This window comes from Cibotium barometz, chromosome 25 (genome assembly GCF_041138505.1).
Source record: "Cibotium barometz isolate CiBa-2024 chromosome 25, ASM4113850v1, whole genome shotgun sequence".
Classification (NCBI taxonomy): Eukaryota; Viridiplantae; Streptophyta; class Polypodiopsida; order Cyatheales; family Cibotiaceae; genus Cibotium; species Cibotium barometz.
This window is the reverse complement of record NC_141070.1, coordinates 29,375,638-29,447,726: the sequence shown is the minus strand read 5'-3', so window position 1 is coordinate 29,447,726 and position 72,089 is coordinate 29,375,638. Positions and strand designations below refer to the sequence as shown.

The window sequence follows — 72,089 nt, the reverse complement described above, 5'->3', positions numbered from 1 at the left end:
CAGTGTGGGGATCTCCTCTCATGAAGAAGGCACCTATTTCACATGTGTGGAGGAGTTTTAAACTCAAAAATAATGAGCTATTTTTATCTCTCCTCTCTCCTGTTTCAACTAGATCCAAAAAGCAAGCTAAACTGACCCAAAAATGGTCAAAAATTGACCAAACTGATCTCAAAAATTCTAGAATTAGTTTGCTTGGTTAGAGGCTCACTTTTTCCTATAAATAGAAGCCTCCCCCTTTGTAAAAGCTTGATGGTGTTAATGCACTGTTATTCTACTCCTACCATGAGCCATTTACATTGAATTTCTTGATAATTCAATTGTTTTTGGCCTAATCCTCTCCAAAGAGAATTGGTGGCCATTCTTGCTTCAAACAAGAGTAGAGCCCTCAATCCCTCAAGCCAAAGGAAAGCTTACAACTCCATGTAAGCTAAATTTTCTTACTTTTTTAATTTTAAATCTATGGTTTTCTTGATTTTCATGTTTTTCTGTTGATTGAATTAAATTCTAATGCTATGCCTTGATGAAAAGGCCACCCCCTTCTCTTCTTTACATTCCAGCCTTTCTTAATCCTAGAAAGATTAACAAAAAGATTAATTAAACTTTTCTTATTGTTTATTCTCTTGAATTCTGAAAATTGTGTAGATTAGAGTTCTATACATCTAGAGTGGGTTAATTTAAGTTGAAAATAGAATGATAAAAATGAGAAATGATCAGCCATACAAATGAGGTTATGGCAAAATTTTCCAGAATTTTGTGGAGAAGAAAGTTTGTTTTTATGTTATTCCAAAAGAGTAATTCCCACCGTTTGTGCATTCTAAAAGAAATATTCTAATTACTCCATGTACATATTCACCTATGAATATGCATGTACATATTCACCTATGAATATGCATGGATAGAAAGATGCATAAAGGAATTATTTTTATTTCAAAAGTGTTATTCTCATTAAAATTAATTTTTATGCATAGAAAAATGCATAAAGGAATTATTTTTATTTCAAAAGTGTTACTCATTAAAATTGATTTTTATGCATAAAAAGATGCATAAAGAAATTATTTTTATTTCAAAAGTGTTATTCTCATTAAAGTTGATTTTTATGCATAAATCGATGCATAAAGCATTTTTTTATATCAAAATTAGAATTCTCTTAAAATCTATGTTTAAATTTTATGAATATGATGTGAATCAGATAGATGGGAATGAATGAATGGATGTGATGTGAATAGAGGTGATGAGAATGTGAGGTGAATAGATGTGATGAGATGTGATGTGAATCAGATAGAAGTGAATGGATGGATGGATGGATGTGATGTGAATAGAGGTGATGAGATGTGAGGAGAATAGACGTGATGAGATGTGATGTGAATCAGATAGAAGTGAATGAATGGATGAATGGATGTGATGTGATGTGAATAGAGGTGATGAGATGTGAGGAGAATAGATGTGATGAGATGTGATTGAATGGATGGATAAATGTGATGTGAATAGATGTGATGAGATGTGATTGAATGGATGGATAAATGTGATGTGAATAGAGGTGATGAGATGAGATGTGAGGTGAATAGATGTGATGTGAATGAGATAAATGTGAATGAATGTATGAGATGTGATGTCATGTGAATCAGGATATAAATAAATGATATGGGATGTGAGTAAATGTATGTGATGATAATGGATATGGATGTGTATGTGTATGTGAAGAATGGATATGGATGTGTATGTGAAGAATGGATGTGAATGTGTATGTGAAGAATGGATATGAATGAGAATGTGAAAGAATGGATATGGATGTGTATGTGAAGAATGGATGTGAATGTGTATGTGAAGAATGGATGTGAATGAGGATGTGAAAGAATGGATAAGGATGTGTATGTGAAGAATGGATGTGAATGTGCATGTAAAGAATGGATGTGAATATGTGAAAGAATGGATGTGGATGTATGTGAAAGAATGGATATAGATGTGTATGTGAAAGAATGTGATGTGATGTAAAGAGATGTGATGTGACATGAATATATGTGGATGCGAAGTGATAGATATGAATGTATGGATAGATGTGAGTAGTCATACATGTGAACGATTGGATGGATCTAGATGAATGAGATGAGATGTGTATAAATGAGATATGATGTGGATAGAAGTGATGTGATATAATGGTGATGAGAATGAATGTGATGGATATGAATGAATGTGAATGTGATGGATGTGATGGGATGTGAATCGAGATAGATGTGAATGAATGAGATGTGAGGTAAAATGAATGAGATGTGATGTGAGTGAATGTGATGTGGTCTGAATGGATGAGATGTGAATGAATGTGATGTGGATATGGGTAGATGTGAGTGGATGAGATCTGAGGAGGATAAATTGAGGAAAGATGTGATGAGATGAAAATGATGTGATTGGATGAGAATAGGAATACTTATGAAATGGTTGTGGAATTAAATAATGTGGATTGATGTGGAACAATGTGGAAAGATGAGAGTTCGTTATTATAGAAATTGTATTTATGACCTGTTTTTAAATGACTTTTATGTCAAGAATGCTGGTGGAGAAGCATTTTGACTGTCTTGTGAATGAGGTCATGGAGACCTAATCTGATAAAGTTGCAACAGCTGATGGAGAGTCAACGGAGAACGTCTCGCGTAGCAAAGTTGGCTGAGGTCTTGACCAGCCTCAGTTCGATTAAAAATGGTGAGCTTTCGGTACGGTGGATGAGGGACCAAGGAAGCGGCCTATAAGTGAAGCGTTAGGTCACCTGCGAGACGAAGGATCCTAGAAGGTACTAATGACCATACACTGCTCGGGCTCTGGGTCACCGACGATACCCACATGTGCGTCGAGGAAGATATTGGAACAAGGAGTAAGAGTTGTTTTCTGAATTCGGGCATGGATCTGGTTGATTGACCTTGCTGGTCCTCAACAAATGAGTCCATGGCTCTTTTATATGGATCTGGTTGATTGACCTTGCTGGTCCTCAACAAATGAGTCCATGGCTCTTTTATATGGATCTGGTTGATTGACCTTGCTGGTCCTCAACAAATGAGTCCATGGCTCTTTTATATGGATCCGTTGCTTGCTGATCTTTAACAGAGATTCCATTTTGATATGTGAATATATTGCCGGTTACTATGAACTAAGAGCTATTGAGAAAAGGCTCCTGAGTGGACAGATGGTGAGCGTTCTGGTTACCAATGATGCCATAGGTACACCGATGAAGGAAAAATTGGAAATTAGGATGCAACCGGATATTTTGGAGGATTATGATCAGTGACACTATGGTTTCATTAAATGATTGTTTTAAAGACAGCTAATTCTGTGAAAAAGGCAATTTCATATTGGTGTGACTAGTTTTAAGTTTGCATGAATATTCGGAGCCTAGGAACTCTTTTCCCTGGTACCCAAGACAAAACCTAACCAAATTCTTAAATGGATCCCATCACTATAGTGGTTGGGCGGTTGGCTAACCCATGGGATTGGATGGGGTTAGACTAGACTGATGGATCCCTAAAATGAGACTCAATTCTGTCATGGTGCGATAGATGAAGTAAATCTCGGATAAAAATTGTTCTATGGAAAAGAATCAACGGCTGTGCCTCTCAATGAGGAAAAAAGCGTGGTCTTTATGATCCAGGTGCAATGTGTGGAATAGCAGTGCTAAACCCCCCTATGAACAATCTATTTTTCTCTCTTTTTTGGGAATGGTACGGTCATATGCTTTTAAGATGGTATGGGCGTACGCTTTGTTGAGTACATGAGCATACACTTCAGAAGGGAATGGGCATGGCAAAGTTGACATGGGTGTATGCTCTAGAAGACAAGGACATGGCTACAAGAAGGAACAGATGTGCACTTGTGAATGAAAGATAAAGGAACGGGTGTACACTCCAGAAGGTATGGGCATGGCAAAGTTACCACGGGCATATGCTTGCTATGGTAGGGAGGAAGAAGGAATGGGCGTGGCAAAACAGAGAGTACACCATGGCAACGTTGCCAACGAGTGTGGCTTCAGAGGAGAAATGGACATGCACTTCAAATGGTATAGGCGTATGCTTTAAATGGTATGGTTGTATGCTTCCAGTTTATAGAGATTTTTAATGATGCAAGTGCTGACAGAACAACCACCTAGAAAGATTCTCTGACAGTGCAGTCGTACCCCTTGTTTAATGCACTCTTTATGCTCAATCAATGCAAATTATTCCCTTTTAAATTCCCTCTTCCAAATTGAATGCTAGAGACATCAAAATATTGCACTGGAGAAAGAAACGAGCAAGGCAAAGTTACCATGGCCATCCACTGAGAAAGGTACAGGTGTATGCTTCTTAGAAACCCTTCTAGAGTGAAAACTCCAACTACTCTCCTCCTCAGATTTTTGCTGATTCAGGTGCTTCCCAAATGTTCTTTTAAGTTTTTATTTTTATAAGAGACTAGATCTAGTCCCTAGCTACCTAATAATACCTAGAATGCCTAAGGAGACCTAATTAATTGAGATTAATTAGATGATTAAGCTATTTGTGCAAACTTAACAAATGTTGAACAAAAATAAAATATTGCATGAATCTCAAGAGAAAAATCAAGCACCTACTTGTGTCACCTACATCCGATGAAGACTTCGACGCTTCAATGCTCCATTGATCTCCATAGCTTCATAAACAAAATCAACCAACAAGCAACAACATGCAACAACCGGTGGAATTGCACTCCAACCGGGCAATGTGAAGGCTCTAGCAAATGAAATGTATGGAGGATAGTGGCACCAAAGATGTTAACCTAAATATACTACCTTGCACAAGAGAGGAAGAGAAGAAGAGAAAGGAACCGTGGAAGGGCCAATTCGGAGAATAGCATTTAACCAACCCTAATGAGGGTTAACTCCCCTATGTGAGGCCACTAGGGACTCACTCCACCACCACTTGTGTCACCCAAGTGGACATTCACAAGCTACGTAGCTCACCCTAACCCTCCTTGAAACACATCCAAAAAGAGATAACTTGGTGAACCGCAAGTGTCATGAGGATCTTTCCAATGGCCGAGCTTGTAACCCTTCTTGAGGTCTCCAAGCTCTACCAATTCCACCGTGCCTGCCGCCGCAAGCGTTATCACACCGCTGCGTTGCACTATGGGTCCTCGTCCCTCCTCTCACCTCACTTCACTCACACACACACTCACTAGCATGCATTAGGGAGATAGATTAGCAAGCGGATTAGGAAGATCAAGACACAATTACACAATGGTAGAGTATGTTATATTATGAGAGATATTCACTTATATACCACCCTCACTTAAAGTGTGGTCGGCCAGGCACTTTAGGCTCATAAGAGGACTAATGCTATTACAATGACTACTCTCGTAATATATTCATGAAGTACATCACTTAGGACTTCATCCTAACTTACTACTACCACATGCTCTTGAAACGGGAATCGCCATAAATACTCAATCACACCATTACAAGTGCCCGTCCAAGTTGTAGTTTTGGACACTATTGCTTCATATCTTGAATGTATGACCCTTTGGTGTATCTACATGACTTCTTGATGTAAGATAATGGCAGTATCTCTTGTTAACCCTAGAATTGGGATAACATCCCTCTCTTTGTGGCGATTGCATCCTCATGTGATCGCGTTAAAGACCTTTGTGTGGGGAGACGTTCAATGGTCTTTGTTCCTCCGGAAGGAATAAGAAAATCTAGTTAATGAATGAAGAGGTTAGTGGTGTATTGGGAATTCCTAACGGGGTGGGTGGTGGGGTTTTTTGTAAATAACTATATTTTATATTTGTGTGAGCCCCTCTTTTTTTTTGCTCAATTTGTTTTTGGCAATAATCAATAAGGCTACATGTGATTTTTGTTAATGGGGACACTAAGAGATATTAATAATGGGAGAGAAGAGAGGAAACGATCTGGAGGAACATAGACCTAATCATCAGAATGAGATGGTGATTCTCAAACTTCAGTTCCTCATTTGATTCATTGAAGTGACATTCATCATTTGAAGTAATTGGCCTTTGATGATGTCCCTTTGTGTGGATTCTGTCAAATGTTGTTGAGTAGGACCTGTTCCTATGTCATTTTTTTCTCATGTGCTTTTTATGTTTTTTTTATTTGTATTTAACTGCTCTTATGAAGCAAATATACGTGGAGTACAAGAATTGAGTCATATATACTCTTATTGAATTGCTCTATGTGGAAGTAGCCAATTGTTGGTGAGGATTAAAAGAATTATGTGGACTTGCGAGGCTAATATAGATATCTTCACTAAGGATTGAAGATCATTGATTTGTGAAGATGGTAGCGTCGTTTGAAGATGGTAGCGTCGTTTGGAGAGATTGGTAATTTGAAGGGAAATTCTAAGTGATGGGTTATACCATTGACCAAGCTTTCACCCACCATGGCCTCCCATCCAGGGATGTACCTGGAAGTTGTCAATGGTGAGGCTTTGTGGTGCAAATGTTCTCCATTGCATGAGTATGGATATGTACTCATGGAGCAACTTCTACATTAATTTAGCCAAAAGAATAGTAAGCAATAAGCTTAACAAATATATAATGGCTATTGAAGATCGTTGGGAAAGTGTTAATGCATGAGATGGATTAATCCGTGATGAGGCTTAAATCATGAAAGCGTAGGTTCTTAAGCTGTGAGACTGTAATTCATAAGAAACCTGAACTCGTGAGATTGCAAGGTTTTTTTTTGTGCCATGAAGGGATATTCCGTGAGATGGCCTAATACCATGAGATTGCAGGTTTTTTGGCCGTGAAGGATTATTCCGTGAGATGGCCTAAACCCGTGAAATGGTGTTTCCGTGAAAGTGCAGGCCATGAACTGGAATTCCGTGAAAGTGCAGGCCCTGAAATGAAATTTCGTGAAGTGTAGTTCCGTGAGATGGAATTCCATGAAGTTGCAGGTTTCAACCTCAATGTTTTTTTTATTTTAATTGATTTTATGGGACAACTAGGTCATGACTTGTGAGCAACAGGCTCTTGTGCACTTATTTCTCACATCTCCGGAGGGGTGACAAGAGCATTGTTATTTTGTTCTTGATGCGCTCACATAAGTCTCCCTTTGCAGACGTGGGTATTGATTCTTGAATTTGTTGCTCAAATGTTGTCGAGGCAGTAGAGAAGGTCGCTGATTGTTTTCTTCAACACACAAGCTCTTCTGTTGGTACTGAATGCACAAGAGTGGTTGAGTGATTTGCTTGTTGTTGCTTGGGCCTCCATTCTTGTCGAACTTTAGGTGAAGTTGTTGGGGTTGAAGTCGGTGGTGAGGTTTTCTTCACATTGTTTGATTTTGGCAACCATATGATGGAATTACCATCATAGTATCCTTGTTGTTGAAGCACATGCACAAGCACCCATCTTTGATGAACATTATAAACTGGTGGCCCATGTGCTTGGTGCTGAGGCTTCCTTCTTTGTGCAAGCTTAGGGGACTTTGTAATGTGCTTGGGTACCCAAGCTTTGTAATGCACTTGGGTACCCAAGCTTTGATATTTCTTTGGTAGTACCCTTGTGCCTGAAGTAGTATTTTTGGTGCCCACACTTGTTGATTTGGTGGAGTTCTTTGAGGAACTCGCATAGGCTCTTGTGGACGGTGTTGTGGAGTACTTTTATTCTTCCTTGGCCTCTCCGAGTGTTACGTTGAGAAAGAGGCTTTGACTATCAAGGCACCCAAATTTGATTGGCACATTCATAGTAGCCTTGAGCTACAAGTAGCTGCTTCTCCACCCACATCTTGATACTATTAAGAGACCATGATTGTGGTTGTCTTGGTGGAGTTTTCTTTTGGGTTGATGTGGAAGGTTTGGAGCCCTCCTTGACTTTGGTTGGCACTGAGGCTATAGGTTTGAGACTCATGGGCATTGTTGATGATGATGAGGCTAGAGTCTCTTGTGGAAAGATTGTTGATGATGAGGCCTTTGAGCATGTGGTTATCTCCTTTGGTGAGGTTTATCATGTAGATGCATAGACTTCGGGGCCTTTCCTTTGAGTTTCTTGTTAGAGATAGATGGTTGGGCTATGGGAACTTCTTCAGGAATAGCAATTGATTGTGAAGTTTTGGCATCAAACTTTGTAGATGAGGATGGGGTTAAAGGAGTAGATGCTCTAATGGAGTTAGTTGTTGATGCACATGGTAGGTCATTATGTAGAGGGGCTTTTGTGGAAGAGGCTTGTATCATTTTACATTCAGCATCATAGATATCCATTGAAGCCGTATCCTCTTCCTTGTAGTATGATATTGTCAACTTTTTGTCATTGACCATCATGATGACTCTATCGCTAGCAAAGCATAGTGGTGCTTAAGTAACAATATTCCATTTATGCCCCAAGATCAAATATGCTTCCAACACATACTCAACCACAAAAAACTTGCAAGTAAGGGGGTTAGTTTCAGTATACATTGTATGTTCAAAGTACCCCAAACATGGCATGTTCAAGTCTTGTGTAAAGTTTATTGTTTATGGATGGGATGTGAGTGTTGGTTGACCTAACAAATCCCATAGCTCGAGGGTCATGAGATTGTGTTCTCGTGTTGGATAAAGCTATGCTTGAGCTATGGTGATTTTATGGGCAATTTCCAATCCAACCAAAATCCTAGGGATCTTTTCAGTAAGATATGTTGGAAGTTCCAACTTTTCCAAGGTCTCTTCCTCCCGTAAATAGCAATTGTACATTGCCTGCAGGAGGATTCAGGGTGACTATTTTCATGGATTCATCTATTGAATACAACGAGTCACCTATCCAAGTTCCATCAAGGACAACTCAACGAAATCTAGGGTAGCATGGAATGTGAATTTCATATCGCTATATATCGATTGTTTGAGTAGTGTAGTTAAAGTAACCTAGAACTTCAATGTTTTGTCCATTGGCTCCTCTTGCAAGACTATTATCTATTGGGATGAGTTTAGGTTGTCCCAATGACACCCAAGTGTCTACTATCATCACATGATGTTATGACTAGCACGAGGGCTAATCAATGCCCGTTTGTGCTTAGCATCATTGCTTGTAGGGAAATCCAACCATACCATGATAGAATCTTCCAAAGGAACCATGGATGTTTCAGTTTTTGTTTCAACTTCAAATCTTGTTTCTATTTCATATTCCTATTCACTTTCATCCTAGCGCTTTTTCAGAGTACCCAATGTGTACACTAGAACACTTGGCCCTCTGACAATTCTTAATGAGGTATGTTTGGAAACTTTTTAATCCTCACAGCAGTCATGTTCTATGGAGTTCTTTATGTCTTGGTATAACTTAGGTTGAGCCCTCAATGGTGCAAGTGCGGATGTTATGCTGGCTTCACCATAAGAGAAGAGCATTTCGCCAAATGAGGTTTTGAGAGACTATTTTAATCTTATAAGGGAATTATCGAATTCCTCACATGTTTCTCAAGCATATAGTTTGTACAATATGTTTCAAATGACTCTTCTGTGTACAGAGTATGTCTTCCTCTTGAAAGGGGAAGGAGTACTCCTCTGGGCTTTGTATTTTGGTTGCTATTTTAGAATTGGCATTATGAGGCTCAATCACAACTAGGGACCCTGTAAGACATTCAACCAAGCTAAGCATGCTCTCTTGAGCTTGCTTTTTGCATTCTGTATATCTCATGTGATTATTATTATCCATTTGGGGTGGTTGGGTAGGTTCTAGTTTCTTGATTGGTCTATGTGGTGCACTGAGTGACGAGTAAGAACTTGTTTCATCCTCACGTAGTGACGTACTAGAACTTGTTTCATTTCTTGACTTTCTTTGGATTGTTAGGTTTTCATCATGTTTACCCACGCGACAAGATCGAATTTTCTTTCAGGTTTTTGTATCCTATATCACACATCCTGTATCACACATATAGGTGTTGTGGTTTGTGTGGTGGCTTTTGATGTGCATGCTTCTGCATCCTGTATAGCTTTTAGCTCTTTTGTATTTATGTCCCCTTTTGGGTTTATGTCCTCTACAGGCTCCTTTTCCTTGCCCATTAATTCAATCTTGGTTTTGATAGTTTGTTATTCCTTGTTTTTCTTGGTTTTAGAAGGTTTTGTTTTAAAACATGTTCTTCTACCCATGTTGAGATATTGTCTTTCACGTTTCCTTTGACTATTTCTTGTGCCTTGGCTTATAAATGTGTAAGCACATTCAAGGGTACCATGTACAATTGCTCGTTTTGTACACTTAAGATCTTAAGAGTTATATTTTGTGAGACGAGTTGCATTGAAGCAACTCGTCTTGGGCAATCTTGGAACATCTGATCAATGTCACATCGTTCACACATGGCTCACAAAGTGTTAATGACTATGGGTATGAAAATATTCCAAACTATGTAGTCTGCCACCTTGCAAGGTCCACGACAATAGAAACACTGAAGTGTTCGATTAACTGCTTCCTAAGTAGTTTTTACCCTTTGGACTACTTATGTTTGGTGCACGAGAGATGGAGGTTTTGGGTTAATTGTGGATGAAGTGGGACACTTTTAGTATCGTGTCAAAGGTCTTACAATATATGCAGTATAGAAGAACATGTGCCTTGTATGCACAATGGGGATTGGGAAGGTCGTAGTGATTGCACTCAACACAAGGCATTTCATTCCTCACTTGTAGAGGCATTAAGGATGTCTTGTTTTGAAGAATTAAGGATGTCTGGTTTTGAAGAATTAAGGATGTTTGGTTTTGAAGAATTAAGGATGTCTAGTTTTGAAGGTTTTCATCCTCTCTTAGAGATGTCGATTGGAAGGTTTTAAGCAAGGCTGCATAGAGTTTGGGGAATGTCAATTTCAAGATTGATTTTTCTTTTGCCATTGCTTCATTTGGTTTAGATGAGGAACACCTCGTGATCATCTTCCATCATGTTGTCATCTAAACGTATTACTTCTTTACAACATTGATCGAATGTTTTCGGATTGGATACAATGATCAAGTTGTGTAAGCTGTTATTCTTCAAGCCCATCATGAAACATGTCTTCAATTGAACATCGTTCAATTTTTCCCATGACTCACAACGTGAGTCCAAGAGTTGTATCCGAAGGATAAAATCTTTAATGGATTCATTTGGTTGATGCTCAATTGAAAAGAGTTTTGCTGTTGCACTCCACCGATCACCTTGTCTGGAGGAAAAGCCATGTATAAAGGCTGATTTCAAGGTTTTGAAATTGGTCTCGCAGGCATCAATGTGATGAACCATCGACTAGATTTTCCCTCTAAGAATAGGTTCAACGCATGTACCTTGGTGGGACAGTTGGGATTTTCAAAGCCTTCACATCTCTGTTCAAACATTTGAATGAATTGAACACGGTCTGTTATTCCATCGTATTTGCCCATAATTTTGGAAATTTGTATGACCATATTTCTGTATGAGTCACTAAGGCCGTATGTGAGTGCTCTTGTTGGAAGAGACTCATTGAGTCCTTGGGCTACCCCCCTTCCTAGACTAGTCAGTATGTCCAAGGTGTGGGCATCCAGGAAAGGGTTGGTACCTATAGGATTTTTGGAGATGTTACGTAAGGGACCAAAGCCCCCGGTGGGATATCGACGTGATAGGGGGTGTAAAATCTGATGGCACGCTTGTTATAGGCATGGCCAATGGTATTGGGAGGTGAATTTGGGACATAGATCTCAATGACTCGAAGATGTCAGCCATTGGGTTTAGTCCTTGTGTGATTCCTAGCAATCCCTGGCCATGTCGGAGTGCCTAAATTCTCCTTAATGATCAATCACAGTTTTTTTTTTAACTTTTTATATTATCCCACAGCCCGTTATACAGCCTCAAGAGGCTTAGTGTACTCTTCGTTGGGTCGTCAAACGGGTATCTATTCGCCCTAATTAGCCTAGGCGCTACACGTGATGAACGACCTCATAGAGATAATTTTCCAAAAAAAGTGTATGCAAGTAGTCCCAGATGGAAGAGGAGGTCCTAAAACCTATTCTCCATCATTGCCCAAGACGAAAAAAATTTTTGAGAATTTTTTCCCTGTTTTGCAGCACATTTTTAAGGGTGTTCCAAAAGGAATTTTTAAAAACTCTGTATGAGGGAGTTGTAGTATTTTTGGAGTACTACAACTTTGTTTCCCTAAGTCATCCGTGATTTTGTCGTTTAGACCTTCAAAAAGTAGCCCGAATATGGCTCCTTGTCGTTTTCGCATTGTTTTTTGTGTTTTTTCGTGGTTTTTGGGGTTTTTTTGCCTCGATTTTTGGGTTGGATTTTGAGGCTGCTAGTCGAAGGCCAAAATGGTCAATTTTGACTTTGGATGGCCAAATCCAAAGTCAAAGAGCTCGATGTCAGCTTTTCGCGAGATGATCCCTAGAGCGCCTTCGATATACGGTTTAGGAGATACGGGCCTCCAAACAGGAGTGTTTTCCAGAGTTTTTTTTTTGTCGATGTACCCCTTTTCACGCCGACGAACTTCACGGGTTTTATAAATTTTTATTTTTATTTTTATTTTTATTTTTTGCATGAACTCTAGTTTTGTGAAGTTGCAGAAAATGGTTCACGCTGTGAACTGGACTTCATAGAATATTAAATTTGATTTTTTTTTTTTTGGCACGGTTCCCGAGGACATGAACCTTTTGGGCTTGAACTCTAATTCCCAAGGACATGAACCTTTTGGCACGGTTCCCGAGGACATGAACCTTTTGGCACAATTCCCAAGGACATGAACCTTTTGGGCTTGAACTCTAATTCCGTGAAGTTGCAGAAAATGATTCACGCCATGAAGATCGAACGTGATGGGATGAGCAACAATGGGTGCTTTTTTTCCAAGTGATGTAACATGCCATGTCATCACCAATTTGGGGATTTCTTGAATATGCAAAATTGCCCATCATGCTATATATCATTGGAAAGGTCTCAAAGAGTAGATTCCAAATGTGAAATCTCCGCTAACTTTTGCTTTGATTTACGAAAATTTGACCATGAGCCCATTTTTCTAGAGAGAGGAGGTGTGGAAATCCTTAAGGGAAAAAATGAGAGTCCATATTTTGCCTAATGCATGAGCTCACTTTTTACAATGGTCGGTCACCCATTTACAATTGACAGCCCTGAATTGGCTTTCTACCTCATTCCTATGACCAGCATTACACAAGCCGTAAGCTCGGGCATCCCATATATCTTTGATCAATAAGTTCTTTGCATGGTTACAAAAGGATAAGTTACAAGAAGCATGACCATGCTTGAAAATGATGTTAATCAGAGTGGTTAACAATGACACACATGTTCTTCATGGGGGAATTTATGTGGATCATAGTTATGATGATCATTGTTTTGATAATGATATCTATTATGATGCGATGTCTGAGTTAAAGTATTATGATGCTCTAGATGATATTCTAGTGGAGGATCATACTCTTAATCTTGTTTGGCATGGTTTTATGGTGATGATCTTTCACCGTATGCTTCATTGACTTATTCTTTTGGTGATATGTCTTTCTTGTCATGTGTCCCTGCTAGAGGATCGACATTGTTATATGTACTAGTTGCTAGAGGTTCTTCATTAACATATCTTTATGGTGATAGGCTATTTTTGGCCTATGATGCAGATGTTAGAGCTTCATGTAGATTTTTATGTGGCAGTTTTACATGGTCCACTCCATGCTCTTGGAGTGTGGACATCATTATTGATGCATGGTTCTTCATATTCATATTGTATGATATAGCATGGCATTGCATATATCTCATGGGATTTCATTTTTGGTATAACACTATTATATATGTGGATTCGATCTTTGGATTGGGAATCCAACCCACTGGGTGTGCCAAGTTTTGACGGACCCTTATCACTTTAGGGCTTATTCACATAGGATGATATGAGGAGGCACTTATGGAGAGTCATTTGCCTTATCGTTGTATGATCGGTTATGCAGCATGATGATTCTTAATCACTCTCTCTCTTGTGTTTGTATTTCTATTGATGGCATTCAGCCACATGAATATCCTATTTAATATAACCTTTGAAAACCTTGGCTCAAATGGAAAATTGTAATATCTTCCTCCACCACCTTAAATCTAGCAACAACTAAGACCTAGTCCAATTACAACCTCTTTATCAAACCACTTTCACACTGCTTATATCTTTGCTAAGGGAGCCCCCCTCCACCTATAAAAAAGGGGCCATCTATCACCATCAAGGGGGACACATCTTTCTTATTTTATCCTTAGCCCTCAAGCTTATGTTAACCTCCTTCTTCCCAACACCCATGCCATCATAAATTCCTTATTCTTCTCCTCATGCTCACTCCCTCACCCCAGCTCTCTACAAATCTCTACTTATCAACCTATGTGCTAGTGTCGGGGGGTGTTTTCTCCACCATGTGGTTCTTGCCAATGCCATTATAGGTGTGTGTAACTCATCCCACTCATCCCCATATGTGATTAGTGTATAGCCCAAAAATTTCCCTCTCCATGTACTTTGTCTCCAACCACTAATAAGAAAGCTTAGGTCTACCTCCACATGGTTTTGAGCATTGGTTTCCATTGACGAGTGGATTTTGGTGTGTGTTTATGAAGTGGAAGCCTTTGTTTTGTTCTTCCATTGTGCTTCTTTTAAGATCAAGAATTCTCTAGTGTTTGTATTTATGAGTGTGGTTCTATTGGGAGGTGATAGAGGCCACCTTTCAAGAAAATCCCCCTCAATGTGTTAGTACATTGATGTTTTGCATGTCTTTTAAAATAGTCACGTGATGTGAGCCTAATAAACATTATGACACAAGTTTGATGAAATTAAATTTCACTTTTTGTTCTATTATGTTACAATACTTGGGCTTTCTATAACATAAGTAATAGGTGCACACCATGGCTTATGTCTTTCGTGTAACAAAAGCAAAGAATAAATGAAGATTTTGTTTAGTGAATACTAGGCATTCCTTTAAAAAGAACTCAATCTTGCTCAATTTTTTTCACTTAATCTAGGACCTCGCTTTATGTTCTAACTATCTCTACACCCTTACGGTGACCTTAAAATTATGATCCATAGCTTTAAACCAACAATGATATGGCTCATTCATAACCTCTCCAAAATTCTACCATTCTATCAAAAGTGGAACAAACAACAACCATACTAGGAAACTTAACTTGTTTCCAACTCAGGATTCATATAGCCTCCAAGCTCCACCAGTGGTTGCTAACTCTAAGCTCCAAGCTTCACCAGTGGTGGTTGCTAAATCTAAGCTCCAAGCTCCTATACTTTCATCCTTATTGTCACACCACCACGAATATACTCCACCTCTCTCACCCACACACAATGAGCAAGAGGCACATGCATCAAGAATCACACACTTTACTCTCAACTCTCTCTCTCTCTCCAAGATAAGAGCAAGTAACCATGCACAACTCAATTAGCACAAAGGGGGATTTTCCTTTTTTCACTATGAGAAATTCACTTATATAAAGTTGGCCCTTATTCACACTTGGGCGCCCAAACTTAACTCTAATCTACTAAGCTTGGTCATTTGCTAACTCTCTCATAATATATACAACTTTTTGAGTGCCATTTATATAACACTTATTGGGCTACTCTTATGTGTAGCGAGGAGCACCTTTGTTAAGCCCAAAATTGGGTTAACATCCAAAAATGTTATGGTTCATTCACAACCTCTATAGAACTCTGCCATTCTAGCAAAAGGAACAAATAACAACCATCATAGGGGACTTGCCTTACATTTAGCTTGGGATTAATAGCCTTTAAGCTCCACTAGTGGGTTGCTAGCTCTAAGCTCCTATGCTTTCCTCCTTGTTGACACCACCAAGAATATACTCCACCTCTCTATAAGGACTCTTAGCTCTCTCACTCTCACTCACTCTCACATCTCACATAATGACCAAGAGGCACATGCACCAAGAATCACACACTTTACTCTCAACTCTCTCTCTCTCTCTCTCTCTCTCTCTCTCTCTCTCTCTCTCTCTCTCTCTCTCTCTCTCTCTCTCTCTCTCTCTCAACAAGAAAGTAGGCATGCATAATTCAATTAGCACAAAGAGGGATTGTATTTTTTCATTGTTGTGAGAAATTCACTTATATACAACTAGCCCTTATTCACACTTGGTTACCCAAAATTAACCCTAATCTACTAAGCTTGGACATTTACCAGCTTTTCTCATAATATATATAACTTTTTGAGTGTCGTTTACATAACACTTATTGGGCTACTCTCGTGTACATAGGGAGCACCTTCGTTAAGCCCAAAATAGGGTTAACATCCCCCCTACCTAATGTATGTTCCATCCTCATAAGGCCTAAAAGCCATGTCTTCTAGCTTAAATCTGTAATGACTCCTCTTGGACATAGTTTTTTTGAAGTATGGTGAAAGATGTATTTATCATGTCTTCAAAAGTGATATGTATGTAACCCGATAGGCAACGATGAAGATGATAATAGTAATATAAAATGCTTTGCTCTTTAGGTCCCCTATTTATGTCAAAGCATAGTACTTCTCTATTAAAATTTTATATTGCCTCCTGTTTTGGTCTAACAAGACCACAATGAGCGTTAAGAAATAGCATGCAATAACTATAGGCTGGTCTGGGATCCTTCTCCATGCTCTGATCCATAATAATACGCTACAACAAAATGAGGGTGTAGTAAAAAAAATAACAGCGCTTTTATAACTGGAAGGATAGAGAGATGTTGGGCCCATTTCATTGCTAAAAAAGTTACTATTTTCGTTGCAATGGGATTGCTGCTCAGTAGCAAAATATCATTGCTTAGCAATGATATTTTGCTATTTGATAACAAAATTTCACTATTGAGCAACATTGCTGTGGAGCAACAAAAGAACTGCATGGAAAAAAAGCTGGGGTAGCGTTTAGGACTCCCCAGTCTGCCCCAGCTCTTTTTTTTATTAAAATAGAGTCACATTTTTATGATACAATCATAAACTAAGAAGAATGCAAATGAGCCCAATATGTATTATATTTGCGAATTGTTGGGCTTTTGGCCATATATACAAAAAAATAAATCAAAGAAGAGGGGGCTTCTTGGATTCCGAGTACTCATCATCGTCTTCATCCTCCCCTTCACTTCCTTCTTCCACTTCATGCTCGTACTCTGGATCTTCCTCTTTCTCTTCCCCTTTATCCTACATACATGCAAACAAGATGAAGGTAAGTGTGATACAATAAAAGAAAATTAGATATAGATAAGAGAAAGGCTATTTCACTACTTATCTTGTCTACTTGAGTCCCCACGGACTTGTCCAAGCACATGCCTTGCATATGCATCCATGTCCACAATTGCGGACGGGGGGTCTATATCCATAATTGTACTTCTGCTTTGTTGTGTCATGCCCAGCAACCTCCCTCTACAAAAAACAATTAAGAATATATACAATTAGTTAAAGGAAACAATATAGTACAAAACAAAATGAAAGAGGAGAATGAAATAGTTAGTAAAATAGGTACTTACGAAACGAGCAATGAAGGAGGACTTTCCTCCTGAGCCAAAGTGTGAAGCCCCTTACTTCCATAGTCGAGAAGCACTTACCACTGCTTATTATTGAAAAGCACGTGGGTGCTTTCTCATAAACCTTTGTGCATGCCTCCACTCCTCCTGTGAGATGAAACACTGGGCTTTTCCAAATTATTCTTCGCCACTCTCATTATGTTTACTCTCCTATTAGAGAGAAAAAGCTTTATTCTTCTCTTCGTCCACTCCTGCGAGAAACAAAGGTCTGCATGAGGAATGGCAAACTCTACCTTGAGTACATCAATGAATTATTGCTTTGAGAGATCTTCTTGTCCTTTCCACTTTTTAAAGGAGTTCGTGAACTCTAGGTTAGCAACAAGTACATGCATGCGGTTCATGACTTTCTTCCCTCGTGCATCCACGAGGGAACCATCAACATCCATGTTGTATGGTAGGATGCGAGGATCAAATGGTGGAATCGATCTCCTCAGGGTTGGCTCAAAATGAGTGGATGAAGAGCCCCCCTTGCTGGGGAGAGGACTCGGGAGACCTAGTGCTGTGTTTGCCAAAGAAAAAGTAGCCTGCTCCCCCCTGCTAACACGTTTACTACCCCCCAAACTCCCTACTACGTCATCGTCGTGGTGGTGAAGATGGACATAAGGGAGTGGGGGTGGGTCTAGTCGCGGCATAGGTGGTGTAAGCTCATCACAGCATAACTTGATGGGCTTGCACCACTCAAACCCATGCCACTCAAACTTGTGTCTATCAAAGAAGTGGACTGCTCCCATGGAGATGACTCGCCATATGGGGTAGATTGTCTAAGCCAAAAAAGAGGATTAGTGTAAGAGCTACAAAACAAAAGAGGCAACAAAATAAGAATGCTCTAACACAAGAATGCTCAAAGCTTAAACAAAAGAGGCAACATGTGATATTAAAACTTTATTGAGAACTTCTAGAATACTTCTTAAACAAGCAGGGTGGGCAATGCCCCTTTTGGATTGTAGCTTCTGAGGACTTTCCACACGCTCCCCACTATTAAAGCCAAAGTCAACTTCTCTTTTACAAGAGAAGGATATTGAAAAGATCGAGGTCTCCCCCTCCACTATAGCCACCTACTCGGTGGATAACCACTCCTACTTAACCAACATTTTAGATGGCCTATAAAAATACCCCATATCTTTATGTATAAGCGCTATGCATAGAACCTTGTGCATAAAGCTCTACGCATAGAGCTTTATGCATAAGCGCTATGCATAGAACCTTGTGCATAAAGCTCTACCGCATAGAGGCTTATGCAAGCTTATGTATAAGCTCTATGCATAAGGCTTATGCAAGCTTATGTATAAGCTTTATTCATAAGCCTTATGCATAAAGCTAACATCAGGCTTATGCATAATCTTGCATAAGGCTTATGCACTATGCTAAACCCTAAACCCGGCACCCAAGGGTGCTATAAACATGATCTTGCATTTATAATTACATGAATAAGAAAGATTGCCTCGACAATGTCAAGACGAAAGAGGGGACAAAAATGCAAGACCTACAAGACATAACATGAAAAAAAGTGATTAGTAACACATTTATGAGAAAAGCTCTATGCATGTTCTATATGCATGCATGCATAGAGCCTATGGATCCTCTAGTATGTGAGAGGATCCCACTCCTACTTAACCAACATTTTCGATGGCCTACAATAATACCCCATATCTCTATGCATAAGCTCTATACATAAGCTCTATGCATAGAACCTTATGCATAAAGCTCTACGCATAGAGCCTTGTGTATAAACCTCTATGCATAGAAGCTTATGTATAAGCTCTATGCATAAGCATTATGCATAAGGCTTATGTATAAGCTTACATAAGGCTTATGCAATGTTATATGCACATTATGTGTGCATATACTAGGAGGCTTGGGCTTGTGAGCATAGGAGCATGGGTTAGGACTAACCTTAAGGGTTAAGGTTAGGGTCAAGCATCCAAGGCTCACACATGGGAGATGGAGAGTCAAGAGTCACTTGAGAGCCCTCCTATATAATAGGGGCATGGGGCACACTCAAGGGGGGATTAGGCTATGGTCTCTTGATGTTATCTTGAGGCTAGGTTATGTTATGTTCTCTTGTGTAGAGGATCATAGCTAGTCACCTACCATTTCACACTATAGCCAAAAAATTGGTATTTATAAAATATCAATGGTATTTTAGCAAATCTATTTGCTGAAGATTTTTTAGAAAAATATAGGTTTGGAATGCCATAAGATAGGTTTGCTGGAATTCAAAATTATCGTATTTTGAGGACCTATTAAATTAGAGAAAATTATGAAAACATCATGATAATTATTTTTTTTGAGAATTTAATATTTTCGAGGGTTATTTAATGTTGAATTACATTTTCTCGTGCTAACATTAGATAGATGCGGGTTATTCGCATATTATTAATACGATTATACCTCATATTAGTAGATATTTCTGTTTAGATTACTTTGAACGATATTTTCATGATTTTGTACCTTTGTTTAGCCATTCTTTTTGGACATGTTCCTTAATTTCTTCAATGATGGATAAAATCTGTGTTCAAAGTGTGTCTCACCTTTGACACTTTTCCCATGATAATTTGTTTTACACTTTCTTAAGTGTGGTCTATGCTTAATTTCCTAAGCCTAAGATAAATTCTATCATGGGTTAGTTGATCGGTTTGTTTTGGTGGATTTTATTGGATGTTTTTCAAGTTTTATATGGACTCATCAGGTTTTGCCTAGATCACTTGTGTCTAGGGGTTTTTTATTGAGTGTTACACACGTGTTTCACTTGCTTACTTTGGAGTTTTGCTTGAACGACACCATGTTTATATACTCCAGATTGATGAGTTGGCCACCAATTTAAATGCTTCTTTTGGAATGATTAATGACCATTAGATGGCATTTTATGGATTTATCCATGGTTTTATAAATAAGGATCTTTTGATCTTTTGGATAGTATCATGTGCTTTGAAGGTAGCATTTGCCTTCGTTTTTTACACTTAATTTTGGAGTATATTGCTTGTACTTTTGTACATATTCCAACTTGGATACCTAGTTGTTTATGTATCTAGGTGAGTTATTTTTCTACCCTAGCTATAGTGTGTTTATTGGGTAGTTATCATTAGAAAGGCGCCAATAATTCAAAATTATTTTCTAATGATGTACTCGGAAAGAGTTATTCCTTGATGTGGTCTCAAGAATATAGAGACAGGTTTTAGTATGTGAAAGTCTAGGATAAGGCCATCTTATTCCTTTTATATAGGATTTTATTCATATTTCCTAGACGGCATACTAGGAAGTTTCAAATTAATAAGGTATGTATGGGTGGTATCATGGTGGTATGGGACGCTAGCGATCCCTCGCATATATTATCTTATGGGATAATTTAGGCTCAAGATTGTTGCTTTGCTTACATCACTTAACATATTGACCTCAACATTCAAAGACAATCTCATTTTCTGAATTCATTTAAAGTTATTGTGTGGGCATTCTCTAGATAAACTTCTTTTATCTATAGCCTGCATGTATTGATGAGTGTAATCTCGTCGGCATTTTCACTTGTTGAAATCTCTTTCTTTAGAGTTCAACGAGTTTATCTTATTGTGTTTGGATTAAGAAATTTAAATTTTTCCTTTGTTGGTATTTTTTTCTCTACTTTAGCTGATTTATACAATCAACCTGATGGTTTACGGATGGACATATGTGACTCATCGAGACGTTTGATGACTCTCTATGTTGATATGGGTAACTCGCGATGTCGATAATTCCATGAGCAGATGTGGGGTACATCGAGCCACCAATGGATACCTGGTTCCTGCCATTATAATGCCATGTTTTCCAACTTTATTCTTAATGGTTTACAATGAGGAAACTACTTTAGGTATCAATTCCTCTGATCATCCGCAATCTGATGGGCAAATAGAGCGTATGAATCAAATTGTAGAGGATATGCTTCGTGTATATATCTTTGGAAAAGCATCAAATTGGAAAAAATATCTTCCAATGATGGAATTTACCTATACAGTTTTAAGCATATGGCTATTGGTTTTAGTCTGTTCATGCTTATGTATGGGTATTGGTTTTAGTCTGTTCATGCTTATGTATGGGTATTAACCCAGGGCACCTATTGATGTCAGTCTTAAGGACATCGAGCTTGATGCATCGAGGGATTTCTTGCGTGATATACAGGAAATGATGACCGAAGCTCGGGATTCTATCAGGAGTGCTCAGGATAGGGCACAGTTCTATGCTGATAGAGGACGCTCAATTTGGTCTTTTGAACCAGGAGTATTGGTTTATTTAAAAGTTCCTAAAGATTTTCAGACTTTGTCAAAAGGAAATGCTCGAATTTATCTTCTAGATATTGTGGTCCGTTTCGATTTATACATCGGATTGGCACGGTTGCATATGAACTTAAACTACCTCCACATGTTAGAGTTCATCCAATCTTTCATATTAATAGATTGAAAGGGAAACTGGGAGTTGAGGATAACATAGTTACTCCTCAAGAACAAGTCGAAGAATTATCCTATGTTCCACATGAACCTGATAAGGTACTTGAATTCAAGGAAAGAAAACTTTGTAGTTGACTAATCCCCCCTGAGGTTAAAATTTGGTGGAAAGATAGGGAAATAGAGGATTCGACATGGGAGTCGGTTGAGATTGTTCAGCGCAGTTCTCCTTCTTTTCATTGCAAGGGTACAATGTTTTGAGAGAGGGAAAGTATGTTATATGCACATTATGTGTGTATATACTAGGAGGCTAACCCACATTAGGCTTGTGAGCATGGGAGCATGGGAACAAGCTCTAGTGGAGCATGGGTTAGGACTAACCTTAAGGGTTAAGGTTAGGGTTAGGCATCCAATGGTCACACATGGGAGAGTCACTTGAGGGCCCTCCTATATAATAGGGGCAAAGGGCATACTCAAGGGGGGCTTAGGCTATCTCTCTCTCTCTCTCTCTCTCTCTCTCTCTCTCTCTCTCTCTCTCTCTCTCTCTCTCTCTCTCTCATCACCTGATAACTTCACCATTGAAAGATTTCAATGAAGGCTTCATGTTGACATCTATATCTCCATGAAGTGCACATATGGATAACATAGAGTCAACTTGCTTGGTTCATGCCACCATGTTTTTATTTTCATTTTCCTTAATTATGGAGTGCATAGGTGGTTGATGTTGAGATATCGAGCTTAACTAGTGCTACGGGGAACATTGATGACCCGCCTAGGTAATAGCGTCTGAATCTACACCACTGGAATGGTTGGTGAGATTATGGGTGATATGCGGCTAGTGAGATGACAGGCTGTGTGATAGCCATTTTGGACTACTAGAGAACTGGCATAGTTATAGCGCCAACTTATTTAGTCGAGTTCACATTGTGGACCGACCCTTGTATGTTGTAGTAGTTGATTACTAACCCATATAGTGTATACTCTTATCTTTATGTTATGTTGGTTGAGTAGAGAAGAAGAAGATATCTCTTGATGTTTTCTTGAGGCTAGGTTATGTTATGTTCTCTTGTGTAGAGGATCATAACTACTCACCTACCATTTCACACTATAGCTACATGCCTACTGGATTAGAGTTATACCTCTTGATGGTATGGGACATCAAGGTAAAGGTATGATGTACTTCATTATAATTCATGTGTGCATCCTTTGGGCTCGGGGGGTGGTCGGGTGGATGAGTTTATGCCTGATTTATGTATATATATGCATAACAATTATCTAGAGAGATCTTAGGGTTTTAACATGTAAGCTTATGTATAATCTTGTATAAGGCTTATGTATAAGCTCTATGAATAAGCCTTATGCATAAAGCTTACATAAGGCTTATGTATAAGCTTGCATAAGGCTTATGCTATAAGCCTTATACACTATGCTAAACCCTAAACTCGACACCCAAGGGTGCTATAAACATGATCTTGCATTTACAATTACATGAATAAGAAAGCTTACCTCGACAATGTCAAGCCGAAGAAGGGGACAACAATGCAAGACCTACAAGACATAACATGAAAAAAAGTGATTAGTAACACATTTAGGAGAAAAGCTCTATGCATGATCTATATGCATGCATAGAGCCTATGTATCCTCTAGTATGTGAGAGGATCCCACTTCACAATACTTGCTTGACCTCCTTAAATTAGCATGTAAAGTCACTTCTCACTAAACTCTAATATAAGGAGGTCTAGAAAGCATTGTGATGACTATGTCTATACACATGTAAACTCTATAAATAAGGAGGTCTAGAAAGCATTGTGATGACTATGTCTATACACATGTAAACTCTAATATAAGGAGGTCTAGAAAGCATTGTGATGACTATGTCTATACACATGTAAACTCTATAAATAGAGAGAATACCTTATACATATAATAATAGAGCATAATAAATATATGCTATATTCATAAGAGAGTATAAACATTCACAAAGCTTATACTCTACATCCATGCATAACACTCCACATCAAAAAAGCATGAAGCCTTATGCATAAATCTTGCATAAAGCTTATTCATAAAGCCTACATAAACGCTTTATGCATAGAGCTTATACATAAGCCTTATGCAAGCTTTATGCATAATAAGGCTTGCATAGAGTCTTATGCATAAAGCTTTATGCATAAGGCTTATGCATAATAAGGCTTGCATAGAGTCTTATGCATAAAGCTTGCATAAGGCTATGCATAATCCTTATGCAATATTTATGCATAAGCCTTATGCATAAATTTTGCAGTCTTTATGCATAGAGCTTATACATAAGCTCTATGCAAGCTTTATGCATAATAAGGCTTGCATAGTCTTATATATAAAGCTTGCATAAAGGCTGTTCATAAACCTTATGTATAAAGCTTGCATAAAGGCTGTTCATAAACCTTATGCAAGCTTTACGCATAAGCCTTATGCATAAAGGCTTTATGCATAGAGCTTATACATAAGGCCTCTTGTTGTGCAAGCTTTATGCATAAGCTCTATGCATAAGCTTCAAGAAGGCTATGAATAGAGCTTGCAAGAAGCCTATGCAAGGTATATGTATAAATCTTCATGCAAGCTTGCAAGAAGCCTATGTATAGAGCTTGCATAGACTTACAAGCTCTATGCATAAAGCAAGCCTATGCATAGATCTTGCAAGAAGGCTATGCAAGCTCTATGCATAAGCTTCATTCAAGCTTGCAAGAAGCCTATACATAGATCTTACATAGGCTTGCAAGCTCTATGCATAAACCCTATGCATAGAGCTTACAAGAAGTCTATGCATAAGCTTGCAAGAACCCTAAAATAACCCTAAACTCGGCACAATAATACATAGAAAAAAGCATAAACAAGGAAAGGAAAAAGAGGGCTTACCTCTTTTTTGAGAAGCCGAAGGAGAGGATTGGTGAAAGACCTATAAAACAAAAGAGTAAACAAATTAATTAGCATAAGATTAAGAAATAATGCACAAGTAATACAAAATCCTATAAGCTCTATGCATGCATTGGGAGCTCTATGTGTGTATTGAGAGATCTATGCATGTATAGAGCACTCTCATGCATAAATGTGAGATCCCTGTTCCCACCGCGCAACGGATTCGGGGTACTAGCAGCGGAAGTAGCACTTCTTGCGCGAGGCAGGGTCCCACACTCGGGGCCTCGTCCACGGATATCCGGACAAAAGACTAATCCGTCGGTTTTTCCAAAACCAGACCCGGAAAAACTTCCCTTATCCGGAAAGCACGGGCGATTCCACCAGGATAATTTTTTACTCTAACGTAGTCAAAACTCTTACTGATCAAACAGATCCGACTGCATCTATAAAGATACTTGGTCAGATCAAGGAAGAAACTTGCACTTGGATCATTGGGATCAACGCTTTTTTCCCCACCAAGGAGGCACAGCCGTTGATTCCTATCCATAGAACAATTACTATCCGGGATTTACTTTATCTATCGTAATAACAGAAGTTGAGTCTCGATTTACGGATCCATCAGTCCAGCCTAACCCCATCCGATCCCATGGGTTAGCCAACCGCCCAACCACTGTAGTGATGGGATCCAATTTGGAATTTGGTTAGGTTTTGTCCCGGGTACCAAGGAAAAGAGTTCCAAGGCCCCCTAGCCGGAATTTCATGCAAACATAAAACTAGCCACACCACTTACACACCCAATATGAAAATTGCCTTTTTCTTAGCATCAGCTAACTTTAAAACAATCCTTTAATGAAACCATAGTACCACTGATCACAATCTCCCAAATTATCCAGTTGATTCATAATTTCCCATCATTCCTTCATCAGAGTATCTATGGCATCATTGGCAACTAGAACGCTCACCACCTGTCCACACAGGGGCCGTTTCAATAGTTCCTAGCCCATAATACTCAACAATATAATCACTTATCAAGATGGACTCTCGTTGAAGATCAGCAAGATCAACCAACAGATCCATATAAAGGAGCCATGGACTCATCCGTTGAGGACCAGCAAGGTCAGTCAACCAGATCCATGCCCGGTTCCAGAAAACAACTCTTACTCCTTGTTCCAATATCTTCCTCGACGCACGCGTGGGTATCCTGGGCGACCCAAAGCCCGAGCACCGTATGGTCAGCACCCTCTAGGATCCTTCGCAGGTGACCTAGCGCTTCACTCATAGGCCGCTTCCTTGGTCCCTCATCCACCGTACCGGAAGCTCACCATTTTAATCGAACCGAGGCTGGTCAAGACCTCGGCCGACCTTGCTACGCGAGACGTCCTCCATTGACTCTCCGTCAGCAGTTGCAACTTTATCAGTTAGGTCTCCACGACCTTAATCACAAGACGGTCAAAATGCTTTCCCAGCATTCTTGACATAAAACAGCCATTTACAAACAGCATTTACAAACAGTTTACAAATACAATTTCTATATTAACTCTCATTTTTCCACATTATCCCTCATACAATCCACATTACTTATTCCACATTTCATTTATATGTGTACTCATCTAATCATATCATTTTTCATCTCTTCACTTCAGATTCCTTCACATCACATATCATATATTCACATCCATATCCACATCCATACATCCACATCCACATCCACATTCACATCCATACATCCACATCCCATATCCGCATTCATACATACACATCCATATCCACATCCATATCCGCATTCATACATACACATCCATATCCACATCCACATGCATACATTCATTATCACGTCCTCATTCATACATCCACATCCACATACATACATACATACATCCACATCCAAATCCACATTCCTATTCACATCTATACATCCATATCTACATGCACATTCACATCCATACATCCACATCTATATCCTCATTCACATCCATACATCCACATTCATGCATCCACATCTACATGCCTACATCCATACATACACATCCACATTTACATCCATGCATCCACATCCACATCCTCATTCACATCCATACATCCACATTCATACATCCACATCCACATCCACATTCACATCCATACATCCACATCTACATGCTTATCTCCATTTTCACATCCTCATTTATACATCCACATCCCATATCCACATTCATACATACACATCCATATCCACATCCACATGCTTACATACATCCACATCTACATTCCCATTCACATATATACATCCATATCTACATGCACATGCATACATACATCCACATCCACATTCCCATTCACATATATACATCCATATCTTCATGCACATTCACATCCATACATCCAAATCTATATGCTCATTCACATCCATACATCCACATTCATGCATCCACATCTACATGCATACATCCATACATCCACATCCACATTTACATCCATGCATCCACATCTACATCCTCATTCACATCCATACATCTACATTCATACATCCATACATCCACATTCATACATCCACATCCACATCCACATTCACATCCATACATCCACATTCATACATCCACATCCACATCCACATTCACATCCATACATCCACATTCATACATCCACATCCACATCCACATTCACATCCATACATCCACATTCATACATCCACATCCACATCCACATGCATCTTATCATATCTTATCACTTCCCATATCTTTTATACATACCTCTATGCATGAAATTCAATTATGCTAAAAGTAACACTTTTATAATAAAATATTCAACTTTTATGCATACCTCTATGCATGAAATCCAATATGATAAAAGTAAAAATTATCCTTTATGCATACTTCTATGCATGAAAATTAAAAATGATAAAAGTAACACTTTTGATATAAAATTTTTTTCTTTATGCATACTTCTATGCATGAAAATTAAAAATGATAAAAGTAACACTTTTGATATAAAATTTTTTCCTTTATGCATACTTTTATGCATGAAAATTAAAAATGATAAAAGTAACACTTTTGATATAAAAAAATTATCCTTTATGCATGATATTAAAATTCAATTTCTCCATGATTATAATGAAATTCTTTCAATTAATCTAGGATGATAATTCCTAGAATATGGTAGGAAGTCCTCTTTTTATGCTTTGAATGAAATTATTTTATGCATAATTTTTATAAAAATTTTACCATAGCTTCGCTGCTATGACTGATAAATCTCAATTTTTTCTAAGGGATAAAGCTTATCATTAAGGAAATAATTAAAATGATCTCTAATTGGATCATTAATCTATAGTGGATTGAATCATCAATATGCATAAACTAAAAGCATAGAAAAAAGCCATTAAATTGGCCTCAAGCATAGCTTAATCTTGGGTTAAGGAAAAGCTTTATGAAAAGCTTGATTTGGATTGAGAACGGGTCATGAGTATGACCATTTCTTGAGTGAGAGAGAGAATTTACATAAAAATCATTAGAATTTAAACATAAATGAAAATTAACTTCAATAGCATTTATTAACTTATGTAACTCTTCACTACTATTCAAACTTCAATAGTATTTAAAAAAAAACCATACCAATTAAACTTCTCAAGCTTGAGAGGGGTTGAGAAGAGAGAAACATTGAGAAATTATAGAAAGATCAATATTCACTAATTACCTTACAACTTGCTTGATTCTTTGTTCACGGTAGAGGCCCCCAACCAATCAATTGGTTAAGTATGTTGATGGAGCCACTAATGGGAATTGAAGAAAGAGGGAAGCTCCAAAAACTAGTGAATTATTAAATGAATTCACAGTTTCTGGCTTAGGTGGAGTAGAGTAACGATGCATAAACACTATATATTTTTCAACAAGGGGGAGGCTTCTATTTATAGGAAAAATTGAGCTCCTAACCAAACAAACTGATTCTAGAATTTTCTAAATCAGTTTGGTCAATATTTGACCATTTTTAGGTCAGTTAAGCTAACTTTTTGGAACTAGACTTGAATGAGGAGAGAGGAGAGATGAAATATCTCAATTTTTATGAGTTTAAAACTCATTCAAGCATGTGAAATATGCACCTCCTTTAAAGAACTCCCCTTCCTTACATATGTGTCATAATGGAATCATTTTAATATTGCTCATAATAGTTTTTTTACTAATAAACCTTGTACATTTTCAACTCTTCATCTTATGTGAAATATGCACCTCCTTTAAAGAACTCCCCTTCCTTACATATGTGTCATAATGGAATCATTTTAATATTGCTCATAGTTTTTTATTAATAAACCTTGTACATTTTCAACTCTTCATCTTATGTGAGCATTTACTCATTTTTGGATACCCAAAATATCTCATATTTTTAATATTGCTCATAGTTTTTTTACTAATAAACCTTGTACATTTTCAACTCTTCATCTTATGTGAGCATTTAAGGGACTCCCCTTCCTTACATATGTGTCATAATAAAATCATTATACCCAAAATATCTCATATTTTTAATATTGCACATAGTTTTTTACTAATAAACCTTGTACATTTTCAACTCTTCACCTTATGTGAGCATTTACTCATTTTTGGGTATCTTCTTTTTTACAAATTTGGATTTATCTCTTCCCTACACATGGATTGATGCTATTGGCCCATAGGAACCTTAATTGGACCATAGTCTAAAGATTTCTGAAAATCTAGACCCTTAGGCTAAGGTTCTTTATACCTATTTTCAATTAATTCTAATTGCACATTGGAAAATTCTTTTTGAATTTCTGTTTCAGGGGAACTCATCTGAATTAGAAGAGATATTTTTCTATCCAAAAATATTCAAAATCTGAATATTCTCTCTCTAGAATATTTTTCTCTCTCTAGGCTAAAACAGATAGAAACGAGGTCTTTATATTTCTGAAGAGGGATTGATTACAGGGAAAGATACTAGACATCAAAAAGGGGGTGGGGGAGGAATCTTACATTCTACCCCACTTAAAAAATGCGAGATGTCCTCATCTCGCAAACTGGGATAATTTCGCAAGATGCACGAATATGAGACTTAGAGAAAAATTTTCATCAAGATTAACCACCAAGAAACGTCTTAGAGAGAGCAAGATTCAAAATAAGAACAAGATTTAAACTTTATTCATTCTCGGAACTTATACAGTAAAGATAGAAGAACTCTTTACACTTCCATAAGCCCGTCCATCATATGATCACAAAAGCAGTCCTCACAAGCTGCACAAGTATAAGGTAACTCATCTATGGGAATAATTCTGTTGGTTATTGCTGCACCTATCTCAGTGGTATGAGGTGATCTAACAAAAGGACCTCTGAGAGGCAAGCCAAAAACGGGATAAAGGCATATCTTCTCATGAGGAAGAAAACATGCCAGTAAGAAGACCCGCTCAGAAAACCCAAGATGCCTTGATCTCATGACACAGTAGTATCGGGGACCCAAACCCAAAGCTTCAATAACCATGGCCAAGCGGACATTGTTACGAAAGTGCTGCTGACCCCAGGGTGTTACCCTAGTTATGTTTTGATAGGTCCGCCATTTGGTTTGCGCTACAGAAGTTCCCAAGTGAGGGAAAAGTGAGCGCTCATACTGCTCTATAAAATCCTTCTTCACAGATTCACTTGCGTCTTGAAGGTGAGGAATCATTATGGATAAAACTAGTTCTTGTTGCCAAGCCATGAAGGAGATTAAGAAAGAAAGGAGATCAATGGAAGTAAGATTACTGTGAGCGACAAGTAAAAGTTACGCCTTATATAAAGGAAAGAGCTAGCGTAACTTAGAAGCCAACGGTAACTTGCCACTGAAGTTTTACCGTCTTTCCATGATTTGGGTTTGACAACATTTTTCTATAGAAGGCATTAAGAATTTTGAGATGAAGAGATAAAAGAAGCTTGTAGGCTAAGTCACCTACTTTCATTGAATTCAGATATAAGGCTCACAATATCTGGGGGATAACTTCATATACTCCCCAAGAGATAAAGAACTTCTTTTGGGCCGTACTCGAATGAAGACCAAAACCTTGGTATCCAAAACACCGATTTTTACTTCTGAACTCATTGTTCTGAATCCTTAAAACAGGTGGAACTCCTGAGAAGTATTCTAGGGAAAGGTCTTTCTTTCTTAAACAGAATCGTTCTTTTATTTTAGAGATCAAAAAGGGAGATTCTTACTCCTGTATACCTCAAAGGCTGGGGAGGAATCTTACATTCTACCCCACTTAAAAAAGTGCGAGATGTCCTCATCTCGCCAAGTAGAGGACAACTCTTTTTCTTAAGATCCAATTTATTCTAGGGTTCCTTATATTCTGGTCAACCCAACAGAATACGGGGATAAATATCCCTTATATAGAACTCATCATTAAATAACAATTCATTTTAGATCATATCATTCATATCTTTAACATGATAATGGTCCATTAGACCGAAAAATTTCCTTCTGAACATTCCTCCCCACGGGAATTTCAGTCAAGCAAGTTCTCAATTTGTCATCCCTTAACTTGATCTACTGATCAAGTGTTAACAGTAACAATTTGACAGCACAACCCACTAATCTCATAGTGATTTGCTGAATTCATTATCATCATTCTAGTTATGAATATCATCACTGGGACTCGTCCCATTCATCCTCATTGTGGTTTTGTTCAGATTTTTATATTTCAACTAATTTCAGAAATCATCATTTTTCAATCAGAATTTTCAATCAGAATCCAATTCAATTCATCAATTCTTAAACAGAATTAAAAATCATATCAACCACATTCGAATTCATCATCTGGATAGCATTAACGCTTATAATTTCAAGTCTTAGATTTACTCGTATATACTGTCAGTAAAGAGCTGCAGTATACTCTCGGTATATACGGGTAGTCACGGCCCTTGGAATTATAAGGTAAATACCATCATGTCTAGGCCTCAAGCAAGTCAGGGATTCTATATAATTGCGGTACTTCCATCTGAAGACCCAATTACCAAATTACGAATTTTAGTTTGAATATCAAATTGTATGAATTATATCACACAATTACAACCTTTTTGTGCTTCTTGATAAATTTTTGACATATTTGTCTTCTCAGTTGATCTTTATTAACCAAATGCTCTGATACCAACTGTGAGATCCCTGTTCCCACCGCGCAACGGATTCGGGGTACTAGCAGCGGAAGTAGCACTTCTTGCGCGAGGCAGGGTCCCACACTCGGGGCCTCGTCCACGGATATCCGGACAAAAGACTAATCCGTCGGTTTTTCCAAAACCAGACCCGGAAAAACTTCCCTTATCCGGAAAGCACGGGCGATTCCACCAGGATAATTTTTTACTCTAACGTAGTCAAAACTCTTACTGATCAAACAGATCCGACTGCATCTATAAAGATACTTGGTCAGATCAAGGAAGAAACTTGCACTTGGATCATTGGGATCAACGCTTTTTTCCCCACCAAGGAGGCACAGCCGTTGATTCCTATCCATAGAACAATTACTATCCGAGATTTACTTTATCTATCGTAATAACAGAAGTTGAGTCTCGATTTACGGATCCATCAGTCCAGCCTAACCCCATCCGATCCCATGGGTTAGCCAACAGCCCAACCACTGTAGTGATGGGATCCAATTTGGAATTTGGTTAGGTTTTGTCCCGGGTACCAAGGAAAAGAGTTCCAAGGCCCCCTAGCCGGAATTTCATGCAAACATAAAACTAGCCACACCACTTACACACCCAATATGAAAATTGCCTTTTTCTTAGCATCAGCTAACTTTAAAACAATCCTTTAATGAAACCATAGTACCACTGATCACAATCTCCCAAATTATCCAGTTGATTCATAATTTCCCATCATTCCTTCATCAGAGTATCTATGGCATCATTGGCAACTAGAACGCTCACCACCTGTCCACACAGGGGCCGTTTCAATAGTTCCTAGCCCATAATACTCAACAATATAATCACTTATCAAGATGGACTCTCGTTGAAGATCAGAAAGATCAACCAACAGATCCATATAAAGGAGCCATGGACTCATCCGTTGAGGACCAGCAAGGTCAGTCAACCAGATCCATGCCCGGTTCCAGAAAACAACTCTTACTCCTTGTTCCAATATCTTCCTCGACGCACGCGTGGGTATCCTGGGCGACCCAGAGCCCGAGCACCGTATGGTCAGCACCCTCTAGGATCCTTCGCAGGTGACCTAGCGCTTCACTCATAGGCCACTTCCTTGGTCCCTCATCCACCGTACCGGAAGCTCACCATTTTAATCGAACCGAGGCTGGTCAAGACCTCGGCCGACCTTGCTACGCGAGACGTCCTCCATTGACTCTCCGTCAGCAGTTGCAACTTTATCAGTTAGGTCTCCACGACCTTAATCACAAGACGGTCAAAATGCTTTCCCAGCATTCTTGACATAAAACAGCCATTTACAAACAGCATTTACAAACAGTTTACAAATACAATTTCTATATTAACTCTCATTTTTCCACATTATCCCTCATACAATCCACATTACTTATTCCACATTTCATTTATATGTGTACTCATCTAATCATATCATTTTCCATCTCTTCACTTCAGATTCCTTCACATCACATATCATATATTCACATCCATATCCACATCCATACATCCACATCCACATCCACATTCACATCCATACATCCACATCCCATATCCGCATTCATACATACACATTCATATCCACATCCATATCCGCATTCATACATACACATCCATATCCACATCCACATGCATACATTCATTATCACGTCCTCATTCATACATCCACATCCACATACATACATACATACATCCACATCCAAATCCACATTCCTATTCACATCTATACATCCATATCTACATGCACATTCACATCCATACATCCACATCTATATCCTCATTCACATCCATACATCCACATTCATGCATCCACATCTACATGCCTACATCCATACATACACATCCACATTTACATCCATGCATCCACATCCACATCCTCATTCACATCCATACATCCACATTCATACATCCACATCCACATCCACATTCACATCCATACATCCACATCTACATGCTTATCTCCATTTTCACATCCTCATTTATACATCCACATCCCATATCCACATTCATACATACACATCCATATCCACATCCACATGCTTACATACATCCACATCTACATTCCCATTCACATATATACATCCATATCTACATGCACATGCATACATACATCCACATCCACATTCCCATTCACATATATACATCCATATCTTCATGCACATTCACATCCATACATCCAAATCTATATGCTCATTCACATCCATACATCCACATTCATGCATCCACATCTACATGCATACATCCATACATCCACATCCACATTTACATCCATGCATCCACATCTACATCCTCATTCACATCCATACATCTACATTCATACATCCATACATCCACATCCACATCCACATTCACATCCATACATCCACATTCATACATCCACATCCACATCCACATTCACATCCATACATCCACATTCATACATCCACATCCACATCCACATGCATCTTATCATATCTTATCACTTCCCATATCTTTTATACATACCTCTATGCATGAAATTCAATTATGCTAAAAGTAACACTTTTATAATAAAATATTCAACTTTTATGCATACCTCTATGCATGAAATCCAATATGATAAAAGTAAAAATTATCCTTTATGCATACTTCTATGCATGAAAATTAAAAATGATAAAAGTAACACTTTTGATATAAAATTTTTTTCTTTATGCATACTTCTATGCATGAAAATTAAAAATGATAAAAGTAACACTTTTGATATAAAATTTTTTCCTTTATGCATACTTTTATGCATGAAAATTAAAAATGATAAAAGTAACACTTTTGATATAAAAAAATTATCCTTTATGCATGATATTAAAATTCAATTTCTCCATGATTATAATGAAATTCTTTCAATTAATCTAGGATGATAATTCCTAGAATATGGTAGGAAGTCCTCTTTTTATGCTTTGAATGAAATTATTTTATGCATAATTTTTATAAAAATTTTACCATAGCTTCGCTGCTATGACTGATAAATCTCAATTTTTTCTAAGGGATAAAGCTTATCATTAAGGAAATAATTAAAATGATCTCTAATTGGATCATTAATCTATAGTGGATTGAATCATCAATATGCATAAACTAAAAGCATAGAAAAAAGCCATTAAATTGGCCTCAAGCATAGCTTAATCTTGGGTTAAGGAAAAGCTTTATGAAAAGCTTGATTTGGATTGAGAACGGGTCATGAGTATGACCATTTCTTGAGTGAGAGAGAGAATTTACATAAAAATCATTAGAATTTAAACATAAATGAAAATTAACTTCAATAGCATTTATTAACTTATGTAACTCTTCACTACTATTCAAACTTCAATAGTATTTAAAAAAAACCATACCAATTAAACTTCTCAAGCTTGAGAGGGGTTGAGAAGAGAGAAACATTGAGAAATTATAGAAAGATCAATATTCACTAATTACCTTACAACTTGCTTGATTCTTTGTTCACGGTAGAGGCCCCCAACCAATCAATTGGTTAAGTATGTTGATGGAGCCACTAATGGGAATTGAAGAAAGAGGGAAGCTCCAAAAACTAGTGAATTATTAAATGAATTCACAGTTTCTGGCTTAGGTGGAGTAGAGTAACGATGCATAAACACTATATATTTTTCAACAAGGGGGAGGCTTCTATTTATAGGAAAAATTGAGCTCCTAACCAAACAAACTGATTCTAGAATTTTCTAAATCAGTTTGGTCAATATTTGACCATTTTTAGGTCAGTTAAGCTAACTTTTTGGAACTAGACTTGAATGAGGAGAGAGGAGAGATGAAATATCTCAATTTTTATGAGTTTAAAACTCATTCAAGCATGTGAAATATGCACCTCCTTTAAAGAACTCCCCTTCCTTACATATGTGTCATAATGGAATCATTTTAATATTGCTCATAATAGTTTTTTTACTAATAAACCTTGTACATTTTCAACTCTTCATCTTATGTGAAATATGCACCTCCTTTAAAGAACTCCCCTTCCTTACATATGTGTCATAATGGAATCATTTTAATATTGCTCATAGTTTTTTATTAATAAACCTTGTACATTTTCAACTCTTCATCTTATGTGAGCATTTACTCATTTTTGGATACCCAAAATATCTCATATTTTTAATATTGCTCATAGTTTTTTTACTAATAAACCTTGTACATTTTCAACTCTTCATCTTATGTGAGCATTTAAGGGACTCCCCTTCCTTACATATGTGTCATAATAAAATCATTATACCCAAAATATCTCATATTTTTAATATTGCACATAGTTTTTTACTAATAAACCTTGTACATTTTCAACTCTTCACCTTATGTGAGCATTTACTCATTTTTGGGTATCTTCTTTTTTACAAATTTGGATTTATCTCTTCCCTACACATGGATTGATGCTATTGGCCCATAGGAACCTTAATTGGACCATAGTCTAAAGATTTCTGAAAATCTAGACCCTTAGGCTAAGGTTCTTTATACCTATTTTCAATTAATTCTAATTGCACATTGGAAAATTCTTTTTGAATTTCTGTTTCAGGGGAACTCATCTGAATTAGAAGAGATATTTTTCTATCCAAAAATATTCAAAATCTGAATATTCTCTCTCTAGAATATTTTTCTCTCTCTAGGCTAAAACAGATAGAAACGAGGTCTTTATATTTCTGAAGAGGGATTGATTACAAGGAAAGATACTAGACATCAAAAAGGGGGTGGGGGAGGAATCTTACAATAAAGAGCCAAAAAAACCATAAAACTCTAAAACACCCAAACCCTAAAGAGCCATAAAAACATAATATTAAAAAGGGACTCTTACCTCAAAAAGCTAGAGTTGTGAGTTATTGACTTGAATAAACCTACAAAATAACAACAAAATAAATCAAAAAGTTAGTAAGTATACTTCATTTTAACATATTATCAAGCAAGAGACTAAGTGAAAGAGGAGAAGAAGAAGAGGAGGAAATCATGGTGAGTTTCTTTAACCTAATCCTAATGCATAAATGATTAAAAGCTAGTGCTTTATATTGCCCTAACCCTAGCTTTTACATAGAAAGCATAATAGAGAGCTTTGATGGAGATCTCTCCACATTAAAGGTCTCTATTAGCACTCCTATGCATATAGCTAGGGTTAGGGAAAGGGAAAGAAAAGAGAGGGGAAGGGGAGAAAGGGAACGAAAAGAGAGGGGAAGGGAAAGAAAAGCTCACATAGAGCACTACGTTGAAGCTTTCCATGAAAGCTTAGAAAACAAGAAAGTAATGAAGCTTGGAAGAAAGAAAGAAATGAGAGAGGCACTTACCTTCGAGAGGGAGAGAGCTTTGATGGAAGAGGTGGAAGGACTTGTTGGGAGGAAGTGTTATTGAAGCCGTCATCCTAGCATGTGCAACAAAGAGAGGTAGGTAGAAAGGAATCCCGTCGGTGGCGATTTAAGCGAGAGTCTCAGTTTCTAGGTCACTGCCCAGCAAAAACAAAAATTTTCGCTTTTGCTGAGTAGCAAAATTTTGCTACTGTAAACATTGCCTAGCAACAAAACCTTGGGCAACTTTCTATGAGTGATAGCTCATGTGTTTTTATACTAACACATAGTCATTTTTGGCCTAGTTTCAGATGTCTGACAGTCATTAAGGGTTGGAAGTTGATTCTGAAGCATGGTTGAGAGAAAAAATTCATTGTATGTGTGATCGATGCAAGGGCCAATATATACGACAACATCGTATAACAATTGAGCATGTTCGAACATATGGGCTTCATGAGGCATTGGCACGACCAAGTGCAGATGATGACATGGAGGAGAACCATAGGAGAGTGTTACACAACATGCCACACCATTCAATGACATCGAGTAGATTGTAAAAGGTGGAAAGACTTCATAGGGAAAGCATGGCTAAGAATCATCTTCGCCAACCACAATGAATGAGGTGCCTCCACCATTACGACATGAGGAGGAAAAGGATCTCATCATGGAAGACATGGTGAATGACTTCTTTGAACGGGAGGTCATAGATGATAGAGAGAAAGCTCAAATGTCATAAGAGGAGGAAACTTTGCTTAGAGAGGCAAGCACCCCTTTGTATGAGAGATGTTTGTACTCTACATTGTGAGAAAACTTGGAGCTATTAAACTTGCAAACAACTTATGGATGGAGTGATGCAAGCGTCATAAATCTTCTTAGGTAAGCCTCATTCTATTCTCTTAAATAGAAAATGTCTCATGTTTTATATACTCTCCTTGTAGATATTTTGACATATGATTTCTTATGTTATGTTGTAGGCTTCTCAAGAAGATTCTTCCTCCTCAAAATCTATTACCAGACTCACGAGATAGGTCTCATAAAATTCTCTCTATGCTAGGTATGTATTATATAAAATACACGCATGTCCCAATGATTGAATGGTATTTAGAGGGGTTAGTAAAGATGCAACAAAATTTCTACAATGTGGAGAGAGACGGGGATGATTTGCAACAAGGAGATAAAATTCCCTGAAAAGGTGTTGGGACACTTCCCTATCATTCCTCGAATCCAACACATGTTTAAATGTAAGGGGATTGTAGAACTCATGATATAGCATGCTACTCATCACTCAACTGATGGCATCATGAGGATCATAGAGCTGATTCATCGGCATGGCAACATGTGGAGCATTAATGGCTAGAGTTTAAAGATGAACCTCGTCGCTTACGTCTTAGCTTGGGCATGGATGGTGTTAACCCATTTGGCTTCAAGTCTATATCATGGTCTACTTAGCCTATTGTATTGGTGAATTACAACCTCCCTCCATGGGTGGCAATCGAGAAAGGTCATATCATGCTTGCTCTCCTTGTACTAGGCAAGTATAAGGTGGCAAACATGGATGTGTACCTCGAGCCTTTGATTGAGTAGCTTGAGATACTATGGTGAGGTATCAAAGTGCATGATGTCTCAAGGCCAATAAATAGGCGTGATATGGAGGTGAAAGCAGTTTTACTTTGGACGATGCATGACTATCCCGGGTTCTCGGAGTGCTCAGGTACATACTTGAACTAGATAACTTTAAGCTTTAAGCTTTAAACTTTAAACTTTATATTTCTACCTCTCAATCATCTCAATTTTTAAATAGGTTTGACAACCTTCAAACATCATCCATGTCCAATTTGTGGACCGTTACTTGTTTCGGAAAGACCCTTTACACTAAAGAAGGTGGTGTATCATCATCGATTTCTCCCTCCTTTACATCCCAAGTATGTGCCACATAATGTCTCACCACTTGTGATGAGAGGTATAGATTGTTCTAAGGCATGGAGAAGCACCCCTAATCCACCATCCAATGGGATGTCTAGACACTCAATCTTCTTTCAACTTCCATATTGGTGTGAGTTGAAGATCAATCATCTCTTAGATCCCATGCATATCTTTAAGAATGTGGCAAAAAATATTTAGGACCATTTAATTAGTAAAGAGATACAAAGGGTGCAAGGGATGACTTACAAAACATTGGACGCCTTCAAATTGCATGGCCAATTGTAAGTGAGAGTGGCAACATGATCCTACCAAAGGCCCCATGGGTATTAACCAAGAAGGAGCACAATAAGGCGAAAAGTGTGGTGTAGTTGAATGCTTAATTAAATATCAAAAATACTTTTTTGAATAGAGATTTGCATGAGGAGGTATATATATCTCAGCCTTGCGGTTTTGTTCAGAAAGTTCATGAATCAAAAGTATGCAGATTGAAAAAAGCTTTGTATGGTCTTAAGTAGACTCTTAGAGCATGACATGAGAAGATACATGCGCAGTTGGTTGCATAAGATTTTTGCAAACATTCCTACTGATAGTATCCTCTACATTAAGAGAACTCAAGATGAATTTTTTGTCATCATGCTATACGTTGATGGCATGCTGCTCACAGGCCCTAATGATGATTATATTTCAGCTTTTATAACTGATTTACAGATGGAGTTTCAGCAACGTAATAATGGCATTATTATGGTGTAGACACAATACATAGAGGCATTGTTGAAGAGGTTCAATCTTCAAGACTGTAAACCTGTTACTACACCTATGGAACCTAGTTTGTGACTTAGTCTTTAAGATACAAGGGACCCTTTTGATGCTGGCTTGAATTAAGAAGCTATTGGATGCCTTATCTTCTTATGTAACACCATGCTTAACATTCAATATGGGTTCTCATATTGAGCAAATTTATGCATATCCCTAATGATGATAATATTTCATCTTTTATAGCTGAAATATAGAGGTCTTTTAAAATGTCAGATCTTGGCTCGATACACTATTATTTGGGCATTGAGTTTCAACAACGTAATGATAGTATTGTTATGCTATAGACACAATACATAGAGGCATTGTTGAAGAGGTTCAATCTTGGAGACTGTAAACTTGTTGCTACACCTATGGAACCTGGCTTGCAACTTAGTCTTAAAGATATAGGTGATCCTTTTGATGCTGATATGCCTTATCTTCTTATGTAACACCAAGCTTGACATTTAGTATAGGGTCTCAGTATTGAGCAGATTTATGGATAGCCCAGACACAAAGCATTGGCAGTTTGTCAAACAGGTGTTTCGTTACCTAAAGGGCACCAAAAACTTTGAGTTATTTCATCCCAAGTCGAGTAAATCATAGCTGCATGCATTTACACACTCAATGGCCACTTCTAGCTGTGAAGCTGAGTACAGAGGGCAGGATTTATAGCTATAGGTTGAGTATTTTTAGCTTAAACACCTTGCTGATTTGGGTATTAGCAAGTTCTCAGACACTACCATATTTATTGACAGTTAGAGCGCTATAGCAGTTTTGTGAGGAATCTAGTTTTTCATGCTCTGCACACAAAGCACATTGAGGTGAATTACTCCGCAGCAGCAGCAGCAGGGAAAATCAACTTGGCTTATTATGTGCCAGCACAAGACAACATGGCATATTTGTTCACGAAGGATCTCTCACGAGAAAAGTTTGAAGCTTGTCGCAAAGCTTTGAACTTACTTTCCTTTAGGGATTAGTCTAGACTCCCTCTCATAGTCCAAAGAGCCTAGTTTTTCTCTATACTTTTAGTATTAGCCCTCCCCTTGTTCACATCATCACTCCCAGGGGAGATTTGTAGTCATATTTGGTAGTGATGTGTGTGAACACACTAAGACTAGTCGAGGCACTTATTCCTTCTTTAGGAGGTTTTTCCCCCCATGCTAGTATACACCCATCTTGGGGTATACTTATCATCTTTGTACAACACACATTCATTATGTATCTAGCATCTCATTTTATGGTCCCTTGAGCTTCTCCACTGTGTGTGTGTGTGTGTGTGTGTGTGTGTGTGTGCACGCACGCGCATGCATGCATGTGTTCCTACAACCCTATTTCCAATGTCTCTGCTACCTAGTCAATTATTTATTTTTTAGGTGGCTAAATGTGACTCTGGGTATACGAGTCATTTTTCTCATAATGCAAAGACATAATACCCCTTTGTGCTTGTTGAGCTCTTGTATACTCCTTACTCTTTGCTCTTGTGTGTGTGTGTGTGTGTGTGTGTGTGTGTGAGAGAGAGAGAGAGAGAGAGAGAGAGAGAGAGACTCACTTCTTAGTGACAACATGTGAGACTTGGGAGAGTGGAGCTATGGTGGAGTTTGGAGTCTCACATGTTGTCACTTCTTAGTGACAACATGTGAGACTTGGGAGAGTGGAGCTATGGTGGAGTTTGGAGGAGATCTCGAGCTCCAAAGCAAGGTAAGTATCCCCGACGATGGTCATAGCCTATTTCCGTCCCTAAGTAAATGGTTGAGAGTTATTTAGAGGGCCAAAACAGACCATAATAATATTAATATTTTCCACAACCCATTTTTATTAATCCTCTCTCTAGCTTTCACACAATTTCAATTTGACCATGTTCAAGAACTCGAGGTTCCCTATGTACTAAGAAGATGAAATTTGAGAGGTTATATGACCCTAACCCAAATAGAGACACTTATTTCCAAAATTTCCCAAGTTTGGTCTCATTTACAATTTTGGTAAAAAATTATACTTTAAAAGTATGGACCTAACGGAGTCTAAATCATAAACTGAGCATATACACATATTCCTTAATCTGAATATATTTTTTTCTAAATGAAAATTTTACTCAAAACCAATCTTCCTCTCTAAACGAAAATTTTCTAAATGAAAATTTTACTCAAAACCAATCTTCCTCTCTTTAGATATATTTTCTCTCTCTATAATTTTTAACTGCCAAGAGGATTTTTTTATCACATACTTTTATGATGATGCTTATGATTTTGGTAAAAATTTGCAACTTTAAAAATACAAGCCTAGTGGAGTCCAAATCGAAACTGAGAATATACACATGTTCCGTAAATTGAAGACAATTTTTCCAAATAAAAATTCTATCTTTAGACATATTTTCTCTCTCTAAAAATTATAATTGAAAGGAGAGGTTACTTTTACATAACTTGGGGGGGTGTTCCTTATAGAGGGATCTTACAATTGGCCTACGATGAAAAAGAAATGCAGCTAGGTTTGCTGTTGAGTGCATGCCTTATCAAAAGATCAAGAGCTATAAAGACAAGACTCAAAGCCTATTGATGCCGTTACCCATTCCTAATGAAGCTTGGGAGCATATATCAATGGACTTCATTATAGGTTTCCCTACTACTGTGAGTCGTTTGATATAATTTAGACTATTATAGTGGACCACTTTAGTAAATAAGCATATATTTATTCCATGCAAAAAGAAGTTGCCATCTCAACAAGCCGGGCACTTGTTTAACAAGAAAATCTTTGCACATTACTCTAGGTCATTATGTTTAATTGTGAATTTAAGTTTTGTAATAATTCTTAGACTACACTCTTTGAGAATTTAGATGCACTAAGTGGCCACATTTCATTCAGAGTCTTATGGATAAAGAGAAGTTACTAATAGTATGATTCTAAACTTACTTACAGCCTATGTTTCATCCCAACCTAGACTTTGGGATAAATACATTCACCTTCTTCAGTTTGCTTACAAATACACCACGTTCAGCTTTAGGCCATGTACCATTTGAGATTATTTATGCCAAAGGCTTTCCTACATTTCGTCTGTCTCATAAACTAGAGGCTATTAATGAGATTACTCAAGATTTTGAAACATATTTCAGCAATATGCAAATCTTAAGACGCATACACTAAAAACAAGCAAGCAAGAAACATAATCCTAAAAAAGAACCACTTTTAATTATTGATTAAGGATAAATATTTGAGCTTGACATTCATTGGTGATCACATCAGTGCACTACCACACATATAGGAAACATACACACTAAGTATCTTTTAACCTCCAAGAATCATCCTATAGAAGATGCTTAGTGGATGCATGTGCGATATTTTTACACTTTTCCAAACCTCATCCGCTCATATAAGTAAACATGTATCTAAGGACAATTGCCAACTCAAGCAAGAGGGATGTTAGCTAGATCCTTCCTCTGGTGGATGCTTGAAATACCATTACACCATGCTGGTAGTTGGTATTATGGGTGATGACATATTAAATACTAATGGGTTAGTGTTATTGATGTATGCACATTTAAGGCCATGCTAGTGTTATTGGTATTATAGAAGATTTCGTTTATATAAAATACTAACAGGTTAGTGTTATTGGTGTATGCAAATTTGAGGCCATGCTAGTGTTATTGGTATTATGGGTGATTATGTATATATACTGAGCTAGTGTTATTGGTGTTTATGTTTGTGCCTTTAAGATTGATTTAAGGAGTCCACCTTATTGTATGTAACTAACGTGGTTGGCATTGTTGAGTAATAGGTGGTGAGACTATGAAGGAGCCAACTAGGACAACATATGAGTGTAGGGTTATGCAGAGCACATGTTTATTGTTTACAGTATCATCTGGAGTAATTTTATTTATTGGACCACATGCCGACATTTTGTTAGCCACCTATATTGTATAGTTAAGGCGTGTTATATTTTGTGCATAGGTGAGTGCATTTATTTACGTTGCAACCTTAGTTACAAGACTCATGGTTATTTTTGTAAAAGATAAGTTATTTATAGCTCATTTGGCTATTCTAGAAGAAATATCCATATCCAAAATACCCACATATGGGAAGTGGAGCCACTTGCATCGTTGCGGGAGGGGGGGATTATACCCAATGCTTTGTCTTGTGTTGTTTTTCTTCATGCTTTTATGTGCTTTCATATGCTTTTGCTATTTGTTGATCTATTTGCATATGTTGTTCAATTCTAGTTTGAAAGGTAAGTGAGTGGTGAGAGATTTCTCCTTGTACCAAGATCCTGTCAATTCATCACATAATAATTTTAGTTCAAGAAGCAGTCTTGAAATGAATATATAAAAATTGTGAACCTTTTGATGAGAAGAAAGAGAATCATAAGATGAAGAGACCCCATTAAAATGTGTTGACCATGAAGCTTTGACTGAAAAAAAACCACCCTCTCTGCTATATCTTGCATAAGATAGGCCAAAAAGGGCCATAAGTTGAGAAATATTACTTATGTTTTTGCTTGGCAACATTATGGAGGGTGTTAGTATGATTGTTAATTTAGACAAATATGCAAAAAATGGCAACATACGTGACAACAAAATAGGCATAAGTAGGTGGTAACATCCTTGCTTGATATGGTGAGGTTGCAATTCTTACACTCTTCACCTTTTTGCCCAAAAGCTTTGCCAAAGTTCTCTTCTTCAACCAATGCGAGCAAATTACGAGCAGCCATGCGTCCTTTAGAACTTTTCGCATAGAAATTGTGAGCACAGCTAAGGTGGTTTAGAGAAGGTGAAGGACATGCAAGAAGAAACAAGTTATAAATACCCATCAAGGGAAGTAGAAATATGTAATAAATAAAGTCCATTTAATTGTAAACAATAACTATGAATACACAAAGTGACTTGTGATCATTTTCAATAGTCCTCACCTCAAAGGGAGTAGAATTGTAGAATATTTTCTCAAAATTCAAAAAACTTCAAGCCCTTAGAATCAAAATTGCTTGGATTAACAACAAGTGATAGTCTAGTTGGTTAGGGTGTTTGGTTTCCGACAGAGGTTTAAACCTCGTTGGTAGCATTGTGTTACGACATCCTTGTAGGTCATGATTATAGATTGTGGTGTGAGTACATATTTTGAAGTGCAACCAATTTTCGTTAAGGAAAAGAAAGCGCGTGAATTGAGACAAATCCCACCAAGTCTTTTCAATGACCTGCAAAGGGCAGGACCCAAAAGAAAGATATAGCGTACCACATGTTGTCAAAGACAGTGTGTAAGGGCCAACTGTCCACGGGCGGGAAACTCTGCCGTCGAAACCCTATCCCGTCTGAAAAGGGCCTTAGGGTGTGGCCTGGTCGATGTTCGGCGATCACGCGTATAAGTCCAAATTTTCAATTGCTGTGTGTCGGTGACTGACTGACACGTGTGTAGGACGCGGAGAAGTACGTGCGGGGCATGAAGAAGGATAAACAGCTCCTTCTCCTTCTCCTCCTCCTCCTCCTCCCCCTCCCCGTCCCCGTTTCCTTCCCTCCTCAGGCAAAGCATCCTCCTCTCTCTGCTGTCGGCCCAAGAAAAGCACTTCCTGAGTACGCCATCGCCTGCAGGAAAGCACAGCAAGCGCTATCGCGCAGGTAGCCCCTCTTTCTTTCTCATGCCATTTTGATACGCGCGCGCGCGCGCGCGCGCGCACACACACACACACACACACACACACACACACACACACAGAGAGAGAGAGAGAGAGAGAGAGAGAGAGAGAGAGAGGGCTTGATTTTGTAGCCCTTTATCAGAAACATGCCCTAGTCAATCGCTTTTGCAATTGCCTGAATCTTTCTTTTTTCGCCCTTTTTTATATCTTAGAAGCACAGATATTCTCTCTGCTTCTTGTGTCTCCCCATTTGCCAAGATGATGCAGGGTTAGATCATTTTAAAGCAGCGGGGTTCTTTTTCCAATCACATATAATATGGATAGGTTACCCATTTGATTGTAAAGCTTTGAAAGGTGAATAACGTGATATTTTCCAAGGCAACAGGCTCTTGATCAGAGGGTTCGACACCTGGATGGATAAATGGGTGGATGGGTGGTCATGATTATGGGTTGGATGGGTGGATGGATGATGGATGATAGAGGCCCTGAAGAGTATCACACCGAAATGAGAACATGGATGTGTATGGGATGGGGTGCTACGTTGGAGTAAGGAATGCCATGGGCAGTGCTGTTCTCCAGTAAAGACCAACTGTTGGAGCCAGCCTAGAGATTTCCAGGGAAAACCCGATACATGACCTTTCCTGGCTGTCATGGTCAGGGACAGGCTGGTGACAGGCAGGTCATGGTGATAGGCAGGGAGAGCAGAGACAGCCACATAGGATTTTTAGCAGAATTGTGAACCTCACCTCATGGTGATGGGCAGTGAAAGGATAGGGAACCACAAGGATTTTGGGTTGAATGGTTTTAACCTTCAGAGATGGTGGCCTTGCTTTCTTCAATTCAAACGACACGATGGAAAGAGCGCCGTAACAGGATATGCCCAAGCACTGCCAAAAAAGTGATCCATCATATCTAAATGAAGTTTAAATTTAGTGTATGTAGCCAAACCCCTCACGATAAAGTAGTAGTAAGTACAACAGAGTGTCTCATGTGTTCAGTCTAGGCAACTTTGCTCTGTTTTCGAGCTGACTTGAGCCACAATCGCATAGTTGCACGAGTTCTCAGATGTATGCCGTGGTTGTATCCAAGTCCTCAAAAGTCTCAGTTCTGGAGGCTATAGGAGACCACGCACATACAATGTATAAAAGGGCATATGAATGGGAGAGTAGGGGAAGTGAGGACTGTCAGACAAAGGGAGACCCTCAATTTGGGACCATGGGTCAGAGAGGGTGGGTGGTCAGATGGAACAGAGGCCCTCAAATTGCATGGGATTGTCTCTTTTTTGTGTTTGAGTGTTTTGCAGGATTTACAAGCTTTGTTCTGGTGACGATGATGTCGGGATATCTCATCATTAGATGCATGCGTGTCTTTAAAATGCTGCAAGTATTTTGAATGAAAGGTCTGAGTTATGAAAGCAATGTATGGAGCAGATTAACATATTATTCACCTTCTTGCTGCAGGCCTTTTTGCTTTTGCTGACTGCTTCGCCATGCCTCCTTTGGTGCTAGACAACTTTCCGTCCACTCCAGGGAAAGTGAAAGTTGAGAGAAGCAACTACTTTGGGCGGATGTCTTACCGCTGGCAGTCCTTGGTAGCCAACCCATTTCTTTGGCTGTTTGGACTTGTTAGTCTTGCTGTTATTCTAGTGCTTGTATCGAGTTCTCTAGATGGCTACAAGGCTGTCCATGGCACCTCTGCTTGGGGAGGACTTCAGTGGGAAAAGCAGGTCAGGCATTCCTCTCATCCAAAAAGAAGCGACGGTAAAGTGGTATTGGTGACTGGAGCAGCTGGATTTGTGGGGATGCATGTATCTCTTGCCTTGAAGAAACGAGGTGATGGGGTTCTTGGTCTTGATAACTTCAATAGTTATTATGATCCCTCACTCAAGAGGGCCAGGCGGGATGTTGTTAAGAACCACGGCATCTTCATTGTGGAGGGAGACATCAATGATGCTGCACTTCTGAAGAAGCTCTTTGAGACGGTTTCCTTCACGCATGTCATGCATCTAGCCGCCCAAGCTGGGGTCCGATATGCCATGGAGAACCCCTCTTCATATGTCCACAGCAATATTGCAGGGCTGGTGACTCTGTTAGAAGCCTGCAAATCTGCCCAACCTCAGCCAGCAGTCATTTGGGCATCATCAAGCTCTGTCTATGGCCTAAACACAAAGGTCCCTTTTTCAGAGCTTGACAGAACAGATAGACCAGCCAGCTTGTATGCAGCCACAAAGAAGGCCGGCGAGGAGATAACTCACACATACAATCACATTTATGGGCTTTCAATAACTGGTTTGAGATTCTTTACTGTATATGGTCCTTGGGGTCGACCTGACATGGCATATTTCTCTTTCACCCGGGACATACTACAGGGCAAGCCGATCACTGTGTACCAAGGACCCAAGCAGATGGATCTGGCCCGGGACTTCACATACATTGATGACATCGTGAGAGGATGTGTGGCATCTCTTGACACAGCTACGAGGAGTACAGGGAGCGGGGGCAAGAAGAAGGGGCCAGCACAGTTCAGAATCTTCAACCTGGGCAACACCTCTCCTGTGACTGTACCAAATCTTGTAAGCATATTAGAGAAGCTGTTGAAAGTCAAGGCGAGGAAGAACATAGTAAGGATGCCAGGCAATGGAGACGTCCCATTCACACATGCCAATATCACCCTCGCACACGCAGAACTAGGTTACAAGCCAACAACGGATTTGCAGAGTGGTTTGAAGAAGTTTGTCAAGTGGTACTCAAGCTTCTATGGGGTAAGCTCTGATGACACGAACAGGTCATAATGGGCTGGATGTGAATCAAAAGATGAGCATTGGAGAGTTTACAGCATCTTGTTTTTGACTTTCTATCCCCTTTTTAGTATAATACCATATAGTGGCGACGGTGGGGGGCATCATCTTACACACTTTGCAGGGGGTGGAGGAGCAAGTTTCTTTGCCACTGCAGTTGTGTTAGTACGGTGCCATCCAACTAGAGGCAGCTTACTGCGTGGAATCGATTTCTTTTCTGCAATGACTGTTCTGAGGGTTTGCAGTTGGGTCTCCAGCAAAGGGCAGGGGATTCATGCCTATCCTTTCTCTTTAGGTAAAGGGGATCAAGGATATAGGTGATAAGCTATTCATTTTCTGGTTAGGCTCTTGCAATGGACTCAGGCAAGGGTGGTTGAGAATTAGTTGTGGTGCTTTATGGATGCAGGAGTGGCTGCTTTAGGGATCTTCCCGTAGCCGAAGGCTAAAGGAACAGCTCTGAAGGAAATTTGGTCACTTGCTTTGCTTGCAAAAGATGGGCAGGCTCTTAAGTTAATGCCTTCAGATGGGAAATGTCAAATTGTACAACGGACTTTTTAAGCTATTGGATTCCTGTACCAGGAGGGACTGTCATTTTTTTTCAGTTCAGTTTGAATTTGTACAGACCTTCTAATTTGTTTGTCTGAGGCCATACTTCTGCATGGCACATTATATGCTTCCAATTTTAATCAGAACATTGATTTTGAATATAATGCGGGATGCTGAAATCTCAGGGTCTTTATAGACTCACCACCTATTGGACAGGCTGGTGTTGGACACGGGAGATTTCTACTGATGGGGGACAGGCAGGTGAGATCTCCCTTTTCATGGCTTGAAATTATGTCTGTAACCACTTTTATGTCTTTGTTTAATTAGAGAAAAGGCTGCTAGAATGCTTTTCTTACATTTTACATGAAGGTAAGGCCTGGCACTAATTGTGACGTGTTCTGAAAATTGGGATGAGCATGTAGGCATGCCACCACAGCATACTATGCCATGAAATGTAGTGGTTGATCTTTATGGAAGTGGGGAGTAAGTGGTTAATCATGTGCCCCAATCTACAGTAGAAAGTCTTTACTTTGTCTAGTATTGCATCAGTGGTCCTTATTATGAAGAAGCTGTTCACTTTGTTTTCTGGGTTAAGCCATTGAAGAGCCAGGCCGCCCTGCTTGCTCTGGGGTCGTTTTAGTAGTTCTATTTGCATGCTCCCTTACCACAGCTTGGACTGCTTAAACAGCCTCCTGAAGACAATTCAAGGTTCTTGGGCCATGGGTTATTTGGGGGACATGATTTTGGACGGTCAGTACCTTCGCTTTGAGAGGGAGTATGGAAATGCTGGATTTTTGTTTTCGTGTTTTGTTTTAGTTGTTTTGCTGTGTGCTAGATTTACTTTCTTTGTTACCTAGCGCAAAGAGACAACCATTTCCAGAACCATGAGCAGGATTTTCTACCTTACTGCTGCATGTAGAATTTATTACTAAGAAAATATGAGGCTTTCTCAGGGAATTGAAGAATGTCCTTTTCTGCATGTATATACATAACATATACATATACATATACATATACATATACATATACATGTGTGTGTGTGTGTGTGTGTTCCTTCTTGTAACAAGCCTCTCGATATGTATAACAAGTCAATGTATAGAAATCGTTATTATTGACTATGGCCAACATATTACTTTAAATAGGGACCACTCATAGTTGCCTGTGCACATGAAATATGCACATTTCAATCATTCATGGTCTTGTCAGTAGTGTTGGAGTCCACAGGTGACAAGCAAAGATGGGTAGGGACAAAGTTGGGGGACTGCTCAGGCCTAAACATGGCCATCTTTCATCGTGGGGGATCCCTCAACCCACCAACGTGAAGGTGGGATAAGGAGAGGGGTTGCACCCTCTACAATTTATACAATAAAGAGTTGCCCCCAATAGCACATGGGATTATTCATGTACCCGTGTAAGAGGGGGTGAGGTTCCGTTTGAAAACCCCCTGGAAGCAAAGTCCGATGGAGATAGACACCACAAGAGATGTGCCAGCACTTTGCCTTGGTGGCCTTCTACCACCCAAGCACAACAGCTTAGCCATCACCATTGAAGGACGAAGCAGACACTTTTGTCTTGCTGGCCATCACCACGCAAGCACAAACATCCCCAACAACCATGACAGTACCACGACCAACCTATTACTTCAAATAGGGACCACTCATAGTTGCCTGTGCATATGAAATATGCACATTTCAATCATTCATGGTCTTGTCAGTAGTGTGGAGTCCACAGGTGACAAGCAAAGATGGGTAGGGACTAAGTTGGGGGACCGCTCAGGCCTAATCACGGCCATCCTCCATTGTGGGGGATCCCTCAACCCACCATCGCGAAGGTGGGATAAGGAGAGAGGTTGCACCCTCTACAAGTTATACAATGAAGAGTTGCTCCCAATAGCACATGGGATTATTCATATACCCGCGTAAGAGGGGGTGAGGTTGTATTCGAAAACCCCCTAGAAGTGAAGCCCGATGGAGATAGACACCACAAGAGATGTCTCAGCACTTCGCCTTGATGGCCTTCTACCACCCAAGCACAACAGCTTAGCCATCACCATTGAAGATCGAAGCAGACACTTTTGTCTTGCTGGCCATCACCATGCAAGCACAAACATCCCCAACAACCATGGCAGTTCCACAACCAACCCATTGTGAAAGGTAGGGCAAGAGTCGGAACCCGCTCTAATACCATGTTGGAAGCAAAGCCCGATGGAGATAAGACACCACAAGAGATGTGTGAGCACTTTGCCTTGGTGGCCTTCTACCGCCCAAGCACAACAGCTTAGCCATCACCATTGAAGGACGAAGCAGACACTTTTGTCTTGCTAGCCATCACCACACAAGTACAAACATCCCCAACAACCATGGTAGTACCACGACCAACCCATTGCGAAAGGTAGGGCAAGAGTCGCAACCCGCTCTAATACCATGTTGGAAGCGAAGCCTGATGGAGATAGATACCACAAGAGATGTGTGAGCACTTTGCCTTGGTGGCCTTCTACCACCCAAGCACAACAGCTTAGCCATCACCATTGAAGGACGAAGCAGACACTTTTGTCTTGTTGTCCATCACCACGCAAGCACAAACATCCCCAACAACCATGGCAATAACACGACCAACCCATTGCGAAAGGTAGGTCAAGAGTTGGAACCCACTCTAATACCATGTTGGAATCCACTGGCGATAGGGAAAGATGGATAGTGACCAAGCCAGGGGACCCCTCAGGCCTAACGTGGCCCCCCTCCACCATGGGGGATCCCTCAACCCATCAACACAAAGGTTGGTGGAGGAATAAGTAGAGGAGTCCCCCCTTCCACAATTTATACAATGAAGAGTTGCCTCCAATAGCCCATGGGATTATTCATGTACACGTGTTAGCTAGAGAAGAGAGGGTGAGATTCCATTGCAACAAGTAGAACGGCCCATAGTTAGTGGAATAAGTGGCTTAAACATAATTGTCATACTTAAAATCATCTTGTGACTAATTGCTATGGCAAAATGACATTTTATTTATTTTTTATCTTTTCATATTCATGCACATCGTACCCCTTCACTTTCTTATTAGATCTTAGGCTAGTCACACTTAGTAGAATCTTTGAGAGTCGCCCACTATGCATTGCTGCTGGCGATTTGGACTTGACACGTTGCCCTTTTCACCCACTCACTAGAGGGGAGTGATATGAAGGTGACCTAGTCATTGACTAACATGGAGTCCGTAAAAAAGAGTAGTAGTTTAGTATTGTTATTGAGAATTTCTAATACAATCATTGCTTTCCAAGAAAATAGTAGCATGATCACTGCCCAATAACTTCACATTTGGCAATCTTGTTGGGATTCCAATCATTGAAGCAAGGAGGCCTTAGGAGGTTAAAGACTAGTATGCTACTAGGATTATCACTAGAGTTCCTAAGAGAAAGCAAGAGAAGCTTTCAAAATTCAGCAGTAAAGTGGAAGTTGTGGTAGCTAGGAGGATTATTAGTAAGGGTGAACATGCTATTGATTGAAAGCAACCAAAAAAGGGATGAAAGCTACAAACAGAGAGAGCTCAGAGGTACATATTAAGAAATGAAGATAAGAGAAAAGTGGGTTGACAACATATGATGAGGAGGTGCATTTGTCTCAAGTGTAGGGACTCAAGACTTTCTAGAAGAAATAATGGAGACTAAAAATGAGCATGATTTACCAGAAGGATATAATGAAGTAGAGATCCAAATAGATTGAAGCCTACCCAAAAAGTTGCTAGAAACACCCAGTGCTAGGCTTGGAAAAGTATAAGCAAGAGTAAGGAAGCAATCCCCAAGAGAGGAGGCTATAAACAAAGGATCCCAAGTTATTGTGAAATTTAAGCTTGACATGCCACAATATACATGAGAGGAAAGAGTGAATCCAAGAATCCACATCTAGGCTTTTTTCAAAAATGGACCAACTTAAAGAAAATGGAGGAAGGAAAATTGGCAGACTACTTTTCATAGTCTTTAATATCCAAGCCTAGAAGTGGTACCACGACAAGCCACCGGAGAAGTTGCCCATCGAGAAGTAGATGAAAGTATTTGTGAAGAGGTTTAGGGCCACATGTTGTGATGAAGATCTCTTATACTAAGTAGAAGATATCAAGCAGTGGAAAAGTTTAGTAGTGGAGATTAAAAAATTACAACTCCAATGGTAAAAAAGATTGGAGATCCTTGTTCATGAATGGGATGAAGAACTATAGAGTCAACAAGTATGAATGCTTTGCCCAGAATAAAACATTAAAAGAGCTATGCTCAGAAATGGAGAACAATACTCGTCTAAAGAGTTAAGTCAATTCCAGAAAAGTGAGGAACACAAGTTGAGACAGTGAAGAAGAAAGAAGCAAAAGATGAAAAAAAGTCAAAAAAGAAAGGAAGAAGAAACTAATCAGAACATAGATTGAAGGATAAGAAACCTAATAAATTGGAGCATGCAATAGAGCCTGACCAAGCGATCCTTTTAAATCACCAAGACAACTTAGAAGAAAGAAGCTCTAGAATTATCAAGAAAAATTATGTGTGCATTGTAATAAAGTTGAGTAAGATCTAAGATGAAATGAATCCATTTTTTCTTGAATCCTAACAAGAAGTAGAGTTAAGACAGAAAGAGGTGAAAATTCCAGAAGATTTTTATAGTGATACTAATCTATTCGCAGCTTCTACTGCTATCTATTGAGATATCAAGCGCTGCGGGCGGACATTGATGACCCACTTGGGTGATAGCTTCTGTACTTATACCACTAGCATGGTTGGTAAGATTATAGTTGAAATGCTACCAGTGGTTGACAGGCTATGTCACAACCACTTTGGAGTATTATAGTTATGGCATAGTTATAGTGCCAGCTCATATAGTTGAGTTTACTCTATGTATTGACCATTGTATGTTATTGTAGAAGAGTATTTTCCCTTATAGTATGTACTCTTATCTTTTAGTTATATGGATGTAAGAGAAGAGAAGAAGATAGAAGAAAATTCAGCCATCCATCTATCTCATGTATGACTCTCTCTTGTGTGTCTGTGTTTACTTGCAAGGAACTCAAGCGCTTCCTCTCCCTCGTATTTTTTTTTATGGTATTAGAGCTCCAATTCGTATATTAGAGCTAAGAAGACAAGCAAGAGCCAAGAACAAAGCAAGCAAGGAAGTAGTACATGGGTAAGAGCATTATCTCTTCTCTTTCTTATTTAGGTATCCTTGGGTAGCTTTGGGAGCTACACATATCCGATTGAGGAGCTGTCTTCACAGGCTTAGAGGTGCTTGTGTGGTGTGCACTACTTTGTACAATAGTTTTATAACTAGAATCTAATTTCGGGTGTATTTTGGTCTCCATTTGATCATTGCAAGGTGTTTTCGGTAGTTTCGAGAAGTTCTGGTTAAGAATTGTCTTTGTTCGAAATCTGTTTATTATAGTGCAACAGTGCATTTTGGGAGTACAGATGATGTTGTTTGCACATGTATTTTTGCTGATCTTGGGTGTATATACATGTACTCCGGTTAGATCTGGTGACCTATAGGTTGTTCTAAAGTATCGCTACAACAATTACAAAAAATATTTTGGTATTAAAGGTTACATACAGAAATTATCTGTTTGTAGGTTTATGGTGATTGTAAGCAAATATGTCTAATGGACTCAATTAGATTATCAGTGAGAAGCTTAATAAGAACAAAATCTATGCTTAGAAGTTCATAATGATCAATTTCCTGATGGGTAAAGAATTTTAGGACTATGTCAAAGGAGACAATGAGAAGCCTCTAGAGTTGTCTGAAGAGAACGCCACTCCAACAAATATAAAGGCAATCAAGGACTAGAACTAAGGTGCAAGGAAAGTCATGTATTGGCTTTCAATCAGTGTCATAGACACAATGATAAGACACATACAAGATTCCAAACTTGGTGCATATGTTCTAGACGAACATAAAGGCAAGAAAATTGTAGCAGCTAAAACAATAGCTACGTACTATGGAGAAGAAAAGCATGTCTATCAATGGGCATGCTTTAAAGATTAAGGGAATTGTTGAATCCCTTGGGTCTATCAATATATCGGTGGAAGATGATAATTTTGACCATCTCTATTTGAATGGGCTTGACAAAGAGTACAAGCCATTCAAGGCCTCTATTGTAGTCAAAGATAATGTTTCCACATTAGGAGAAATTCAAACTCTTAAATGGGTCCCCTAACTAAATATTAAACAAAGAAAGGCCAAACCAATGAGAGTGAAAGGATGCAAGATTCATGTAACATGAATCTTTTTTGTCAGATTTTGCCACCCAAAATCGCAAGATTAAGTATATGTATTATAATATTTTAGCATCATGACTGACAAAACTCTTTCTGCTAAATTGAGAATTTTGAAGTAATGGGAGTTTAGGAAAACGAATTCATTTCTTGCCTCATTCCTTTTTCTCCACTTTTGCCTCTTTTAATGTATCTACTGTTTGCTTACTCCTTTTCTCGTTCTTCACACCCTTGCCATATTTATCGTGTTTTGTTTCCTTCTTGTTTGTACCTTTGAATATCCATTGTCAAAAGAAGATTTTTTATCGTTTACTTATTGATCAGGTTACTTGTTGCTGCAATAGTGAAGGAAACGCAAAGCGAAAGGGAGTAAGGTATAATCTAAACATATTTGTTGTTTCTTTTATTATCAGAAGAGGTGTGACATCAAATTTTTGGGTTCTAAAAACAGATGTGTTCAAGAAGGAAGATCATCTGCTTCATTCATAGTGTGCAGGTCTTCAATAAGAAAGGCAATGATGGCGAATGGATCCCTGAACAATATAGTAAGTACGAATGTAGTTCAATGCAACTAAGTGTTTGAGGATCCTATAGGGTTAAGCCTAAAAGTACCTCAGATCCTCGTAAAGCAATTGAAGGGAAAAATTTTAGAGTTTAGGAGGTGTCATAATGTTGGAGGTACAAAAACAGACGTCCTTATTTAGCATGTTTACATGCACAAGGAGATTAGATTGTGTGCTAATTATGTCAGCACGAGACCTAAGCCTAACAGTGAGTATCTACTAACTCATGTTTTTCTTGTACAATCTTGAAAATAAATTTTGTCCAAAGCTTTGTAACAACCTAATGTAGTTTTAATATAGCAGCTCTCTATCCATCCACTGTGTATGAATGGCAAAATGTCGAGTGTTTTAGTGGAAAGATCTTTGTTTTGCACGTTGAGATAGGAAACTTGTTGTATGATAACCATGTAGCAAGCCATCTAGCAGCTCAAAATATCTATTTTTATGATTCTTTGTATATCCTATCGGAGGGAAATGAAAATGTTGGTAAATTGAAGTACATTTCTTTACCACCGTTGTCCAGTAGCCAAATTGGCTTTGCCCAAAGGAGAACATTGAATAATGCAAGATCAAAATAGCAACAAACATTCGTGGTGCTATGAAACCCTCCACAGGTTCAAAGGACGTACACTTAACTAGTTTATACCGTTTGGAGCATTTACATATCTATTTGCTTCATGTGAGGTTGTAAAAAAGACAAAGATAACCTATCAGATTAGGTCTCCTGGTGGCGAAGATTGGTTGAGTCAATTTTTGGGGGATGGATGGTATCTCAAGATGGTAGCTCAAGAGGACTCAGGGGGTGACAATGTTATTGAGTGTAGAATTACAACATCAGAGGTTACTTTTAGGTACTTAGTGGGAAGCAATACGTTAAATAGCTAAGATTTTGGTCATTGATTCTAAGAACTAAATTTGTAATTATTTTGAAATAGGTACTTCATTGCAAGGCAAATGTTGTGCATACGTTACAAATATAGAAGGTGGCGACTATGGAAGGGAGATTAGCAAAGCATGGATCAATATATGTAAGATGGAGAGCATTCTTCTATCATAGATGTAGTAATTCATTGGTAGGGTCATGACCCAATCATCATCAACGTAGAGAGTCATTGGCTAATGAGTTTCCTTAGACAAGAGATTCAAATGATGTGTAATGATCCCCCTCAAAATTTTTACTTTAAGTTAGATGGTAAAAAGGTTGGAACTAGAAATGGAAGTTGTAAGATATGCCATGATTGTAAAGAGCCACATATCCTTGAGATAGTGGAATGACTGTAATTGCACCTCTTTGAATACAAATTGTAGTTTTTATTTAGACTTCGTTTTAAGCAAGGTTTGTTTCACTAATGCAATGCGCCAACATTTGAGGCAAGTGTAAAGATTTATCAATATAATAATGAAATATCCAAGATAACACAATATTACAATTGCAAAAAGATTGATAATATTTGCCAAACATATGGAAAATTGTATTAAGAATGTATCACAATGCAAAGGATTGACATTAACTTTTAGAAGTTTAAAAACTATTGTGTTCCTTTGTAGCATCATCGTTGTCAAGCTTAATCCTTTTTTAAGAAGTTTGATCATCTGTGTTACCCTTAAGAAACTTTTGCCTTCCATTTCTAAGCAACTTGTGCTTTTCATAATTTGTTAGCAGCTTGGGATCCTTGACACCACCTAATAGTGCATATGCTGCGTATGACAAGTAGTACAAACTTCTCAGTGTGCATGGCTGGTTGGCCAAGATTCGCAGAGTTGTTTGCTTCTCCATATAACATTACTGTGTTACTATTCCATTTAACTGGACAGCCCCCAAGATATCTTGACAAGTTCTTGATTGCAAACAAAGGAAAAGTTACATTATCTTTGGAGAACTTCTTGTGGAAAATAACAACCTATGGATACTTGAACCACTTCATATACTCAACAACTACAGAGTCCTTTCCAAACCCACCGGTACATTTGCCTTTACCACGACAAAGAAAATCATCCTCAAAGACAAACAACTGCAAAAAAAGGACTTAAGAGAATTTATAGTCATCTTGAAAGGATATACAAAAAGATTATGCGCTAAGGATAGGAATGATGAACACTTACCTTCTCATTTTCATCACTAGTAAGTAGATTATCGTACCAGAGGTTGATGCTGGTTGCAGTCTCTTTTTCCCTCTTGGAGGACTCTCCTTGCTTCAAATTCCTTCCCATGCTTGAAATGTTGAGTCTCTCTTGAATCTTTTGAAATTCTTCTTTTGTGGTGGGAATACCCGCTTCCTCGTAGCTAGCAGCATCCTGAAATATCATTGACAACGCATCCGAGGTTGAATGAAACTTATCATTGCTATGGAGGTCAAGGGATAAATATTTATCATCCTCATCAACAACAAAATTTGCCTCCTGTTCAAGATTTTGGGTGATGATTGCAAGACAGTAGTCTTCCCTAAGATCAAAAAGTTCTTGAAGATCGAATACCAAAACATAATGGCAGCCTATAGGAATCGATGGAAGAGCTGGAGTAGGCTGTTATGTGCATATACTAGGAGGCTAACCCACATTAGGCTTGTGATCATGGGAGCATGGGAACAAGCTCTATAGTGGAGCATGGGTTAGGGTTAACCTTAAGGGTTGAGGTTAGGGTCAGGCATCCAAGGGTCACACATGGAAAATGGAGAGTCAAGAGTCACTTGAGGGCCCTCTTATATATTAGAGGCATGGGGCACACTCAAGGGATGTTCTCTTATGTAGAGGATTGTATCTACATTCTTGTCATTTCATACTAGAGCTGATGCCATATCTCTTGGTGGTATGGGACACCAAGATAATATATGTGGTACTTCATTGTATTTATGTGTGCACCCTTGGGTCCGGGGGTGGTCGAGTGGATGAGTTTATGCTTGGTTTATGCATGTTTATGCATGATGATTATCTAGAGAGATCTTTGGATTTTAACAGTGGTATCAGAGCAATCTCTAGTTAATTGTTGTTGTTTTTTCTTTCTTATTCTATTTTTAAAGCATTTTTAAGTAAATTTTAATATTTACTAAATAAAAATGTTATTTTTTTGATTTATTTTGGTGATTACGCACGTGGATCATCGATATGGCGGTTGGAACATGTGTTTCTTCTATTCAACGGACGAATCGACATGGGGCACACTCAAGGGATGTTCTCTTGTGTAGAGAATTGTATCTACATTCTTGCCATTTCATATTAGAGTTGAGTGCTACTAGAATGATGTCATATCTCTTGGTGGTATGGGACACCAAGATAAGGTATGTGGTACTTCATTGTATTTATGTGTGCACCCTTGGGCTTGAGGGTGGTCGGGTGGATGAGTTCATGCCTAGTTTATGCATGTTTATTATCTAGAGAGATCTTAGGGTTTTAACATAGGGATATGGTCCACTTTCTCGATGACAGACACATTGCACTCTTCTTGAGAAACTGGCAAAGTTTCACACCCGTGCCGGTCAATATCAAACATTTGGCTCTCCCTTTCCTCCTCGACCTCATCAATTTATTCCTCTACTTTGAGAGGTTATCTTCATCTTTTTCCACCTCAACTGCTTCTTTCTCGACCTCAGCATCATCATCTTTATCGCAATCATTATCCATCACAACATGTAGGAAGCAGAGTAGACATATTCATACTTGGCGAGTCGACACTTGTACCAATGGATGGGAAAAATCCTATCCACCATCTTGAATGTCTTTGGCACCTTGAGAAGATCCATGTTAACCTTTTGACTAAAACAAAGGGAGTCAAATATTTGAAATCACTGATACGTACAAACTTCACAGAATCAATAATCACTTTGCTCAATGAAGTGAGATTCCTAAATTCCTTGTCTTTCTCAAAAATTTACTCCTGTTCCGACACAATAATGTCACTGAGAGGAAAATCACAATTGAACATTGTTGTAATGCCGAGGAATGATGAGAGCATGTCTGTGCCGGCTGCTTTTCTCTTCCCACATTTCTCCAAATCAACAAGGATGATGATGATGCAAGTAGTACAGAGATGGAGGAGGCTACAAAATTATACCTCTTTCCTCATAGAGATCTAGCGGGCACAGAAGTACATGCAATCGGTGGATGCAAAATTGCCATTCTAGAGGGTTGTGAGACAAATCTGTGAAAGGACAATGGCCTAAACGTCAAATGGCAGGTGTCGGGGCTAGGCTGCCTCCTTCAGTCGACTGAAGACTTTTTTGTAGAGTTTTTTCAAGACTCTGCTTACATGGCAGCACACGCACATCATGTGACTATTTTGATAGGGACGTAAGGTCCCTAATGTAGATTAGATAAAGTACGATCGGGTCCTCGATATTCTTCCAATTTGAGACCCAAAAAATGAGGATCCTTGAGCTGGCGCCTCTTTTGAGAAGGCCTCACAATGAGGTTAAAGTTGAGGAAGTTTTTAAAGAACCCACGCATGCAGGGACACTCATCTCAATTCTTCTAAGGAAGCAAGCCCAAGTGTGGGTCCTAGTGCCATTGCTAGTGGCCCCAACAGTCAAGCTGGTCAAGCTAGTCCAAGCTAGTGAGGGAGGAGGAGGGTGAGAGTGCATGCCGAGCGGAGGCGTACTGCACAACGGAGGTTATTCTTGAGGGCTGCTATATCGAGCTTGTGCAGAGATGCACAGATCCAACTGTCGAGCAATCGCTATTCTTGGCCCCATCTAGTACGTCGCCTTCAGTTTGTATCACAAAAGGCGGTGGTTTAAGTTTGATGCCAACGACACTACAGTATTGTTGAATTCTTCAAGGGAAGTGAATGATAGCATTATGCTTGCTGTTCTTTGGTAAGTTGGGTTTTTTTGAGTTGTAAGGGATTTTTTTTGGTTATTGTGTAGGGTATTGATCTATATATTTTTTTGTTTGTGCAGCAGTAATATTGTAGTCGACGTGCCATTGCCAAAATAGAATGAAGTTTATATTGCAGACTCCTTGTTATCGATTTCTTTGCTATTCCTTCCTAGGAATACTTCAGTGGTTCCGATGGGTAAATTTTGACTCTTCTCGACTCATTATATTGGTTTATAATGAGGGGTAAGTGTCAATTAACACCATACAAGTAATGCGATGTTTTGGGTTCAGTGATGGGTATTAGAGATTCACTCAAACTTACAGGCGCCACTAGAGTCTCATGATCGTGGATCTCCTATAGAGGAAATTCCTGCTACTGAAGGGTGCCATGGAATTGTACAAAAGTAAGTGTCTATTTAATTTAGTTCATCTTTAGTATAAACTTTGTAGGTATGTTGACCTTACCTTAATTGCATTGTGTATTTGGGTGCCTAGAGAAATTGGCCATGGGACTTGAGGTGCTTACACAAGGTGTATTCATGGATAACAAAATCGAGGAAATTCTAGTGTCCCTGCAACCTAATAGCCACACATGTGGATGGAGGGTTTTCTTGAATGATAAGATACTAGTTCATAGGCTACTAGGGTTACTAGGACATGTATGTGTTCTATAAAGTTGCAATATTCCTACATCATTTCAATACTTTTTTATGCAGACTTAACTTGTGCATTGTTAATTCCGTGTAGGTTCCAAACCTGGAGGACTATGAACTAGTGATGTAGAGGAGTTTTGGGTTTTCAGACAATCGAAAGCCTAATTAACAATGCAGCACAACCCCCAACCACCCCCACCCCCAACTCCAACACCTCCACGTTTACCATTTGATCCTGATGATTTGTTTAGAAAACTCACTCATCAATGTAAAAATCTCTGTTGTTGGTTGAAATACAATGTAATGTGTCTTTTGTCTTGCGTATCTCTATGCATACATTAAACTAAAAAATTTAAATTCCCCAACTCATCATGATGTGTGTGTGAATCACTACAATGCGAGAAGGCATGTAAGCACCAAGGGGTCGCGTGCTCCTCGCATTGTTCGTGAGTCGGGGGTGTGAGTTAGGGGGGTACATGGAGGGAATATGATATTGACATTATATATTAAAATTCGCTGTAGATCAAGAAAAGTGAACTTTGTAGATTTGATTTGATTTTAATGATACTGTTTTTGTGATGAAGACGATCCTTCATTGTTGGTTCCACTTGCTTTTATCTCTCACTTATGTTGCCACAACAACGCTTCTCTCTACCATATGAGTTATCAAATCGAACTTTTCTTGTATGGTGTGATTCAATTTCCTTTGCTTGAGTTATGTTTGGAGGAGGCTGCCTTTTCATTGTATCAAGTTGTTATCTCTCTATACCACCATAGTAGTAATTTCCTCATAGGGTTTGCACCATCAGAGATTGCCTTCTGAAAGCCACAACGTGCTTGCCAATGTGACCTCTCCATACCTTGAGTAGAACAAATTGTGAGACTTCCTTCCTTTGCAAAGTAAGGTCCATGAGCTTCCAAAATGTGCATATAATGTGTAATGCTAATTGAAGTCCAAGAATGTGCCATTTACTTGTAGAAAACTTGTACAACCTCCATAAATTCTTTGATGGCTTGTGGTGTGAAGTTCATCTTGTGAAGAAGAATTGCTAATTGTCTAATGCAACCCACACACTGGCGTTTGCAATACGTGTCCTGCTTGCTGAGATCAGGTATAACCAGTTTCTTCCATGCCTCGTATCTCTCTGGTTGTTGAACCAAAAATTCACCTTTTGCATTCTTTGGTGTGTGCTGAAAGAAATTTCCTTGCCTTAGCCCCTCCAAAACATGGTTTGCAAGGCACATTACCACTAACGCTAGACTTCTTCTCATCTTTCTTGATTTTAACTTGACCTCTCACAGCAACCCAACGCTGGATAGTACTTTCTCTACTTTCTTACACACTGCTTGAGCTTCAAAATTAGGTTGCATCTTATATGAAAATTACACATATTTGTATACCAATTTCTTGACAATCCTTTACGAAAGCATGCAGTGCAAATATGAACCCTCGTTAAGGGTATGTCAAGAATAGCATCCTAGGAGGGATATACTCTTACCATTGCTCCTCCTTGACTTACAAATTGATCTTGAGTTGGTGCACTAGGTTTGCATGTTAGCATGTTCCACACCTTTCTTCCATCCGTACCTTTGGTTCTTGATGAACATGTGCAATACAAACAAGGAAACTCTGCATTTTTTGAATTGGATACACCAAACATACACTTCAAAGTCTTTAGGTCACCCGCAATATACTATTGTACTGACCAAAACCTTTTCATGTGTAGAACTTCCCCTGCGTTTTGACTGCGCATAACATTTGGAATTCCTGTTAAGTTGAAGAAGGCCTTCAGGATTTCATGGTTCTCCTTTGGAACCTCAAATGCTACAAGCCACCATATTTCATTTTCACTATGTACACTGATATAATCTGGATGCTCAGGTTTTATGGCTGGATCCAATGCTTTATTCATCAATGCAACCTTACTCTCTCAATCTTTTGCCCTTTGACAATTTCAGTCTCGCCAAGATTTAGGACAAACTTCAACTTGCCTTTGCATTCAGCAATCAACATGTTAAATTTCATCATTGGCTCCTGTAATTTGCAAATATCCAACACAAAGTTGTTATTTAAGTGCAAGTTGAATGGCACTTCCTTCACACCTTGTTTGAATACTTGTTAGTGACAAAGATGTCTAGGCTTGCCAATCAAATGAAGCACATTTTCATTCATGACCTTTCTACACTACCTTTTTTTTTCTTTAACATAGTACTAAAGCTTGAATCGAGCTTCTTGTATATCATTGCATATGATTCATTGTTGATGTCAATTTTGTCACACATGCCCTGTGCTTCACATGATGTGATTTCTTTCTTGACATCTTTTTCAAAGACACCAATAAACAATAAGATTTCTTGCCAATTAATACTATATAGTTGTTGAATAGCCAAATCCAGAACTTGTTTCTCAATGTCATATTGCCAGTCTTGGGCCTTGAGCAATCCATTTGTCTAGGTGCTTAAGGGTCTTTGAGATGTCTTTATCGCACTTTCGGATGCACTTGGACTATGTGGGGTTGGTTGTGTCAATCCCAGTAAAGATTTCATAGTGTTTTCTTGTGCCATCCGTGAAGGGTGTGTAGACTAGGTAGTTATGTTAGCAGCATCTTCTGTATGTACCATATTCAGTGAGGGCCCCTCGCCCAGGAGTTCTCTCCATTTTTTCCGTATTTTTTTCCCTATTTTTGGTCGTGTTGGGGGCTGCCTGGTTTTGGCCGACTCTCTCTGTGTTGTCCGACTGTGTTTTTTGTCTAACTATATATGTGCTGGGCCAACTAGCTTTATCCCAATCGTAGACATGTAGGTAGCCTGTCGGTAATTTTTGGGCTAGCCGACCAACAGCATAGGGTGGTATAAATACCACCCTTGCCCCCACACTCCATTTTGTACCTGGATCTTTGTGTATATAGCAAAGTTTATACAACTTCTCTCTCTCTCTCTCTCTCTCTCTCTCTCTCTCTCTCTCTCTACACTTTTGCATTTTCTTTCTCACAGCAGCTGTCTCATTTTTCGTTCGACATGGTATTAGAGCCTCAGGTAGCTTGAAGCTTGGAGACAGTTGGAGCTTGAGGGTTTTCTATTTTTTGGTGCTGATTGGAGGTTTCTTAGGCTATTCGAGACTTGGAGAACAGGTAGAAGGCGGCCATCACTGTAGGATAGCCACCTTGCATAGTGTTTGTAGCCTCTTCTTCATTTTTTTCCCCACCAACCCTCCCTTCACAAGACCTCTTCTTCATTTTTTTCCCCACCCACCCTCCCTTCACAAGACCTTGTGAACCCTTGAGATGGTTGAGAAGTACGTGAAGATCCCGACTCTCCCTACATTCCTGGTGGATCAAAAATTGGTTGGGAGAATCTATGGCATCTGGAAGGTAATGATAGAGTCTATCTTAGAGTCGTATGACTTGGCTGATTTCATTGTGGTTGGTGTTCTACGGCCAAAGTTGGAGGACGGGGAGCTTTTACCCTCTACTAGGAAAGAACAAGAGGCTCAGGCACAGTTATGGGATCATGTCAATGCCCATGTGCATTCATCTTCCTTAATTGCACACCCCAGGTGATTAATCATATCAACCACATGACGCTGGCCAAAGGGATTTGGCAGCACACTTGGCTTCTCTATATAATAGGGTATCGCCCATGAAGCGGATTTCCTTGTTGGAAGTGCAGATGCGAGTGATGAATCCTGCAAAGTCTTCGGGCGATGCAGGAGCACATTGACAAACTCCAAGCTCTTCAGCAGAGCAAGAGGTTCTTCAGGGCTGGGAAGGTGATATCTTCAGAGGACATGGCCATCACTTTGATGTCTCATGTGACCTCTCAGTATTAAGCTTTCTACTCCTCTTTGATCACTTGTGGGAAGCTCAGCACCATCACATGGGAGAGCTTGTGCAATGGTCTTGGTCCAGGAAGAGCAGTTTACGAATCCTCCATAGGGCGGAGGTTCTGAGGCCTTGACTAGGCAACGGTCAAAAGGCCGCAACAAGGGCAAAGGGAAGTCTTCACAGGTAAAGTCTTCTGAGTAGGAGCCCAAGTTGGATCGTGACACCTTGAAGGTAGAGCGGACCTGTAACCCTTGTGGCAAGAAAGGTCACTATTGGAGGAAATTTCCTCAGCGGAGCACCCAAAAAGGTGCAGATTCCTCAACTGTAACCGTGAAGACTCCAACTTTTGGGCACTTGAAGATTTTGGACACTGGAGTTTCATCTTCTTCAAGCAGGGAGGCGGTTAGACTCACCACTAGGGATACTCGGGACTAGATTCTGGACAGTGGTGCTTCCATGCACATGACTTCTTCCGAAGAGTTATTAGAGGATCTTCAAAGGCATACAGGTCACATCCTTAGTGGTGACAAGTCCACTATCCCTATTCACAGAGTGAGGGCAGGCCAGAGATTGTTCTCGATATGGTAGATCTCGATGGTAGATGGAGAAAGCATTCCTCCCAGGTTCTTTATGTCCCCTCCCTTAGTTTTCATCTTTTGTCAATGCATGAGGTTTGCAAGACTGGCATACATACAGGTGGAGTTTGATGAGCATTTTGTTGCTCTACGAGACAAAGCAACAGGCCAGATTGTATGGGAAGGCAAAGTGGAGAATGGGATCTACAAACTCTCAGCACTCTCTCTTACAAGTTCTCAGTTAGGTGATTTGTGGCAGTTTCATTCGTGACCACTTAAATGTGGATACGCTGGCGTGTTGAGATATCGAGCTCATCTAGTAAGGTGGTGGACACTGATGACCCACCTGGGGGATAGGCCCCACACGCCACTGGCATGGTTGGTGAGATCATGGGTGATATGCGGCCAGTGGGATGACAGGCTGTGTGACAGCCATTCTAGAGACTGGCATAGTTATAGCACCAGCTCATTTAGTTGGGTTCACACACACTATAGAGGACCCTAGTATGTATTTGGTTGAGTACCTTTTCATATGGTGTGTACTCTTATCTTTGTATATGGTGTGTTGAGTGTTGTGTGAAGAAGAAGAAGATTTTCAGCCTCTCACCTTGTGTGTTCTCTTTTAGGGTTTTGTGAGTGTGTGTGTGCTTGCAAGAGCTTAAACTCTCTTCTCCCCTGCATCTTTTCATGGTATCAGAGCCTGGTTCATGCTAAGGGCTAAGCTGCAAGCAAGAGAAGCACAGGAAGCGGTACAAGGGTAAGAGCTTCTTCCCTATTTGTGTTGGCGACTACATCCTTGTCGGGAGCTCTATGGGAGGCACCGGCAAACGATCTCTGATTGAGGAGCTTTCTTTGCGGGAGTAAAGCTATAGGGCAACTATATTATCCTATCGGACTAAATTTTTTGGGCCAAAAACGTGTTTCGGGCGCGTTAGGACCTCTGTTTTTCAAAAAGCAGGAGATTTCGAGCACTGCGGGTAAGTCATCGTTTCTATGCAGAACTCTGTTTTAAGAACTGCAAGAAGACAAATTGGTTGTGCAGACATTGTGTGTGCTGCAAGGAGGTCAACAATTGCCATTGGGTGTATGTATGTACATTGAGGTCACTGGTTATGACATTTGACTATAGTACAGTACCGCTGCAAAAAACCACTGCAAAAAATACAACAGTTTATGCAGGACAAGCCAGAGTGCTGTTTCTAGTAAATTTGTGTGTCTCGCAAGATGTTAAATGATGGCATAAACCAGATTGTTGCTAAGCAACTTGACAAGAACAACTTCCATGCTTGGAGGTTCAGGTTGACAAATTTCCTGATGGGAAAGGGTTATTACTGGGACTACATATAGAAGGTGAGCATGAAGAGACAACAGAGATACCAAAGATCAATCCGACTGCTGATGTGAAAGAGTTCAAGGATTGGAACCAAGGGGCCAGAAAAGTTATGTATTGGCTCTCTATCAGTATGCAGGTTACCATGATTGGGCACATACAGGATGCCAAGTCTCCCAAGGAGGCGTGGGACACCTTGGTAAACTCTATGAAACAAATACCAAGGCAAGAAAGATATAGTTGAAGAATGAACTTTATACTGTGGAGAAAAAGAGTATGTCTGTGAATGACTATGCATTGAAGATCAAGGGTATTGTGGAATCCCTTGTATCTATTGGCGTTTCAGTAGATGATGATGATAAGGTGGAAGTCTATCTACGTGGTCTCGGGCCACAATACAAGGTGTTCAAGACGTCTATTTCGGACTCAGAAAAACATTCCCAATTTCACAGATTTGGTGTCTATGTTGATTATAGAAGAGAAGAGCTTGGGTGTGAAGACCAACAATCTTCACAAAACAAAAACATTTCAGAGCAACAGGCCTTCTACACAAGTTCAGAAAGAGGACGAGGTAGAGGAGGCCGCGGACGCGGGGCCAAGGAGGTGGTCGAACAGGTAATCAGAATTATGGCCAGCAGCAGCAGCAGCAACAACAATAGTCCCAGAATTCACAACAACAACAACACGCAAGTGGAAGAGGCCAATTCAGAGGCAGGGGGAAACAAAGAGGTCGTGGAAATTGGCAAAGGCAGTATAATGATACACGTGGATGCTTTTATTGTGGTAAGCCTGGATATGTGCAGGCAGATTGTTATAAGAAGCAGGCTGACATGCAAAATGGGAAATTGCAGTAAAACAACTATGCATCTCGAGCAAAAACAATGAGGATAATGAAAGGTTGTTTGCCCAGGTTTTGTGGAAACAGGGGATAACACTGCTCATCCAATTGCCCATGTTGGAGATGTGTCATTGTCTATGATGCACGATGGCAAAGTGAAGTACCTTGCAAATATACTTCATGTTCCGAACATAACAAAGAATCTGGTTTCAGTTGGCCAGATGGTTGAGCACGGTTTGTAGGTTTGATTTAACCCTGATGGTTGTTATGTTGAGCAAGGTTTGTAGGTTTGATTTAACCCTGATGGTTGTTATGTTTGATTTAACCCTATGGTTGTTATGTTGAAGACTTTAAAGACAAGTGCAGGTTGGTTGCAAAAGGCAACAGAGTGGGCATAATGTTTACATTAAATGTAAACATGCCTGAAGTGAGTGTTGCGATGTTTGCAAATGGTCTAGGAATTGTTGCAAACACAGACATTTGGCATAAAAGAATTGGACATGTGAATGAGCAGAGAATGAAGTCTATGCAGACTAAAGGAATTGTGACAGGGCTGCCAAAGTTTAAAGTTGAAGGTATGCAGAAAATATGTGAAGCATGCCGATTTGGAAAGCAAACAAAGCATGTATTTTCACGTAATAGAAATGTGAGCAGAAATGCACTAGATGTGCATTCAGATGTATGGGGTCCTACGAAGACCATGTCTATGGGAGGCTGCAGGTATTATGTGACATTTATTGATGACCACATAAGGAAAGTGTGGGTATACTTCATGAAGGAGAAGAGTGAGGTGTTCACTCATTTTCAGAATTTCAGAGTTATGGTTGAAAAGCAAATAGGGAAATATGTAAAGTGCCTAAGGTCAGATGGAGGGGGAGAGTACTTCTCCAATGAGTTCTTTGAATTTTTGAAGAAGAATGGTATTCAGAGACAGTTTACATGCAGATACACTCTGCATCAAAATGGAGTTGAGGTGAGCAAAAAAACAAACACATTGCTGAGATGCGCGAGCATTGATGGGAGAGAAGAATATGCCGCATAGCTATTGGGCTGAGGCTGTTTTTACAGCAGTTTACATCATGAACAGGACTCCAACTGTAGCCATACATGATGTAACTCCAGAGGAGAGGTTTATTGGCAGAAAACCTGATTTGTCTCATCTGAAAGTCTTTGGATGCATTGCATATGTGCATGTGCCAAATGAGCTGAGAACTAAGCTGGATCCAAAAGCAAAAAATCCTGCTACACGTGAGTTGAGGATAAGCAGGGATGTTTTTTATGAGATGAGCAGCTGGTATGCTATTGAAAAAGAAGCTGTTAGGGCTGATGTGAGTGAAAATGTGGTTGCGTAGAATACAAGTTAGCAATCACAGTCTTTGAGTGGACCAGGAGAGTCCTCATCTAGTGGTTCAGTTGATAGACCATGGAGTGGCAGGCTGCGTCATAATACCAGTCCTGCAAATGTGACTAGTACATCATATAAAGGCAAAGAGAAAGTGGTTGAGCCCCTTAGTATGCCTGACATTTCTGCAAGGCATTCTCATGTTGATGTGGAGAGTCTAGTGGCTCAGAGATGAGCCTTGATGAGGATCTTGGGATACCAGCTATGAGAGCACCTGGTGTAAAGAAGGCTATGGAAGCCATGAATGCAAAGCTTTAAAGATCTGGGAGAGTGAAGAATCCTATGCAGAGGTTTACCTATGATGGTTATGTGGCACATCACTATACATACATGACAAAAGTTGTACAGGTTGTAGAGCCCACATGCATTGATGAGGCTGTTAGAAATGTGTGTTGGGAGAAAGCTATGGATGAGGAGATGGATGCACTATATGGAAATGAGACTTGGGATTTAGTGCAATTGCCTGAAGGCAAGAAAGCCATTGGATGCAAGTGGGTGTACAAAGTAAAACATAACAGTGATGGAAGCATAAGGAGGTACAAGGCTAGCCAAAGGATATGCGCAGACATATGGTGTGTACTCTTATCTTTGTATATGGTGTGTTGAGTGTTGTGTGAAGAAGAAGAAGATTTTCAGCCTCTGACCTTGTGTATTCTCTTTTAGGGTTTTGTGAGTGTGTGTGTGTGCTTGCAAGAGCTCAAGCTCTCTTCTCCCCTGCATCTTTTCATGGCGGCAGGCTTTCCAGGACCATATGGTGGATGGCTTTACCAGATGTTGGCAGCAGGTAGGGACATACCAGTTCTTGTGTTTGTCAGTCAAATGGAGCCTTTACATGTGAACTATGATTTGATGTCTCGTATCATTTGAGACAAAGAGCCTACTTCAATTGAGGAAGCTCTTTCTTGGGAAACTTGGAGGAAAGCCATGCAAGTAGCACATGGTGACTTGTAGGAGGTGTATAAATGGAGAGAACTTCTGGGTGGGCACACCCACAAGAGAGGCCCTCACTAAATATTGTACATATAAGAGATGACTGCTACTAACAACCCCTCTCAGCTCTCCTGGATGTGGAACCAACTCCAATGAGCTGGAGTGCTGCCGGAGCATTGTCTGAGGTAGAGACTTTGTGAAGAGGTCCGCTGCATTGTCGTCCGTCGAACAAAACTCTAGCAAGTTGTCATCAGTGAAAAACTTCTCACAAACTAAGTGACTCTGGATGACCGTGGGTTCCTTCTGTGGAAACCCAATATCGGCAAGTAACCTCTACAGCCACACAACCTTGCAAGTAGCATCATAAGTAGCCCGGTACTCTGTCTTAATAGAAGACAAGGTAAAAGTTGGCTGCCTCTTGCTGCTTCATGAAATAGGTCCTGATCTAAGCATAAATTCATAGCCTAATATAGATCCCCTTGTGTTTGGATCTCCTACCCAATCTGAGTCACTCCAACCTTGGAGTCTGATTCCATCCGTTGCTCCCCCTTAAGTATCATAGAAGAGTCCAAGTTTCTTCGTACCATGCAGATACCGCAAGATTCGCAATCTTGCGTCCCAATGAGTCATCAAAGGCATTTGCCATGAATGAGCTCAACGGCCCCACTAGAAAGCTTAAGTCCAATAGCTTAAGTCCAATCTGCTGTTCTCAATAACCAAATCCATGAACCAACAAGCTTTCGATACAAGGAGGTATCAACCTACTCACAAGGATCATTAACTGTAACTTTAGTATGCCAAGTCCAATCTGGTATTCTCAGTAACCAAGTCAATGAACCAACAAGCTTTCGATACAAGGAGGTATCAACCTACTCACAAGGATCATTAACTGTAACTTTAGTATCCCTATTTTTGGTCGTGGGGGCTATCTGGTTTTGGCCAACTGTCTCTGTGCTGGCCAACTGAGTTTTTTGTCCTGGCCAACTATATATATGCTGGCCGACTAGCTTTATCCCAGTCATGGACATGTAGGCAGCCTGTTTGCTATTTTTGGGCTGGCCAACCAACAGCATAGGGTGGTATAAATACCACCTTTGTCCCCACACTCCATTTTGTATCGGATCTTTGTGTATATAGACAGAGTTCATACAGCTTCTCTCTCTCTTCACTTTTGCATTTTCTTTCTCACAGCAATTGTCTCATTTTTCGATGTGCAGTTCGACAAGTTTCCGATGTAGTTATAAAGTGATGTAGTTATAAAGTCCAATGGAGTTTGCCTTTGTTTAGCCCAACTACGTGTCAATGTGATACCGCTTATTTATTACACAAAGAGCCCTTCTTTGTACAAGTGTAGTCTAGTGATGGAGCTCATGCAACAAGACTTTTGGGTCCTCATGATGAAGAGAATGGGGGCCGGAATTGATCCACCTTTCCTCTCCTACTTGCAGTGGACCTCATGACATTGCAGATTGCCAAAGGGATGGGGTACTTTTGCATACTGAGAGCCTTCGCATCATACACCGGGACCTCAAGTCCCTAACATATATCGGTAGCTCGTATGCACATGATGTGATCCCTCTTGTGAATCTCAAAGTGGCTGACTTTGGAATTTCCAAAGCTAAGTATGTGAGCTCAAGATACACCACAAGGCAAATAGGTACAATGCCATGGAGAGCTTCAGCGGTATTTAAGGCCAACCTAAGGATGGGGTGGAGGGTGGTTGTTTTTTTTTGGGTCGTCGTTGGTGTTTTCTTTTATCTTTTGTTTTTTTTTCTTGTGCTTTTTTTTTTTGCCGAGAGAAGGTTATGAGAGAGATTTAGTCTCTCTCTCTCTTTCTCTCTCTCTCTCTCTCTCTTCTTTGGTTTTCCTTTGGTTTTGTCAGATGGCAGCTTTGGTGTTTTTTCTTTTTGTTTTTTTTAAGGGGGGTTTGGTTTTCTTTTTTCCTTTTTTTTTTGGTTAATTTTATTGTTTTTGTTTGTTGTTTTTTTTCCTTTTTGGGTTTGATTTTCTTTTATTTTTTGTTTTTTTGTTTTTGTTTTCTTTTACGCTCTAGTTATTTGAGGGGTGTCTAGGCGGCGGTTGGCAGTTGGCGGGTTCAGTCTTGGCGTGGTGGTGGTTAGTAGCTCAGTGGTGCAGG

General features: G+C 39.3%; 1 protein-coding gene across 2 annotated transcripts; it reads left to right on the top strand.

The window, feature by feature from the left end:
• Positions 1-45,289: 45,289 nt before the first annotated feature.
• On the top strand, positions 45,290-48,950 carry LOC147624441 (UDP-glucuronate 4-epimerase 1-like). 2 transcript variants are annotated; one of them, XM_086819433.1, is made up of 2 exons: positions 45,290-45,426; positions 46,904-48,950. In XM_086819433.1, the coding sequence occupies exon 2, from the start codon at positions 46,933-46,935 to the stop codon at positions 48,232-48,234; it is 1,302 nt and encodes a 433-aa protein (XP_086675559.1). In that variant the 5' UTR covers positions 45,290-45,426; positions 46,904-46,932; the 3' UTR covers positions 48,235-48,950. The 2 variants fall into 2 exon arrangements, with proteins under 2 accessions (XP_086675559.1, XP_086675558.1); XM_086819432.1 differs by having other exon boundaries at positions 45,298-46,377.
• Positions 48,951-72,089: the final 23,139 nt, after the last annotated feature.

What these genes read in the sequence shown, in the direction of transcription:
- LOC147624441 (XM_086819433.1), top strand. Translation starts at nt 46,933, where the DNA reads ATGCCTCCTTTGGTGCTAGACAACTTTCCGTCCACTCCAGGGAAAGTG.